The sequence below is a fragment of the Hippocampus bargibanti genome, linkage group LG06, assembly GCF_051943395.1.
Source record: "Hippocampus bargibanti isolate YZ-2025 linkage group LG06, ASM5194339v1, whole genome shotgun sequence".
Taxonomy (NCBI): domain Eukaryota; kingdom Metazoa; phylum Chordata; class Actinopteri; order Syngnathiformes; family Syngnathidae; genus Hippocampus; species Hippocampus bargibanti.
Window position 1 is genome coordinate 6,174,646 of NC_142739.1, and position 60,948 is coordinate 6,235,593.

The following is a 60,948-nucleotide window of genomic DNA, read 5'->3' on the forward strand; positions in this document are numbered from 1 at the left end:
CAAGGCAAAAGAACCTTTTTCATGCTAGATTTTCAATGGCAATTGTATGAGTTTCACCTTTTGTCCTGCTTGAACTTGCACCTGCAGTGGCCACCTGTGCAGAGAACGGCGTTGGCTTGACATGATACGTTTGAGTGGCTATTTATTGATTTATTTATGTATATTTGTATCGAGTATCTGTATTTAAATTTTTCTGACTGTTCTCAACGATGCCAATGTACACAAGAACCTGCATATCAGTGTGTGTTGTGCATCTTACTGAGCAGGATGGTTATGCCAATGAGGCAAAGGACAGCTGCCAGAATCAGACCTCCAACACGCAGTCTGTGGTAGTCTGTGCACAGCAGAATTCCCATGAGAGGAGACAAAAGCAAATACCCAAAGATCTGACATGGTAAAAGGTAGACTTCACCCAGGTGTTAATTATGCATGAAAAAAGGATGAAGTTATCAAATTCAGTATAGACAAACTACTAACTTTTTAAGAGCTTAAAAATGCTCTACAGGTTTCGTATCACTGATGTTTAAAAATTCAGCCGAATAGAATGAATGACAATGAACATTTAGTGGCGTGTTTCTTTAGATACAACACTTGACAAGATTGGAAAAATATATACTGCACTAGACAATTTATGTCTTAGGGACTTCATTTAACTTACATTAATGAACGGGCTTCTTGATTTCAGATTTGGGCAGTTATACTCATGTCCCCCTACTGGATGAATTGTAGAAATAAAAGTCGAGCAGTCTCTTTTGTGTCAGACTTTACAGTCCGTCCATACAGTATGGTCAAGTCTGAAAATTGGGTTTTTTTTTTACCTGACCTACAACTCCTTTCATGGTCACCCCTTGCATGTTCTATCAAAGAGCTGTCAGATAAAGCTGAAAGTCTGACCATTTTACTAGGCTGATGTCAATCAAATCCATTCTAGTGGTGCAAAGAGACACTTTGCAACTAGCGATAGATCGTCATCAATATGTGGCGTATTGATGACATAAGCCCAATGGTAGTGAAATGTTTTGATTTTTAAAGAAACCGATAGAACAAGAGGATTTACCAAAGGTAAATGGGTCATCTTCGGCTGTAAGACAGAAACAAACTTGGTTTGAGCATCAGGTACAGAACATATTGGAGTGTGTCAGAAAGGTTCCAAGAATGGCGGAACAGGTTCCAGGGTCTCATTTCAAGACTGCATAAAGGCACGCCGAGGAGGCTGGCAAAGGGTGTTAGTCTCTAGCGGGATTGCTCTGAAGGAGAAAACATTTTGGTTCCTAATGTGGATTTCAAATACCGTACAGTATATTTGTCATGAAAAACAGTCCTGGAACTTTCTGACACATCTCTAACCATTCAAACATCACATAGGTGCATGAGAGTCAACAGCACAATACAACTTAGTTTGATGCCTTCACTGATGATTCCCCACAAATGTCAAGAACTTGCAATGTGTGTTTTCTGCCTTGTAATTCAACCATAAAATTAGGGACATTTTCAAGGAGTAAACATGTATGAGAAATCAGGTATACTTACACTTCTGCTCTTCAGCAAACACCAGTGAGAGAGCTGCAGGAGATGGGAGAAGCACATTATAGCGATAGGAGATATATCCAGTAGTTGTTCTTTTCCCCCACAGTTCAACGACCATCACAAAGGTAAATAAAACAACTTTATTATACAGTACAGTTTATTTCTTTAATTACAATACCATAGTACATTTATTATACATAAAATAAGGTATATTTTGTGTCGTTTTAAGGTTTATTTGGTAGAAAATTATGTTTTATTGGGACCTGGGAACAAATTATTCTCATTTTATGGTTTCTTATGGGAAATAAATGTTCAGAAGACAACCTTTTCACCTCACACACAGTTTCTGGGAACCAATTATATTTGTGAGCTGAGGAATCACTGTATTTGTAAAATGTGATCATTTCAGTGTGCACGCTGGTAGAGATTTCATTGCTCACTGGTCTAGAAAAAATTTAGAACTTGCCAACAGAAGTTAGGTAAGTCAGTCGGTATACAGTAAATACTGCTACTTTTAAATCCATACTTGCAAGTTAGCTTTTTTCCATCAAAAACTTTGATTTAGGTTTTGTCAAATCAATTTCACAGTATGGTCTTTTTGTCATTTTAGAAACATATTTTTCCTGTCTCTAATTTTATCTATTTTTTTCTGTTAAGGGTATGAGTTTCAGTGTTGTTTCTTTGCTCGTGAAAAGCACATTGAGTTAGCTCCTGTATATATGAAATGCAGGATATAAATAAAACGGGCTTGCGTTGACATAGCTTTCCGAACAATACACTTTATCAAGCACCTGTAGCATAATTTACACCATACTGCATACACATAACTGTTGCTAATCCTTAGAATAAAACATGTTATTTCATTTTGAGGCTGCGATCCTCTTGTAGAGTATTCACTTCAAATTATTCAGACTCAATTGTTCTGGATAGCATCAAGTGTAAATCATTTGACTTACTTGTCATGAGCACCAAAGCACAGATCTTTGACATGTTGATGCTTTTTAATGTATGGCCTGCAAGAGAAATACAAATATTGATATAAAACACAATTTTAGCAACAATGAATCACACAGGGCGGCACAGTGCTATGAGGACACATGATGAGATGATAAAAATAAAAAGTCAGACACCAAAAGTGTGTGTGATGAAAATCAGACAAAAAAGCCCCGAAATCAACACCAATGCTTTTATGATTGTATTATTTTGTCATTTTATGTTAACTGTTCTGTTGATGGCAGGAGGTGGTGGGAGGGGCTGTCCATCATAGCTTTTAGTTTCACTAGCACAGGGACAATTGATTGTGAATGTGTAATTAATAGATGCATAAATGGACACCCTCCTTCTTTGCGGGTGGTTCATTATTTAAAATGCTCCCTCTGTATTTTTATGTTTGACTATTGTCTTGTATTTATTTTTCGCATGGGCCATTCTCCAATCAGCTCCCAGTCTGCTGTTACCTTCCACACAGTTGTGTTTCATAGCCTTGTTTGCCACAATAGTATTTGAAGGCTTGTGTTGTTATTCTGATGAGTGTATGCTGTCTGTTCTGAAAATGCTGGCCTAATAATTCCTTGTTCTTATGTGAAAATGTTCAATTACCTTTTGCCTCTTGTGCTGCCCTCTTCATTTCACTTTGACAATGAAAACATTATTTGGGGCTACAGTACTGCACTTTTGCTGGTCACAAGTACAAGTGCCTGGTTTGTTTTTCTGTGGAATATATTACCTGCGGGAACAATGGTACTAACAGCCCCAACGTTTTTCTATATTTTTGCCAAGCCAAGAAGCTGATTATATCAAATGGACGTGTTATATAATCTCTTAAATACCAAACAGATTATTACTGACTGCCATTCTCTCTTTCAGGCAAGGCATTTGTACAATTTAAGAGGAGCACAATGTCACCACTCACTCTGTCCCAGACTGAAACAATGCAGATATATGATGTGTTGTTGATGTAGGTAAACCACAGAGCAATGGCGTCGTTCGGGCTACTTGGTGGTGGTGCTGGTGGGGGGCGGTTTACCCTTAAATAAAATGTTCTAAATCTTCCCTAAACGATTTTTTTCTCATTTTGTATTCTTGTTCTTATATGAGAGATGAATATACTCGAAGGATGGGCAAAAGAACGTTCCTCAGGAAAGTCAGTCTTCTGGACTGCTTGTAATGACAGTTAGCTAGTTCCTATCTAACGGCAGAAAGTCTTATGTCACTAGCAACAAGCATGTCAATTAATCTGAAGTATTGTACATGTTGGAAGCTCCTGGCTGTGTACACGAATATCATGGGCTGTTCACACGAATATCATGGGGGTTCGTGAATGAACTACACATCCAGTTATGAATATGATTCAGATAGTTCTGAAGAGGAAATGTTTAAATGTTTGCAATCGATTATAGAAGGTCTTCCGGATCATTTTGAGGGATCAAGACTGATGTGTAGGATCACAGAAAATGCAGAAGATGGCACCAGAGCTCAGTTGGAAATTGGTTGATTTTTCACCATGGAATTTTTGTCAGCGGATATATACTAGTTGTCTCGGTGTAACATACAACGATTCACCATTGCGTTATTTGCGTTTTCCTTCTAATTTCGCCATCAACACGGATCAACATGAAGTTTTCAGACCAAACAAAGTACCACAAAATGCATTAAGGTGATGCAAGGTATGTCCTTTCTTTCTCATGGGTGTTCCTTCAGTGACGTAGGGTGAGGACTCGTCACCAACTCAAAAACAAGACTTCCGGAATATTCAACGAGAGTCTTAAAACGTAAAATATAGCTATATGCGGTGGAATCTTTGTAAAATACGCTCAGTAGAAGTCATTTGAAGCGATTTTACAAATTATGGACAAAACTTGTCCGGATACATCGGTTGTCCTTTAAATAGTATTATCGCTCGATGCTCGCTGCTGGTGTGCTGGACTTGCTCATATCCTGCACATTCCCTGGGGGCTAAGTAGCACTCCCAGCCCCCCCCGCATCCATAAGACGGAGTGATGCCGCAGCCTCAAAGTAATGTGTTACATCACAGCCATTAATCATCACAGCCTTTAATTTCTGTTTTTAGTTTTTAAAGACAGGATTTATTATATGATATATACAGTATTGATACTGCACGTTTCCATAGAGATTTTGCAATCTGTTGCTGCCATCCTAATATGTCTTTTGACAAGTTAGCAGACAGAAAAATCCATGACAACACTATTAAACCACACTAACGCTATTGTTGTCTGTATTTCAATCCTATTTTCTAATATGTTTGTTCTAGGGCCACTATAATTAGATCCCAAAGCATTTCTCAATTGTTCCATGTCTGTGTAACAATGACATCACAGCAGGAGGTAACAAACATATTCTGCAGCACTGCAGTGATTTTCCACGACAACACGCGTCTCCTGAGAGCCAGCTCGCGAGCAAACACACCTGTTCTTGTTTCCTTGCAGCGCTTAACATCTTAACATCTGAACATAATTCAACTTCTAAGACGGCATCTGTAAACATTATCATGTTTTAGTTCTGCCTGGAGTCTTCCTATTCAAGAAACATCTATGTAATCCACAGAAACATATCTGAATTTGTATTGTCAGTGACGATCATGACCACGTAATGTTTGTAATGACTGAGTGCTGAAGGGATAACATATAAAGCTCAAAGTGGAAATTTATATGGAGGGGGAAATAGCACTGCGGGGTCCTGCAACAACAATCTGTCGACGCATGCGCCAAGCTCACAGTGCAATCCGTGCGTCAGTACACATACTTATTCAAAATGATCACAAGACCAAAACATGAACTGCGTCGATTCAGTCCGGGGAGCGTTGACAATGCAAAAGCTCACCAAACTGTGTTTATAAGGAAGTCTGTCAAGCAATGTGATGATGCCTGCCGAAACAAGTCAGATCTCAACCACGCTCACTTATTGTCGTACATGCGTATATATTATGGAGCAGCTCCCGGGGAAACAGAAATTGTCCGCTGTGTGGGACCATTTTGATCAAACGAAAAGTTTGCAAGATAAGGTGTTGATAAGTTGAGGTCTCACTGTATATAGCCACCGGCAAGTGCTCTCACGAGCCTTGCTTTTTTTGTTGTTGTTGTATTTTTTGTGTCTTGTTTTGTCACTTTGAGTTGTTGTTGCGTCATGTGGATCGGATGTGGATTGTTTTTCAGCAGTTTTTGGCCACGACATTCATCACGGAGGAGACTGTGTTGGGTGGTTGAGCCTTTTCAGTAGCATGGGTATACTCACACTAAGAGATTAGGAGGAATGTTGGTGCTATTTGACTGTCATTGCTGGACACCACCGTACAACAAAGAGGAGAACAGTGCTTAAGATTGAACTGTCTGTCTTTTGCGTCTACTTTATTTTGACTTCAAGTTGGCGCCACAAGAGTAACTGCTTTTACAGCAGCTCCTATATATAACGTCTCTCACCACGCAAAGGAGGTCCTCTGTACGCCGGCATCATTAATGCCATTTGAGCGTGTTCTCCACAGTAGGGGAAATAGCATGCAAGAAACGCAAGACACTCAAATTCAACTTATTAAAAAAAGGGATTTTTGAATAGTAAGCCCACAGGCATCCTCATTCACATAGTTTTCACATAATTCAAATATATTGAATAATACAACATGAATGCATACAGGTAAATGACATTGGATACACTTCTCATTAAACCATTCAGTTCAGTCTGTCAAGTGGGTTGCCTGCAAAATTTTCAGCAGTCCAGCAGGTGTCAGTGGTCAGTGACACAGTACCAACAGTGAGTCATTGTGTTTACACGCTTCAGGACGCCTCAAGGAGCCATCTCTAGAGAGAAGGACTTTGCAGCTGACATTTGAAGAGCAGGGCCACTGCTTCTCCCTTGGTGCCTCTCCACAGCAACCCACGAAGAGGCAGCAGGAATGTGCTGCTTTGGAAACTAGCCAATACCCACAAGAGGACGGTTTACTTCAGAAGAGAGAGTGCTCACATGGAGTATCCAGGGGGAGGAGGACAAAGAATGAGATTGAAACTGAAACCAGAGAGAGAAGGGCAGGGAGAGAAGAGGGGACAAACTCAAGGTGAATGAGCAATAGGGTGAAACACTATGTGATACTAGGTACAAGGATAATGAAACAGCATAGGGAGGGAGGGCCAGGAGTGATGGTGCCTTGTCCTCTAGTTTTAAGAGCAAATTCTAGAATCAAATGAATGTTAGTTGAAGCCTCCTTCAACTAACATTGCCGGCAGAAAGCGAGCGTTCAAGTCATACCTCTGAATACAGTTGAACCTTAGAAGTTGAGCAAGGAGGGTTTCAGGATAATGGTCAAGATCAGATTTTAAAATTTATGTTCAAATTGGAAATCCACTGCACCAGGATCAAATTGTCACCAAAATAGGACAAGTAGAATTGTTGTGGCCAAGAATAAGTCAGCCTTAACTCATTCACTGCCAGACGTGCAAAAATGTGTCCACTTCAATGCCAGGGTTGTTTTTGTTGACATTTTCACTCAAATTGCACGACCCACAAAATATTGAGTTTTAGGACTACATAAACATTCAATCCAGCGTTATAAACCTTACACTCTTTTTTTCATCAGAAAAAAGGTTAATTTCTAGATTATTTGGTTCTAGATATATCGGCTGTTAAAACAGATGCTTTCACCCCAAATGTCCAATTTTTCCCAAAAAGCAGAGAAAATGAGCTTTTTCTACAGAGAAGGACATTCAAGCAGAAAGGTGATCAAGGACGGTATTTTTAACTTTGGGTGACACCTCAAACATCTGGACAGATGTTTACTTCTATGAAACAAGAAAAGAAAAGACTTTTGATGACAAAACTACATTCATTTCAGATTTATAACATCAGATTCAGACCCAGAAACAGAACAAATAATAATCTATTTACAGATGTGTGCATGTGTTTGAACTATGTACAGGTGTGTGTGTGAGCTATATACAAGTGTGTGTGTGTCTCCAGCTCCTCTCTGGGGACTTGGTATTTCTGTGGTTCCTCAAGCTCCTTTTTTCTGAAGTTTCCGTCACTTGGGACGGCTGCATCCACTACAACGGCTTTCCTCAGAACAATATATGGTTGGTTTGCCATTATCATTTTATAATAATAATACATTTCATTTTGTCAGTATGTCACACAGGATCTTCCCGGGGTCATTCTTCACCACCTTTGGAGACGTTTCCCACTTTGACGAAGGGGTTTCCACACAAATGTTTTGTAGACTATGCCAACTTTCCCTGACAACATTTCTCACCCGGCAGTTATGTGTTGGATCGTGTCAGGTGCCTCTTCACATAACCTACACATTGGATTTTGTCTGATGTGGTGTATCTGGGCCTCAACGGCTCTGGTACTCTGGACCTGCTCCTGTGCAACCAGGATGGGTGCCTCTGTGCTGTCCTATAGGCCTGCTCTCCCTAGCCACTGATGGAAGTTCTTGAGATCAGCCACTTCAGTTATGGTCCAATGATTATATCCCATGTAGGGGCTCGTCCTCCAATGATGGTCCCTCTTCCAGCACCCCATCCTCTGTTCCACATTGTAGGAGACATTCTTTGAGTATGTCATCCGTTGGAGCCTTGTCCGTTATGTTTCATCCTGTACAGTGGCTCTCACACTTACTAGTCCCAGGACTAATTCTTTACGGCTTGCGTAGACTCTCAGGATACTGGATTTGGGATGGAAACCTCCAACAATGGTTAGGAGCTTTCAGGTCTTAATGTCTGCGGATCTCTTCCTTTGCCCACTTATTATTCCCACAGGGTATCTGATCACTGGCAGGGCATAGCTGTTCAATCCCTGGGTCATGTTCTTCTCATTGAGTTGTGCTCTTCAGACTTTCCGAGCTGCAGGAATTTAGCCGCCACCACTTTCCTTGTTGCCAGTCTCGAGGTTGCCATTGGCTTGTAGTATACCAAGGTACTTGTAGCTGTTCTCAATGTCTGCTATTCTTCCTTCAGGGAGTGAGACCCCTTCAGTGTGGACTACCTAGCCCCTCTCGGTCACCATCTGACTATATTTCTCAAGCCCAAATGACATCTCGATGTCACTGTTGTAGTCCCTAGTTGTGTGGATTCGGGAGTCTGTGTAACTTTCACTCTTAGCATACAGCTTTATGTCATCCATGTAGAGGAGGTGAATGATCATAGCTCAATTTCCGAGGCGCTATTCATAGCCTGTCTTGATTACTTGATTTATTGGGTTCAGACCTATGCAGAACAGCAGTGGGGAGAGTCCATCATCTGGGTACATACACACGTCGTTGTGTCCAAAGCCTTGCAAGACGGGCTTCCTACGTCATCGCCAATTCTTAGTTTTGGAGGTGATTGGAAATAAAATGGCGCAACAAAACGACAAAGAGCTGACAGGTGACATTGACACATCCAACTAGCATCTTCAAACCTCAAATCAATTGGATTTATTCTGCATTGGACTCATCATTCACAATGAAAAAGAAGAGAACATCCCCTGTCTGGTATCATTTTGAGCAGATCTCTCCTAAAAAGGTACAAATTATTATAACCAATGGGTATATATTTTGTAAACTATTGTGACAGCACAGTGTATCCCTCGTTTTAATGTATTTCTTCAACTTGCTGATATTTCAAAAGGTGAAGTGTAAGCTTTGTCCTAAAGAACTTGGGTACCAAGTGAACATTTTTGCCTCAAAAAAAATCAATGAAAGGTGTGTCTTGTTGTTTATGTGTCAATGTCTAAAAATAAGCAATTATTCTTTCAAGTAAGACAAGCACATCACAACTCCGTGCCATTTGTGCTTTCTCGAAAAAATGTTGAATTCTCAGACTTTTGTCGTTCCATGAGAATGTGAGGGGAGGGGTATTAGTGTAGCTCAAGCTCGTGCACCAACATGGCTACGCTTGTGAAATCAAAACAACCAACTCAAATACGCTCTATGTTAAAATTTTCCTAAACTTTTTAGAGGAATTCTCATGAAAATGCGAAAATCCAGAGGCCTTTCATCTCTACGAAATGCATATCACAAAAGTGCAGTACATTGACATGCACAATAAGAATTGTTCGCTTGAATGTATGTATGTTCGAATGTCAGATTACTGCCACATATATTCTCAATGTTTGATTTCTATACTTTCTTTGGGCAGCACGTGGTGATTTGTGGAACATGTGCACAACGTACGAGTCACATTGTTGTTTATTTTTTTCATCATTACACCCACCCACTTGAATATTGGATGGGAATATGAGAGAGAGAGAGAGAGAGAGAGAGAGAGAGAGAGAGAGAGAGAGAGAGAGAGAGAGAGAGAGAGAGAGAGAGAAAGAGTGAGAGGCAGACAAGGAGAGACACACAGACAGAGACAGAGAGGGACAGATAGAAACTGTGTGTGTGTGTGTGTGTGTGTGTGTGTGTGTGTGTGTGTGTGTGTGTGTGTGTGTGTGTGTGTGTGTGTGTGTGTGTGTGTGTGTGTGTGTATGTGTGTGTGTGTGTGTGCTCCTGTGGTGGACTACAAAGACAGCTGTTGTTCTGCTCTCCAACATTCACAGCATTTTCCATTGTTTCACACAAGACTGCAAAACACAGATGGACTTAAACTGAACTACGTCATGTACAGTGATTTAACAAATAGCAATTAAAAAATTACATTCGCGAAAAGTGCAATGCTGAGGGTATTATTGAGTGAGGAAGGGAGGGAGCAACTGGAGGGATCGGTTGGAGAAGGAAGGAGGGACGGTGGCATCTGAAAGAGGAAAAAAGGGAGTGGAGCATACTGAGGCAGTGAGTCACTCTCAGTAGTGCTTGCACTGAGACCTGATGCTTACTGCTGTGCTACAACAGCCGTCACGACTTACCTCCATAAAATGTAGTTCCAGAAAGTTCTGAGTAAAAACATTTCTCGAGTAAAGTAATATTACAAATGGAAAATCATCACTTTAAATGTATCCACTGTGATCTTCTTGATACTAACCACAGTCAATTGAATTAACTTTGAGTAGCATTTAAAAACAAATGAAATAAAATAATTTTCAGTTGAGTTCAGAAGTAAAATCAGAATCAGAAAGCCTTTAATGGTCCCACAATTGGGGAAATTTGAAATTTATGCCAAGTAAAATAGGGCGGGAGCAGTGATTTGACGCAAATGCACCTCCCCGTGAGGATATCCACTCTTGACCGCTCCTTCCGAGCCAATACTTTTCTTTCTGTCTGCCTGAAGTCATGCAAGGACAGAAAGAAGAGTCTGTCTCATTTGAGAAAGGAAAGACAAAGCTCTATGTCACTCTTTTCTTCCCACTTCTGTGGTCACTTGAGAGATGTGTAAACTGAAATTTGAACAACTCGCAAATACTTCTTCACTTGTAGATGTGTGAGAATCAGATGCTTGCTGTTTCTTCTTCAATTTGTACACGAGTGAGAAGTTACAAGACGACAACATAATCTGTTTGTTCTCCTGGATTAAAATTTTGTGTTAAAAACTGTGGTAATTGTGATTAATTAATTACAGTTCTTTTGGTGCGCTCGTACATATAAGAAAACGAGTTATCTTTTTACTTCTCTGTCTTTATTGTTACTGTCTAAAAGCCCTGATTGTGCGTTGGCTTCCAGTGTTTGAGTTGTTGAAGGTGGGGAAACAACTGTCAATCACAGCGTGAAGCGGAAATTGATTGGGAGCCATTATGTTGGGCTCGTTTAGCCAAAGCTGATCGGCTCCTATTGGAGTTGGGTGGGTTCAGTAAGCAACCGTGAGGATCAGAGTTCTCAGCACATTGAATGCACATTTTACATTCCAAAAACACCCTGATGACACAATTGATAAAGGTACAGTGTTGTCTCTAATTTATATGGTGTTTGCTTACTACCAAAGCAGCTAATTCAGCCCCCCGCATCTATGGAAAGCGCCCATATGCGAGTGTAGCTGCAGGTGATGTTAGCACCGAAAGCATGAGCAAGTTAGATAATTGCAAAGCCCTTCGGCAAACTAAACTCGAGAACCATCCAGCACTATTAGTTTGTCAGGTTGAACAATGTTATTTCTGAAGTACTAATTTACAGCACTGTTAGTTAGCAGTCTGTTTTATTGACTGTATATTATCAGTGAGGAATACTTAAATTGCTCAGAAATGTGTTCTTACTGTTTTTGATAAATTAACCTAAGCACTTTCTAAGGACCCGATCTATTTTATTTTTATTTTGTAATTATTTGGAGATGCACATAAACAATCATTTAACAGCGTAAATTCAATTTTTTACGTTTTCCATCCATTACATTTTTTTCCCATTTTACAAGTTTTTTCCCCTCGTTTTTATTTTGTCACTGTTACAGCAACGAGACAATGCACCAAATTGATCTGTAGCCGTTTGATCGTGAGAATCTCCCGTGGTAATTTGTGCCTGCTTCTTCCGGACCACAATACAGCGATACCCCGGTTTACGAACCCCTTGACTTACGAACTTTTTGGTTTACGAACGTTAAATTTATGAACATTTTACCTTGGCATAAAAACTATTTTTGAGATACACGCAGAGCACCATAATGAGTGATGTGTCGTTTGCGAACGAGCCCGTTCTGCTAACAAAAAAATGGCAGCCGACTCATTTTTGTCCTCTATTCCCCGCCCCCAGTCTTCGGTTAAAGCCACTTGATTGTTCAAGAACGCAGCAGTGGAGGTGAGGTGGAGGTTACAGACAGAGAGAGTGTGAGGCCGTTCGCCAAAAAGAAAATGGCAGCCAACTTGTCCTCTGTTCCCCACCCCCAGTGGGTCAAGAACGCAGCAGCAAGGGGAGGTGGTTTAAACATTAAAGAGACAGGCAGATGACAGAGAGTGAGAAAAAGGATAGACAACAATGCAATTTGGACTCGTTTCAACTTTGATAGTTCAAAGGCAGAGTGTAGACTGCAAGGTTAAAATTCCCATCAATCAGGCTCCACAAATAATCCGCACAAGCCATCTGTACACTTGATGCAAAAAGCTATCAACCCAGCTAAACAGAACACAATTGATGAGGAAAAAGGTACAATTATCGCAGAGAAAGCAACTCCGAGGGATCATTCCTCAAGATGATGAAAGAAGAAGGCTATGTTTCTCAACAAGTGCTTAATGCTGATGAAACCAGCCACTCCATTCCATCAAGCCATCAACGACCGTGACAAAGGTAAATAAAACAACTTTATTATACATTTTGTGTACATTTTATTTCTTTGATTATAATACCATCACACATTTATTATACATAAAATAAGGTATATTTTGTGTAGTTTTAAGGCTTAGAAAATTAGAAAGTAGAAAATTATGTTTTATGGGGACGTGGGAACGGATTATTCTCATTTTAATGGTTTCCGATGGGAAATTAATTTTTGGGATACAGATTGTGTTCAACAACAAACTGGCAGAACAAAATGTCCACTTTTGTCACAGAATTCGTTGAGTGTGTGCTTTTGTTTAGAGGCAAAAATTGTTCATTGATAGGGTAATAGCTTTTCATCTATACACTGCTTCTTTATGATCTTTTGTTTAGAAGTGTTTTCTGAGATCATAGAAACCTGATGACAAAACTTTCATGTCCAATCCACATGGCACGCAAAATGAGTACAGTGATACCTTGTCTTATGAACTTAATTGGTTCCCAGACAGTGTGTAAGGCGAAAAGTGTGTATCCCCAAAAAAACAATTTCCCACAGGAAACCATTAAAATGAGAATAATCCGTTCCCAGGTCTCCATAAAATATAATTTTCTACTAAATAAACCTTAAAACAACACACAACATACCTTCTTCTATTTATAATAAATGTGTTATTGTATTGTAATGAAAGAAATACACTGCACAGTATAATAAAGTCACTTTATTTACATTTGTGATGGTCGTTGATGGCTTAATGACTTTCCAGACGACACTACCTCACTTTACATACAGAAATTACAAGTATTGTCTGTTGTCAATTGTATGTCTTTTAGCCATGTTATAAGTGTCTTGCATGTCTTGCACGCTGGGTCCGAGAGGACATTAATTTCATTTGTGCTGTATGTCATGCATATTAGCACGTTTGACAATAAAGCTGAGTTTGACTTTGACTTTGATTGACACCTGTTGCTTTCTGACTTGTAAAATCTTACGAAACTGAAGCATCACATTATCATTCATCATGTTGATGATTCTCATAGCCTTTTCTGGATGGAACTGTTCAATAAAAGCCTGCACATCAATTCCTGGATGGCCTGCTTCTGCTTGTCCTCTTAAAGGCAAATCAAATCCTCTGTGTTGAGGACCTCATTATCGGCAACAACAAGCTCCTCGATGTCATCTGCATCCACTTCGAGTCCCGTAGGTGCTGGCAGAGATTTTATTACAACAAAAGGCGCGAGTCCGATGATTCCATGGACGCGGAATAAAACGCGACAAAAGAAGGTGGGCGGGGCGATCCGTCCAGCACATTCACGATCCCGGAAAGCACCAAACTTACGCGATCGCGGCTAACAATCACCTCGGGCAAAGTAAACTCTTGGACCTGCCAGCACAAGACACAGCGAGGTTCGAGGCGTCATAATTATGTCACTGGTGAGGTGACAGCGACTCGTTGAAATGAAATGAAATTGAAGTGTCTTCTTCGGCGACCGGCGGCCCCGCCCCAGCTGTCAACTCGCACGTGACAATTTCGGCGTCATTAGTCACGTGAAAGCAACGACTAAATCATGCCTTTGTGTAAAGCTTTTAGGCGAAGGATGGTAGCAATGGTGGACGGTACCGAGCTCTTTATTTGTAGAATGGTCGTAGAAAGTTACTCTCAGGGAAGTGACACAGAGCGTGAGAGACGTGTCAGGCTGAGATTCACATGAAAGCCGCAGTGTGCACATGTGACGCCATAAACGCAAATCTTGTTCGTGTTTCACAATGATCTCCTTCTTCTCCTCGACGGTGATTATTAGGGCATCATCTTGTATTAATTTCCTAATAGTAAAATTATCTGCAAAAAGCTCCTCAGAGGCGAATACAGAGTGTGAATACAGAGAGCGGAGGTGTGGAAAGGTGCGCCGGCTGGAGCGCTGTTCGGTCGTGTGCTTCCGCCGAAGATCCGACGATCATTCCGCCAGATCCGAAGATCACTCCGCCAGGCGTGGCGGGTGTGTATCGCTAAAAGTAGTGCGTGTTCCAAGGTTTAATTTTCATAAATTTGACGTTCGTAAACCGAAAAGTTCGCAAGGTAAGGTGTTCGTAAGCCGAGGTCTCACTGTACATTCATTCATCTTCTGGACCGCTTTATCCTAATGAGGGTCGCGGGGGGTGCTGGAGTCAATCTCAGCTGTCTTCGGGCACGAGGTGGGGGCATCTTGAATTGGTTGCTCGCTGATCGCAGGGCACACAGAGACAAACAAGCATTCACTCTCACACTTACACCTCGGGAAAATTTTGAGGGTTCAATCGACCTTACATGAATGTTTTTGGAGAAAACCAAAGAAAGTAGAGAAAACCCATGCAAGCATGGGGAGAATATCCAAACTCCACACAGGAAGGCCGGAAATTAAATTGAACCAGGAGCTTCTGCACTATGAAGTAGATGTGCTAACCCAAGGGTGGGAAAACCTTTTGGCTCAGTGGCCACATTGATTTTTAAATCAATTTGACAGGCACACCGAGTCAGCACAAGATATGGCACATATAAAAAATGCATAGGTTGACAGTCCATACCAAACATCAACAGAACAAAACAATTAACAGGATTAACTTTTTTTAGTGAAACTACAATGGTATTTGTCCTGTACGAACGTACGAGTATGTTAACAACATCCATGTGTGACACCACAAGCAACAAAGTGGAACATTATATCGCCACAAAAACTGCAGCGTATAGCACAGGTATATAAAAAATATAAAATAAACCTATGTAAAATATAACCTAGTGAGCACTATTATTGACAGAATTAGATGATATGAGACCTGGTTCCTTTTTTTTCGAGTGATGTGACCGGCTCTTTTCAGAGAGCCGGTTCTTTTGGCTCAGCTCACCAAAATGATCCGGCTCTTTTGGCTCCCAAATGGCTCCTCAGTTTGTTAGTTTTTTTGTGGCTTAAATTTATTAACTACCAAAAATCATGTGAACTTGTGTGAAAAACGAATTACTCATGTAAAAAATACACTATATTATTTTTTTTATTTATATGGCTTGATTTATATGTGCACAGACAGCATCCACTAACTTTCAGTTTCCCTTTGGTTACTCTGGTCCGATGATCAGCTGTCACGAATTTGCTTTTGATATTAATCATGCTATCACACCAACTAGTAAACAATATAATAATTGAATAATAATAACAGACTAATACGATAACAGTTGTCCACCTGTCTCTTTTACCCCCCTCCCACCCCCACTTCTCCTCACTGCTGCTTTGTGCCTGTAATTCTCCCCTCCCTCCTCTACCACGGATATTGACCAATCATGTGCAGCTTTAACCGAACACTGGGGGCGGGGAATAGAGGACAAAAAAGTCGGCTCCCATTTCTGGCTCCTTGTTAGGAAGTTAGGCTCTCTTCCTTCACTTTAGAGATCCTGCTCGTTCGCGAACGACACACAAGTATTTCTTTCCACATCAGGAGTGTTCACACGCAACTTTTAGTCTGGTGTATCTTCGGGCTGCTGCCCCCCCCCCCCCCTCCAGGGCATTCATACATACAAAAATACGCCGGTGTAGCCCATGAAAACAGCTTAACAAATTTGATGTACTTCAGCCATTTTTTCCTCACTCTCTCTTCCTCCTCCCTCCCTCCAAATGAAATGAACGCAGTCATCCATATTGAATCTCAATTGTGTATAAACTTTAAATAGGTAAAATATGATAGACCAATGGGTTGGATCTGGCCCCCGGGCCCGTGTAGAGCACTTTATATACAGCAGTGGTTGTTTGAAAGTTCGCAAAAATACTGTACAGCCAGGTTGAGTTTAAAGGATAACCAACACCATTTTATTGTTTCCGAACTGACATCAGAAAAAAAGTTTTATGGCATCTGAAATACCCAAAACACGCAGGCTGATATTTTTAGTCAAATGCAAAACACCAACAAAAATGAGTTAAAGTGTCCCAAAACTACTTCAAAATGACCTTGGAGATGGCGAGTTTCAGAAAGTCCCGCCCCCTTGTTCGTGACGTCATGCCAGGACGTCTTGCCTTGCTCTAGAATCAAAACAATGGCTTCGGATTCGGAGAAAATGCTTTCTTGTTACTCATCCAGTTATGAATATAATTGAAATGGTTCTGAAGAGGAAAGCATAAATGTTTTCAATCGATTAAAGTAGTCTTTCTGTATCAATTCGAGCCGTCAGGACTCCAATGTAGCGTCCCAGAAAATGCACAAGATGGCGCCCAAGCTCCGTTGGAAATGGGCTGATTTGTCTGCTGAGAATTTGTGTCAACTCGTATCAAATAGTAGTCTGGGTGCAACACACAACATTCACCCTCACGTTATTTATGTTTTCCTTCTAATTTTGCCATCAACACAGATCAACACAAAGTTTTCCGACCAAACAAAGTACCCAAAAAGCATTGTGTGTCGGTTTCTCGGTTAGGGGCTTTATTGACGTGACGTCACATCCGGAATCGTCACCAACTCAAAAACAAGACTTCCGGAATATTGAGCGCGAGTCTTAAAGGACAACCGTAGGAAACAAAAAATTGTCTCGGTTGTCCTTTAAAACGTAAACTATATCTATATGCGGTGGAATCTTTGTAAAATACGCTCAGTAGAAGTCATTTGAAGTGATTTTACAAATATGGACAAAACATGTCCGGGGTGTCGGTTGTCCTAGAGCACATATATCCATCTTTTTTATTGAAGTCCTTCTATGCCACATTGTAGTTCAATGTTATCAACACACACACACACACAAAATAATGCCAATTTCTCTATTAAATATGCTAACTAACTAGAATACTGAGGTTGTCGAGCCACAAAAAAATAATATTTTAAAATACATTAAAAATAGTACAATTCTAAGAAAGGCTCTGAGAGAGTAACACATTGGTTGATTCATTGTGAAATCGGTCGGCGTTATATTACCTTTCTACTTATTGTCCCTGTCGTAGCATTATGTGAGACTTTTTTTTTACAAAAGTTTTGATTTGAAAAACTACCCACTTTAGCGAGTGTTAAGAATCACGAAAAGTTACACTGACAAACACGTTTGTTAACATCAGAGTTTTAGGGATGCTCCCAAGATGGAGATTGATCGGCTCATTTCCTGAAGTACAGTCAAGGAGACAAGTTCGCTCAAAACACAAACGCGTATGTTTTTAACTTACCGTCGACACGGTGAACTCCCCACCAAAAACCAAAGAGGTTTGGCTCACGAAGACGATCGAAGATCATGCGACGAATATGCTGTGGATTCTTGTACGTTCGGTGGGTCAACACCCTTCTCGGCTGAAACACTCCACAGGTTGGCAGGCTTTCGGGAAAGGGAAGTTAAGAGCGTAAAACGGTGGATTCATCCCTGATCCCAGCTCGGTTCTGTGTTGCAACAAGCAGCTGAGAGGCCGTATCAGGCTGATTCTGACTCAGATTTCATAGTCCGGAGGGGGAGTGTCGCTTTGGCGTTTGCTTAACGTGAGCGAACATGTCAAATTCGCTACCTGGGTTGATTCGAAAGATTTTATGTTGTATGCTAACACATCAGGTATCGGCGTTGAGACATGGCTAAAATACCAAATTTTAAAGCACATTTTATTTAATGTAAGTGGATACATCCTTTCTTCTATTGAAATGCTTGAACACACGGAACAGGCTCTTAAAAATTCTAATTCAGGCAATATGGTGAATTGTACATGTGATCTACTCTTATTACACATCTTGTTGCATTTTGCAGCGGACTGATCTTATTTAAGCACCTCAAACAAACAATACAATGTAAGATATCTTTTCCAAATACATTGTTTTCACCCAGAAATGTGCAGATCAATTTAAAATAAACTCCTCCAATCTCCACCCCTCTGCTGTTTGTTCTTCATCTGCCACGTGGAAACCGGTTTGTCTGGTCCCATATCAGATTTCACTGCTGTCATCTTCCACTTTCCTGCAATGGGAGGTCAAAGTGGAGGGAGAGCAACAGTTAGCGCGTTGGTTCATGAAGAAAACAGACAAGTGGCTTGGGGGCGCGAGGAGGGGTGGGGGGGACGTATGTTTGCACATTCACTGAATAGTGGGGGATGAAAATGAAAGACAAGTCATCTTACTTGGAGCGCCTGGTGCACTTGTTGTCTGTGAAAGACATATTATTGTGTGAATACTTAAACAATCCTCTGCAGAGTGAAGCTGTCATGCAAATGCAATTATGTTTCTAAAAGCTCAAAATAAAAAAAATAAAGGTGATAGCAACATGCCCACCCATGTGAAGAATGCAACTTTTGTTCTCCGGTAGCATTTGGTCATTCAATTTATGAACGCGTAATCCTTTCAACGTATTACAATGGTTAAACAGTATTTTGACTGTGACACTTACATAGCAAAACACCTATTCCTCCGAAGAATAAAAGACCTGAACAGATCAGACCTGCGATTCGAAGTCTTTCATAGTCTGTGAAAAAAAATGCATATGCAGGGTTAAATGATTTGTAACAATTCCATTATGACATACGTATTTTACAAAACATACATGTGTTGTTTACTCTATGGTACTTAATCATATGAGTTCAAAAACCAAAGCTATGTTTGTGTTTACTGATGATATGTACAACACCATAGATTTTTTTTCCAGAATAAACATCATAATAGTCGAAATAAATTCTTTATACACGTGAGGCCTGTCAATATATGGAATTGAGGATGTTGTACTTACTATAAACAAAGGCACCTAGATCGCAAACAGAAGAAAAGAAGAGAAAGAAAACAGTCACTTACAAATCGACATGGTATGACACCCTTTTTCTGCACAAAGGCTCTCTCTATAAGAGTGTTAGCGAAAGAAACAATCAAATAAATAATACATTAAATTTTCATCTCATTGTCATTGATGGACAAAAAAACTGCTGCCTGATAACAAATGTTATCAGGCTAATACTGCATGTTTAGTCATTTAAATAAATAAATAAATAAATAAATAAATGTTGATTTAAAAACTTCAAAATAGGGCAATATGAGCGCAATTCGGTTTTACAGTGGGGTTAAGTTCCTCCACAAACTAGTTTCTGCACAGAAACAATTTGAGAAATGAAACTTTGATACCTAGACCAAAACCTAGACAGACAGCGGGTTTTTGCCTCACCTGCTTCAGTTTCATTGACGAGAGAGAAGAGCACTGGAAAAGAAGGGAAAGAGGAAATACGTATTTGTGGAATGTCTTTGTTAACCTGAAGCTAATGAGGGTTTGCACCTTTCAGGATTATTATCGTTGTTCAAAACATTTCTTGCAATAGCTGCAAAGCTACGCTTTAATAATTCCACTAGAGAAAGTTAAAATAGATGGTAGATGAAAAAGATGTTAAAACATATATTTTACATTATGTATACCTGCTATCACAGCCACGAGTGTGAGATGTCCCATATTCAACCCTGTTAAAACAGACAGGAAAGAGGAGAGAGATAATATGACTGTGAAACTCAATGGGACAACAATTTTGTTCTCATATCTTTGCCCGTGGTTGATACATCTCCATGCATGGAAAAAAGACACACAACCACACGCACACACCCACACGCACACACACGCACACACACACACACACACACACACACACACACACACACACACACACACACACACACACACACACACACACACACACACACACACACACACACACACACACACACACACACACACACACACACACACACACACACACACACGCACACACACGCACACGCAATATTATCCCTCTCTTCAAGAGGAATGTCCTTGCCGAGTGCGAGGTCAAAATCCCGTCAGCGGGGAAGCTTTTCATGTGTTTGGTTAACAAACAGATATGTCCAGTTAACTTTCATTCCACTTCTCAAATGAAAAAGAAACATAAAACACAGGGCACACTTTTGCACACACAAAAAATAAATAATGGAAAAAAATCCTAATACTTTTGGGCTGCTGTTTCCCATTCCTATTATAAAGGCTATTAAATGCTTATCATTTAATACCCTTTTGAAGTGAAAAAGAAATGTTTTATTTTAAAGGTAACCTATGATTGACCATGCATATTATGTACGTGGTCCTCAAGTACATTATTCCAAGAAGTGAAAGCAAGGTCAAGTTAAAAAAAAAGCAGGTAGAATTATCAAGTTAGCCATGGCATTATTCTATTTCGCAAACTTCACTCGCTGTTGATCTTCGCCAAGATGTCAAGGAATGGTCATAGAATCAAAATAATGTACACGGATGGTTTGTTTTGCATCTTTTATTCGACATCTTCCGTCTTGACCTCTGTCCAGAGGTCACCACCACTATCATCTAGCACGACATTGGTGAAGGCATTGGCGATATCCGACTTTCAAGTTTCATGAAAGTCATCAACAACTCCTATTCTTAAATTAAAACACTTGTGTATGTTAATACTCATTTCAAGGTATATCATCATTGAATGATTTTTTCAGTCCAAACACTCCAATAACAATAAACCTTCCAACAACAATTGGTTTTTTTTTTTCACAAAAAAATTGTTACAAACAAAGCTTGACCCAGACCCTCATAAAACCCATCTCGTCTGTACCTTGGCTTACCTGAATAGACGAGGTGCAAAAGAGTGTGTGAATGTTGTACACCGCAGCCTAGACAAAACTCTCTCTTTTCAGTTTCACCTGATTTGTTGCACCGACTCCTCCTCTTTGTTTAGAGTATAAACTAGTGTGTATGTATGTGCATTTTTATCTGTGTGACTCGTTTGTACCTGGAGGTCATTGGTATTGTTTTTCCATCAACATCAGTGCATCACATTGTGTAATAGTAAAAAGCATGTGATGTTTGACACTCATATTCAATACTCACAGGTGAATATATCCAGCAAATTAGATATTGATCCATACATCTATTTTCTGAACCACTTTTATCCTCATTAGGGTTGCGGGGCATGCTGGAGTCTATCCCAAACATTTCAGGGCAGTAGGTGGGGTACACCCTTAACTGATTGCCAGCCAATCACAGCGAAAAACTGTCCACACTCACACTCATACCAAAGGACAAAGTTGAGTGTTCAAACAGTTTGTCATGCATGTTTTTGCAATGTGGGAGGAAACCAGAGTACGCGGAGGAAACAATGCGGGCACAGGGAGAACATGCAAACTCCACACAGAAAGGCTGGAGCTGAAATCGAGGTCATTGCATCAGTCACTCGACCACAAGGGCCGCCCGGACTACATTGAGGTGTTTGCAATTTGTTGATCTGCCTATTGTCTTCATGTTGTATATTGTACAGTCAAGAGTATAGGGACCAAGCTTGACTGTGAATTATTACAACCTTACAATTGCCACAAAGAAAAAACACCTGGTTTAACACAAATCAGTGACGTGCAGTCAGGGGAGGCAGGTGAGGCAGTCCCTCACCTGTCATCATGGAAAGCTGTCATGGAAATATCAAATGAAAAAATAAATTAAACGGTTATATGTATTTAGTGATTTGTACTTTAAAGTTCTTGTCCATTTAACTTCACCGTTTAAGGATTTTTTTCAAAATCGCTGAATTTTCACATTTACCGTTCAAATACTAAGTAGAGACGAGCGGTGAGGCAGCGACTGAGCCTCACCATGGATTGCACAATCACTATGCTTACTGTGCTGGCTTGCTCTGCAGTGAGACCGCATTGCTGTCCTTCTGCATATCGTTATTAAAGCGTTCAAACACGTTTAGTATATGAATTAAATTTCTACAGTTTTGCTGGTGTATATAATGTAGAGTCATTGTACATTAGAAACACTGTACTACAGTGTTTATTTTGTTTTATTTTTATCAAAACGCTGTGCATAGGTGAGGCAAACAGTTCTCCCGCCTCATGACAGGGGGCACTTGTGATTCCAGAGATACTTCCGACTCCACATCTGCAGAATAATAGAATTAGAGACAGAAAGCTACAGTAAACAGTTAGCAAGTAAAGTGCAACCCTGCAGTCATTTTTTCGTGTTGCTTGGCCTCACTTTCAGAATGGAGGATTACATATCTAAATTGAAAGAATTTTCTAAACTGGACTTTCAATCGAAGCAGGAGGTAATAATTAAAGGAAGACCAATACCGGAGCTAAAAGGTTTGCTTCAGACAACGGGACACAATACTCGCTCTTTTCAGGCGGACTGGTACATACGAAAAGGCTGGCTGTGTGGATGTCCAGCAAGAAACCGCCTTTTCTGCTTTCCCTGCCTTCTGTTCTCAACTTGTGACAATGTCTGGACTCAAATGGGATATTGTGACCTGAAAAATTTACAACGGAGACTCATCAAAAATGAGCGAAGACTCAACATCAGCATCCACAATGCTAAGGTAAAGGAGAACCGGGAGATTTTAAAAGATCTCATCAATGCCACCTGATTCCTTGCCAAACAACAGCTGGCATTTCGTGTGGAAATGATGAAAGTAAAGGCTCTGCTAATCGTGGCAACTATGTTGAACTATTACATGCTTTCGCTGAGAAAGATGACAGGCTAGCGAGTCATTTTGGGGCATCCACTGTATTTTCTAGCCTGTGAAACAGAATACAGAACGATTTAATTGAAGCAGTTGGTGATGTCTATAGAATGACATTAAAAAGGAGATCGGTGCAGCCCCATTTGTTGCTGTAGAAGTAGACAAGATTGTCATTCTCAGCACTGAAAACATACAGTCGGAACAGGACTGATCAAGGACGACTTTCTTCACTGGCAGTGCTTTCCGTTGAGACAGACAGACTTTTAAAACTGAAGAAAGATAAGGAAGGCTTCTACAAAGAAGTTATTGATGCCTTTCTTCAGAAGGAGCGGCGCATGGACCTCATTTACAAGTAAAGGTAACACGATAAAAACGTTTTTTTAAATATTTTTTTCTATGCTACAGTTTTTATATATAAAGAATGCTGACATGAAATTTTAAACAAAATACGATAACTGTTGCCAATCAAATGGTGAATAAACTACTCTGTAGAGTTCATATGTTTGTAAATCTGACTATGGTGACGTCAGTGCCGCACCAGCCATGAACCTCACCGCACGTCACTGACACAAATAAGTGGAAGATGAGGTAAACGACACAAACTAATAATATTAATCATAAAAGATGTGAATAAGTAGTGGGTTTAAAGAGTTTGATGTTTCTCTTTATTTGTAAGTAGGTTCGTTATCAGATCTCCCAGGCAGGTGACGCGGAGAGCTTGATCGTGGCGTGGAGTCCGTCCGACGCCGGGCATGAGCCGGGCGTGCCTGTGCGGGTCTTTGCAAGTCTCTTTGAGTCTGTGAGTCCGAGATGAGTCTGAGATGATTCTGCCCCGTGGTTCGCCCAATCTCTCTTTCCCGCGACAGCTCCTTTTATACCATTTTCAAGCGTGTGCGATGCGTCAGGGTGAGACGCACATCAAGGAGATCAAGGAATTGAAAGACATGAAAGGGTTGAAAGGCGCACTTCAAAATCATACACACGTGTGACGCCACAGGGCTCCCCTCCTGGATCCGAAGTCGGTGAAAGCGATGAAGGAAAAACAAATTAAAACACAAGTCATTCTGCGACATGGTGAGGCCAGGCAAGATGACGGTCACCGGGCATGGCAGGCGTCGGTGGGGTGGTTGCCGAGGAAGTTTCGTGGTGCCTGGAGTCGTTGTACGGGAGCACGGCAAAGGGTGCTCTACGACTGCCAGTTTGAGTCGATCGATGATGGATTGTGAGGACGAAGAAGCGTGGGGTTGGTCATGTTGCCGGGCACGGACAGGCCGCTCATCGGCGACGGTGGCGATGATCGCGCTGCCATGGCGCTCTGCAGGACGCTGAGGAAGCACGCTGACGTCGGCGGCCGTGTCGGCCATGAAGCGTCTTCCCGAAGTCCGATCGTGGACATAAGCGATGTCCGACGATGTCCGATCGTGGACATAAGCGATGTCCGACGATGTCCGATCGTGGACATAAGCGATGTCCGACGATGTCCGATCGTGGACATATATGATGTCCAATCGTGGACATAAACGATGCAATTAGTTGCAGAGTCGCCAGGCGAATTGGACGGTGTTGGCCATCAGGGTGCGGCAGGTTTCACGGTGGGGTCGGGGCGCCCACGGGTGGTGGCGGCCCATCGGGAGCCCGGCCCGATGGGTCTTGCTGTGAAGGTGCCGGGATCACGGGCGGCTGGGAAATCTGTTTCTTTCCATTTGGAGAGTTGATTGGGCTGAGGAGGAGGGAAAAAATCCTCCTGGCTGGCTCGCCAATAAAGAGTTTGATGTTTCTCTTTATTTGTAAGTAGGTTCGTTGTCAGATCTCCCAGGCAGGTGACGCAGAGAGCTTGATCGTGGCGTGGAGTCCGTCCGACGCCCGGCGTGCCTGTGCGGGTCTTTGCAAGTCTCTTTGAGTCTGTGAGTCCGAGATGAGTCTGAGATGATTCTGCCCAATCTCTCTGTGCCGCGACAGCTCCTTTTATACAATTTTCAAGCGTGTGCTATGCGTGAGGGTGAGACGCAAATCAAGGAGATCAAGGAATTGAAAGACATGAAAGGGTTGAAAGGCGCACTTCAAAATCATACACACGTGTGACACCACAGGTTTCTGCGATTAAAGAGGGGTAAGGTTGAATACTTATTAAATGAATAAAATGGAGATGCGATATATTTCCAAATGACAAACCTTGAATATGTGACTACCATTGTACAAAAATCAAAATTGTAGTGCTGGTTTTCATTGCCCCGGCATTTTCTTCACCCCTAAAACTGCAAACTAAAATTGCTTAAAAGAACTGGAGAAGTTCAGAAAAATGTGCAGTATTTCATTTCGCATTTATAGAAAGGCTCGTAGTACGTCAGTGTAAGCTCTCAGTCGTACAGGAGTGGTCCATCGATGAGAAGGTTTCTTCAGCCGTCATCTGTACTTTTTTTTGAAGGTGTCGGACGTTTCCCCTCCTATCCAAGAGGCTTCGTCAGCGTACAGACGATGGCTGAAGAAACCTTCTCATCGAAAGGCTCGTAGTGCATTATCAACATCTACTGTATATGAATGCTCAATACTGCTGTTCTTACCAAATTTTCGGACTGTTCTAAGCAAGTTTACCAATGGGGAAAAACAGAATACAAAAATAATTCTGAATATTCCATTGTTGGTATCCTTATTTAATGGTTTTTAAACTTGCTGTAGAACCTGTTGATGATCTGTGACTGCGACCAAATATTCTGATATTGGGAAAAACATTTTACACTATGTCTGCTTCACAGTGCAGGGTGTAAGGTTTGATTCCAGCTCCGGCCTTCCTGTATGGAGTTTATATTTTCTCCCAGTGCCTGTGTTGGGTTTCTCCAGGTACTGTGGTTTTCTCCCACATTCCAAAATGTTTGTTTAATAGGACACACTTGATTGCATGTGAATGGTTTTTCCTCTTTGTGTGCCCTGTGATTGGCTAGCAACTTATTCAGGGTGCCCCACACGTATTGCCTGAAGACAGCTGTAATAGGATTAGAAAATGAATGGATAGATGGATGGGTTTTCCTGCAAAGGGTGGCCCAGTGATAGAATGGGTAGCACGTCAGCCTCACAGTTCAAGGATGCAGAGTTTGATTCCTGCTCCTGCTTTCCGATGTGGAGTTTGCATGTTCTCCCCATGTCTATGTATGGTTTCTCCAGCTACACTGGTTAAGCACTGAAGCTGTTGAGGGATTATTGCACCTAGTTTTGTCTCAATTTGGATGTGGAAGGCCTCAACCGTAGTAATGTGCCGGCGGTGGCTGGGTGGTGTGGGAGTTGGGGTTGATCTGGTGACCAAAAGACTGGTACAAACTAGAAATTGTGTTGAGAGCATGCCACATAGATTCTGAGCTGTGTGCTAGTACAGCACAGTCATCACCTTACTGAAGTTCATAGGAAGATGTTTATGAGCACTGGAGCCAAGACACAGGCCTGTTTCACCCCAGCATTCACCTAGAAGAGCTCTGACTGGAGTCCCCCAAAGAGTAATCTGGCTTGCATCCCATCATGCAGCTGCTGGCGGATGCAGAGAAACTTTGGTGGTACCCCAAGTTTGCAGATGTGTTTCCAGAGCAACTCATGGTTGACACTGTCAAAGGCTTTGCTGAGATTAATGAAGGCTATGTAGAGGTCCAGGTGATTTTTTTCTGCTCTTTTCCATGAGCTGCTTTAAAACAAAAATCATGTATGCGGTCTTGTCTTCTGGAAGCCACACTGCGTTTCTGGAAGCACAGAGTCTGACACATGCTTGACCAGCCTGCTGAGCATTATTTTGGCCAACATTTTCGCTGCGGTGGAGGGGAGAGAGATTCCTCGGCTATTCCCGTAGGCTGTTCTGTCCCCTCTCTTCATGTAGACTACAATGATGTTGGCATCCTTCCAGTTCTGTGGAAGGTTCCCATGTTCCAGATGTTATGGATAAGGAGGTGCATACGGCGTATGAGTAGACAACCTCAGTGTTTGTAAACCTCTGCAGGGATGCCATCAGGTCGAGTACTTTTGTTGTTCTTAAGGCTCGCGATGGCTTGCCGGGTCTCAGAAACGATGGGGTGTCAAGGCTCGTGATTGGCGGTAGGTCTGGAAGATTGTCCAAAATGTGTGTGTTGACGGGGTTCGTTGTGTTGATAAGATTCTCAAAATGGTTTGCCCAGCGAGCGAGGATCTCATGGCGGTCCTTAAGGAGCGCAGAACCATCAGAAGATTACACTGGAGCAAGTATTCGCTTTCTAGGGTCGAAAAGTGCTTGGGTGGCATGTAGACTCCCTGGGTGTTCCTACAGTCTTCCAGATATTGGATCTCATGTGCCTTCTGCAACCACCAGGTGTCCTCCATGACATGGAGTGCTCCTGGGTTGATGCCCTTGCTGCAGTAAAGATTGCTTTCCGGGGGAGAGTTGTGGGGCAGGACAGCAGAGCTTTGTGGTCCTCATGTTTTGCTTTTAGAAGGGACCGTGTCTCCTCTGAGTTCGAATCGAACCAATCCTGGTGCCGGCCAGCGATTATTGCATATTGTTTTGTCTCAATTTGGATATTGCTGGTGCTGTTCAACAAATAACTAATAATGTTCAGTAAGCTAAGCTGCCTTGATGTTTCCTGGTTCACTACTTTACTCATGGGGCAGAAACATATTGGTGCTTTTTTTCTCCTCATTTTTTTCTTTTCTTCTTTCTCTTGTTTCTTTTTCCTGCTCTCCTTGATGAGTTCATTTGGTTGTACATACTGTAAATGTAATTTCAACGTGCTGGCTGTGGGGGCCATATCTGTCATGATCTGGTTGGCGACCAACGGGTGGCGCTGTCGGCCCCGCCTGCACCTGCACAGGTGCTGGTCGTCCCGATCAGTGGCGGACTGCCACGTTCGGATTGGAGACCAACGGGTAGCGACGTCAGCCCTGCCTGCAGCCTCGCAGGTGCTGGTCGTTTTAATCAGTGACACTTAAAAGGACTCCCGGCACGACCATCCGGTGTCGGTTCATTGTTTGTTGCATGCTTTGTATGCATTGTGTATGCATTGTATGCTGTGCATGTGTTTGTTTAACCTTGGCGGACTTTTACTCTTGGTCTTCTTTTGATACTTTGTATTTTTTTCTGTTCAGATGATTTTGATGTTTTACATTTTGTTCCTGCTGACCTTTTTAATACAATTTGTCAATTGTCAATCCTGCTCCCTCCTGCCTGCTTTTTGGGATCCGCACCCGCCATCACCATCACGCAAAACGTGACAATATCAGGGCAATCTTGGAATTGCAAATTGTCATTGTTATTGTCACAGCTGTTTCATTGACAGGAATCACACACATGGGCACAGAAGTTACGCTCTTATGGTCGTATTTCGTGTGTTTGTATCTAAACAGAGCAATGAGAGGCCTTAAAACAAATTGACTTGCGTTGTCTGAAACCCAGGCGATCAACGGTTGAATATTTTTTTTGTAATACAGCGAAGAACCAAGTCTTATTCGTGTAGATACAAGAGACAGAAAGAGATTTAAGGAAGCAGCTGAACCAACACATTGCTGCATACTACCTCTGTTGTATAAACCAATAGCTGAGAGAGAATTCTCTCCTGCTGATGCATATTTGTATATCTGACACAGGTGTCACAACACAAACCATAGATTAAAACAATATCCCCCCCAAAAATCGTATAAATGTGGTTGCATTTTGCTTATCATATATTTCTTACTACTGTATTGCTAATTGAAAATCAAACTAGTGTGATTACATATTGCACTAAAAATAAATGAAGCGAGCACATCCATTGTACATATGTGAGAGGACAGACACAAATAACGTTGCCGACACGGTGGCTCACTTGTTTGCAAGACTACTTCACAGTTCAGAGGTCATGGGTTGATATGGAGGCTTCCTGTGTGAAGGTAGAACAGTGTGTTTATGCGACTTTTCTCTGGGTATGCCAAGCCCCCCCAACCCGCCCCCACCCCACATTGCAAGTCATGCATGGAAGACTAAATTATCCTTAGGTGCGATGTGCGTCCAAAAATAATAGTTTGTCTTTGTCCATGCATACCTTGTGATTGGCTGGCATGCAGTCTCGTGGGTCTTGGCTGAAGCCTGCTGGGATAGGCTCTCGCAGGTGGTCACGATGCATACTGTAAATAGTTGCTCCATTAGCCTGGCAAGTTTTTCTTGTTTTTTTTCCCTGTTTTGGGTGTTTCTGGTCATGTTTTGCCAAATCACACATATTGTGAATTGAGCCACTGAAAGCTAGAGTGTCTTCATTTTAGTATGTAAAAATGCATACACATAAGGGGGCAGTCCATTATTATGCTCAGCTTTTTTCATTCTTTTCTCCATTTTTCTTTCTCTTATTCACCCCCTCTCTCTCTCTCTCTCTCTCTATCTATCTATCTATCTATCTATCTATCTATCTATCTCTCTTATTCTCTTTTGTGTCAGTGAATATGATTTCACTCAACTTTTGAGGGCTTAACAAAAAGTTTGTTGAAAGATGCCTCGAGTCTTTGCTCCTCCATGTTTATATTTTTATTGATTGAATTCACACCCACCCCTCAAGCAAACAGCCACTAAAAATAAAAAAAGCAACAACGCATGAAGATTGATCGCCACTAGGGGAACACTAACCCAAGCACAGTGCTTAGCTATCACATTTTCATTTAGCTCTTCACTTCTGAGCTGTATAAACCAGTGTTTTTCAACCAGTGTGCCGCGGCACACCACTGTGCCGCGAGATATTGTCAGTTGTGCCGCGGGAAATTATCCGATGTGTGTGCCTGTGCAGTCTAGCGCCTGGCAGAATAATCATGTAGTACTCTTCCATATCAGCAAGTGGCAACAGCGGGTAGTTGTGGTCACTAATTCGCTTTGAGACAAGCGAATTAGTGACGCATGGATAGCGCGGCAAGTGCAGATTGTGGCTAGCAGGACAACAGTAAAAGTGATGGAGAGGTTTTTGAAGAGGAAAAATGCTGACTCAGAAGTGGACCCTGGACAAAACCCGGACCCAAATGAAGGCCCTAGTATGGTAAAAAAAGGTAAAGTAAGGTAAGGTAAAAAAAAGCAAAGACAGTGACGTCGAGCAAGGTTTCTGGCGTGAGCCAATACAACGAAAGCTATGTTTCATTTGGATTTACTTTTACCGGAGATGCAGCGGTACCGACTCCATTGTGCTTGGTCTGTGGTGAAAAGCTCTCCAACAGCGCTATGGTCCCAAGTAAGCATAAACGCCATCTCCAAACGAAACACCCCTCAGTCCAAAATAAAACTGTGGAATACTTTGTTCGCCCGCGTGAACAAACGGGCAAACAGGCAAACCTCTTGAGGAGAAGTGACATTCTATTTCTCTTCAGCTTCCACGGAGCACCTTGGCTGGGTTAGGGACCCATTCAGCTCAGCATCAGCTGTTGGAATAAACATGTCTTTACAGGAGCAGGAGGAACTAACTGAACTGAGACAAGATCGTGGCCTCAACCTAACCTTTGCTGATCTACCTTTGGACAGTTTTTGGTTGGCAGCTGCCAAGGAGTTCTCCGTGCTGGCTAACAAAGCTATTTTGACATTGCTCCCATTTTCCACAACATATCTGTGTGAGGTGAGCTTTTCAAGCCTGACTGCAGTAAAAACAAAAGACAGAGAAAGACTGAGAGCTGTGGAGGAAGAGCTTCGTGTGTGTCTTTCATCCATCCCGGCAGGATATCAGCTCTCTGTTCGTCCAAACAGGCCCAGGTTTACCACTGAGTAAATATAAATATGAAAGATTATAAAATACTTTTTTCTTTGTGTTTAGTTGGATTGGATTGGATTGGATATGCCTTTATTAGTCTCACAGTTAAATAGTTAACTTAATATAATAATAATAATAATAATAATAATAGTTAGTTAAATCCTATGTTATAATCCTATGTTATAATATAATATCATTCTTCAACGTTTAAAAAAAGCTTATATTACCAATATAACATATTGTTATATATATTTTATATATATAAATATATATTATTTTTATAATATATATTTATTTTTATATATATTTAATTGTTATTTTTAACAATATTAATACAATACAATATTTAATTGTTATTAACAATATGTTGTATGTTATGACCTGTCATATTGTGTTGCACATCATGTGTTTTGTGTATGCTGTGGCTGGTATATTGTTAATTATTAATAATAATTATTATATTATTAATAATATAATAAAAAATACATACACATACATACATTACGCAACAGTAGATACTTTTTTCCCCACATTTTCAGCTGGGGGTGTGCCCCGAGATAATTTCAACGGAAGAAATGTGCCTTGGCTTGAAAAAGGTTGAAAAACACTGGTATAAACAACGTTCAGTCTGTTTTGTTCATGACAGTCATTAGCACACATGCAGCATGCACTTAAGTGATCGGCTTTTATTGGCCTACATTGGCCAAATCCATAAGATAATGTTTTTTTCCAAGACAATTCATAAACAAAATGGGAAAAAAAAACGAACATAAATTCACTTAATTATGCAGGGAAGCGCTGAGATTGACTACAACAATGTAGCCCACAAATTGGAGCCCTACATGAATGACACTTAGAAGGTTTTTAATTTCAAAACGGAAATACATAATGGATTAGAAATATTTTACATTGCAATTCAAGGTTTAAATAAACACTCAAAATATGATATTTTAATTCATTTTTTTCCATGAGGGAACAGGAAACACTGCACCCATTTTATTTTTTTTACTTTCAAGCACTGCCCCAAAAGCAAACCCAATCCTTCAACGCTTCATATTCAAAACGTGTAGTTTAAATCACTATGTCAATGAAGGTTCTTTCTTTCTTTCTTTCTTTCTTTCTTTCTTTCTTTCTTTCTTTCTTTCTTTCTTTCTTTCTTTCTTTCTTTCTTTCTTTCTTTCTTTCTTTCTTTCTTTCTTTCTTTCGTATTTTTCATTGGCAGATTCTAGGGTTTAATTGGGATTCGATTCATCGTCATTTGTTGTTTTGAAGATTATTGGGAAAAACCATGAAATAATTATTTTTTCTGATTTGCAAAATCCTTAGATATAATAGAGAATGTATCGTCTTCATCTTCTTTGACCCCTGCAAGGATTAAAAAAGAACATCCCAACTTCAATAACTTGTAATGATCAGGGAGTCTAAGCTGGATGTTCAGCATAGCTCCTGATAAAACAAACATGTCAGATTTGAGCCTCTACTTACGAAAACATTTCTGGAAGGCCTCCGATCTCTGCAGTAATATGAAAGACAAAGCAAATACGAGGATGATGCCAAAGAAGCCCCCAATCGCACAGCCAATGAGGATGGCGATGTTCATGCCATTATCTAAGAGTGAAGACATCAGACATTAGTTGAAGGAATAAAATGTCAAGTCTGACCGATTTGATCTATCATCAAAATGGCCATTTTCTAAAAAAAAAAAAAAAAATGCTTACTTTAACGGTTGTGTGATATGATAGATTTTTGTAGCATGCCACCATGAGTGGTTAGCATATCTGCCTCACCTTTCTGAGATCATGTGAATTCAGGCCTTCAGGATGGATGGATGGATGGATGGATGGATGGATGGATGGATGGTGGATGGATGGATGGATGGATGGATGCATTGTGTGATTGTCCTCACCATAGATACGTAGGGTGGCAGTTGAAGAGTCAATACCATTTGGTAACTGACAAACAACTCTTGTGTTATTGTCGGATTTAGAAGTTCCTTTGAAGGTCCACACAGCCAGTGACAGTCCTTTTTGTATGTGACAACTTCCATAAAGAGCCTAAGGATACAGAATAGGGCATAACATTATGATACACCAGATAATTGCAATGCTTAATTTGGACACTTTTTGGTTGATTTACGGCAGCCAAAGACAAAAGACAAAAAGATCCCTCGCTTAAGATGTACCTGGATTGCCCTTTAATGAAGTTCCCATTGGCTGCCATTGGATCTTTATTTGGTTAATATTATGCCTTTGATTGGCATCTTAAATGACAGCAAAACATAAAAAAATGTGGCGAAGGAAAAAAGAAAATCATCAAATGGGTGAATTTGGGGGCCCCAAACCATGTGTACTCGGCATCACATGTGTGCAACTCTTCATACTTGACTCAAGTTTTTTTTGGATGTATACCAATTGCATGCTATGGATGTCAGTGGCAGTAAAATGCAAAGGGTGTTGCTGACAACACCCTTGAGTATCAAACTGAGATCTTGATGCAAGGCCACAAACAATATGAAAATATGTGAAGAAGGAAACATCTTTCTGTGATTAACGTGTGATTATAATTCTAATCCCCCCACATCACCTCCAACCATCCTGCATTCAATGAAGAATATTGAGGGCCATCAAAATGGTACTTATAATTGGCAATTGAGAGACTAACTTTTTTTTTGCATTGAGATTACACGAAATAGAATGTTAAAACAACAAATCATTAGTACTTCTTAACAGCGAAACATTGTTTCTAGTTGCTATCTGACCTTGGGGATATCTTCCACGTGTCCACCAGGGCATGTGAGGCTATAACTGCCATGACCACCAAGCAAGGTGAAGGTGACAACAGGAGATGTTTCAGGCACAGCACAGGTAAACACTGCGAGGTCCCCCACAAACACAGAGACATCTGCTGGCCGTCTCAAGATCTCTGTTGCTGCATTTGGAGATACAGCTGTTGTGTTTTGTGCTGCAAAATGCAGAAGACATACATGTACCAAATCTCAGCTGTTGTGCATTATAGGTAAAAATTTAAAGCAATGCTTTGTCATCGAATGACAAAGTGTATTGACAAAAATAAAAACAAAATATTGACAATCATAAAAAAATGTATGTGATCCCTTCTATCACGTTTTGCGAGGTGGTGATGGCGGGTGCGGATCCCAAAAAGCAGGCAGGAGTGAGTAGGAGGTTGTTTGACATATTGTATTAAAATAAAGTCAGCAGGAACAAAATGCAAAACATCAAAATGATCTGAATGGAAAAAATACAAAGTAGCAAAAGAAGACCAAAAGTAAAAGCCCGCCAAGGTTAAACAAACACGTACACGATGCATGCTGCAACCAAGCAGCAAACAAACAATGAATCGGCACCGGATGATCGTGCCAGGTGTCCTTTTAAGTGTCATTGATTTTAACGACCAGCACCTGCGAGGCTGCCGGCAGGGCTGACGTCGCTACCCGCTGTTCGCCAATCTGATCGGGACGACCAGCACCTGTGCAGGTGCAGGCGGGGCCGACAGCGCCCCCCGTTGGTCGCCAACCAGATCATGACACCTTCTACATACCTAATTCCAATGTAGTTGACATGTTTTAAACAGAAATAAACACAGAATATAATGATTTGGCAACCATATTCAATCTATATTTAATTGAAAAAAAAAAATAGACATCTGGGTGGCCCGGTCGGTGAGTGGTTAGCACGCCGGCTTCACAGTGCAGACGCCATGAGTTCAAGACCCGGTCCGGCCATCAAGTGTGGAGTGTTGGAGCATGTTCTTCCCAGGCCTGCGTGGGTTTTCTCTGGATCCTCCGGTTTATCACAACATGTATGGCCATAATTTGTCCGTAGTGTGAGAGTGACTGGTTGTTTCTCTCTGTGTGCCCTGCGATTGGCCTAGTGCCTGAAGACGGCTGGGATAGGCTCCAGCACCCCCTGGGACTAATGAGGAATAAGTGGTACGGATGGATGGAAAATGGATTTTTTTTGTCAACTATAATGATTAATATTTTACAACAGCTTTTTTTGGAAGTCATTGCGAGTTCCAAAAAAAGCTTGAACAGGTGGCAAAAAAGACTGAAGTTGAGGTGTACTCATCAAAGAACTGTTTGGAACATCCCACCGGTGGACAGGCCAACTGGGAACAGCTGGCTCCCATGATTCGGTATAAAAGAAGCTTCCCTGAATTTTTCAGTCATTTACTGGGAGGATGCATTCAGCTCGTTATGAGCAACTGCGTGAGTAAATAGTTCAGCAGTTTAAGGGCAAATCTTTGTCAGCGTACAATTGCAAGGAATCTGGGGATTCCCTCATTTACAGTCCACAATTTCATCAAAGGATTCAGAGAAAAACAACAAATTGCCATGATCCAAAGAAATTCTGGAACAGAACAGAAATAAAGTCACTGATATCATCTGGTCTTGAAAAATGTTAGAAATGAATCACTAAAGCTTGAGCATTATCCACAAATTGAGAATGTTTGAAACAGTGGCGGCCCAAGAGAAATAAGCCTGAAAGGACACACTTAATGACTCAGCCAGGTCACAAAAGAATCCATGACAACATCGAAGGAACTGTCAGCCTCCCTCGCCTCAGGTGAGTGATTGTGACTCAACAATGAGGAAGAGACTGGACAAAAACGTCATTCAAGGCACTGCTGATGAAAGAGAACACTTAAGCTTGCCCCAGTTTTGCAAAACAATTATGAATTATAAAACTTTGGACAGAACGTTTAATGGGGTGACAAAATGAAAGTTGAGCTTTTTAAAATGTATGTATTTCATGAAGTCTGGTGTAAATGTGACAGAATTTGAGAAAAAGAACAACACACCAACACTCAAATGGTGTGATGGTCTGTGACTGCTAGGTAATTCAGGGCCTGGATAAGTTGCTTGTTATTGATGGAATTAAAGCAATTCCCGAATGAAGAGTGTCCCAAATTATCTCCACAGTGAAAGAAAACGCTTGATTTTGATTGTTGTTGCTGAGGGTGGCCCAACCACTCGCTAAGTTTAGGTGGTACTTTTCCACATCCTTGAAAATATATTTTGAAATCCCATTCGTGTTACATTTTGTGTCTTTGACAAATATTTAAATCTCTTTGATGATGATAAACATTTCAATGTGACAAAAATGCAGAGCCACAAGAAATCAGGAACGAGGCAAATGCTTATTCATACCACTGTAAAAACTGCAGGTTTAGATTAAAAAAAAAAAAAGTCAAGAAAAAAAACAACAGCACATACCTGATAAGGGTGTGAAGATGTGGATCAAGATCAGGAGCAACACGTTAATGTTCTTCCTCATCCTTTGTGTATTTTCCTTTTAATCTGTTAAAGCGAATACATGGTAACTTCAGGTTATCATGTCAACAACTGACAGTATTGTTTTGTCATTTCATGCAATACAAGAATAATCATCTTCAACACTGTAATCATGAAATTATGCAAAAGTAAAACTTAAGGTGTGAGCGCAATGATCTATTTCACTGTATTGTTCATCCACGCATGCAGCTATCCATTTTCAATATTGCTGGTATTTATTCTGTTTAGGATTGCGGGTTGCTGGAACCTATCCAAGTGGACTTTGGGTGAAAAGCGGACTACACTTTCGACTACCCTTTACTTTATTTCATATATCTTATTAACTTTTATATTCAGGTAACTGAGAACATTTGCATTATCGACAAATAGTAAAAAAAAGACTACTTATATGAATGTTTTTTTGTTTATTTTTTGCTTATTGGACCCACTCTTGAGTGTTTCATCAATAGCATGTTAGTGCAGGTGGAACCCCAAAAATGAATTGTTTACTACATATTTCCTCCACTGCTGTTCATAGAACTATTCTTACTGATGCATTTCTTCTTTGATTAAAATTGCTTTCTGGTCTTCAAGAGGCACTATCCACATAAATGAAAATGTTTTTATTTCTAATTCAAGTGAATTCAATTCATATTTTCAAATCACATATTTCCATCTAAATTTCATGCAAACATGTTCAAGATTAGGAAGAAAATGTCCAAAAAAATCAACTAACCTTCAATTAATGGGTTCCAGTCAAACACCTCTTGACCGATGATAATTACACAGCTTTAGAAATGACTCCAAAATTCTTTCTAAAGCCGTGACTGTTATGAATCGTTTGAAATAATAAATTGCTAGATATCAAAGAAATTAATCATCTTAATTGTTACTTCATTCAGGTGAAGCTCAGAAAATGACTGTGAGAAAGTCAAGTCTCTGATTGAAAAGAAACAATTCTGCAGGGAGAAAAAACAGGTTGAGCTGGCTTAATGTGGCTGCTTATTGGAAGTTATTTTGATTCTTTTCTGTTAGAGAAACGTTGCGCACACAGACAATAACAACCCTTATCCCATATCCTTGAAGGAACTCCTGTTTTTTTTCAAGTCGGGCACCATTTTGTTAAAGTTTCCAAAGTGAATGAAACATTTTTATTTTATTTTCCCTAAAGACACTCTGCTTTCATCGCAAGACCTCAAATTCATAAATTACAACAATATGTAACTATGCTGCCCTCTTCAGTTGGATAAACACATGCACATTCTAGGGAATTTTGTTTGTTGGACTATTTCGACCATTCAATTTTTTTAAATTTATAGGTACGTCTGTGGCACTGGTGATTTGTACGGACTGTACATTTGGGAATTTACTGAAACCTGGAGGGAATTCTGAAACATACTTTTGTAAGGTGGCCAGGATGACCCAAGGACTCATCGTGGGTTTGACAGCAATCAGTGCACTTGCAGACCTCTTGGCATGTTTCGTGATGAGCATGGATGAGATATGTGTTTTTAAAGATATACATTATACATCTACAATCAGGCTTTCATGAAATAAAATGCACACATAACATCCCTTGGCCAACACTGTCAGGATGCAGGCAGAAAAAAACAAAACAAAAAGACAACAACATTCCGCGATTCAGAATTCATACGATGATTTTAATTTATTGATTCTTTATTTTTGGCATTGCCATTTTCTATGATTGTCTCCTCATACACATTCTGGTCTTTCTCAGCTGGAGCTCAAAGTTATTTCCTGAATGCCATGCTGCCACTTACCTGAGGTGCCTCTTTCATTGCATTTCATTGCATGTGCTCCAGTATAATGTGACAGTGGAGATATTGGATTAGCCTTTATTAGTCTAGCAGTGGAGAAATTTACAGTTCACAGCAGCAAAGTTATGGAAGGAAGAGGAAACGGAAGGAAGAAGTAGAAAAACTAAATACAATAGCTGCTGGAAAGGCAGGCACTCTTGCGGCACCATCTTGAACACAAAAAAAAACACACACAACAAAAATTAATACAGTGGGACCTTGGTTTACGAACCCCTTGCCTTACTAACTTTTCGGTTTACGAACGTTAAATTTATGAAAATTAAACCTTGGCATACGCATTACTTTTCGGGATACACACGGAGCGTTGCCCCACCATGCCTGGCGGAGTAATTTTCGGCGGAAGAACACCAAACCACACGACCGAACATCGCCACAAACGGCCTACCTTTCCACACCCCCTTTCTCTGAGTGCACACGTCGTTCGTCTTCAAGGATTTATCACGGCTACTTTTGCTGTTATGGCACCCAAAAAGACCTCACCACAGGCTTGTGTTCAGCCGAAGAAGACACAAAACAAAATTATAGTCGAGGAGAAGAAGGACATCCTTGAGAAACATGAACGAGGTGTGCGTTTGTCTGACTTTACGGCCCAGTGCTAAGTCTACCATTGCTACCATCCTTCGGAACAAAGAAGCTATTAAATGTGCGTGTGTTGCTAAAGGTGTTTCCATGTTGTCAAAGCAACAGTCTCGGGTAATAGAAGAGGTTGAAAAACTTCTGTTAATTTGGATGACCGAAAAGCAGCTCGCCGGCGACAGCGTGAATAAAGCAATTATATCAGAGAAAGCACGGCAAATTCACTCTGATATCGTCTTGCGGGAACCTCGAAGTTCGCCGTTTATTGAGGATTTTAAAGCTAGCAACGGATGGTGGAGATGGCTGCAGCATCATGTGAGAGCATCAAGACAATGTTGGCTAAGTGGAATGATGTGCAGGCTTTTATTGAACAGTTCCATTCAGAAAAGACTATGGCTATGAGAATCATCAACATGACGAATGATAATGTGGTGCCTCAGTTTCGTAAGAAAGCAACAGGTGTCAAGAGGCTTTTAGTCAGCAAAAATGATAAAGAGTCTCAGAAGAAGCAAGGTGTCTCGGCGTCATGCACACCCGACTTAGCTTGTTTCACTCCTACCTCAGTGGCCGCTCACAATTTATCCAAATTAACTCATTCACTTCACGGTCCTCTCCTGTGTCTTCTGGTGTGCCCCAAGGGTCTGTTCTGGGCCCCATCTCTTTATTACATTTACGTTACGTGAATTTTGGCATTCACTTTCACTGCTTCGCGGATGACACCCAACTCTCCCTCTCCAGTAAACCCGATGCCTCACTTCCACCTGCATCCCTTACACTTTGCCTCTCAGAAATTAAATCCAGATTTTCCCATAATTTCATCTGTGCTGTATGTCATGCATATTAGCATATTTGACAATAAAGCTGACTTTGACTTTGATATCTTTCTCAAACTAAACAGCGAAACAACTGAACATCTTCTTGTCGGTACTAAATCCACCCTTCACAAAGCAAACAGTTTCTCTCTCACCATTGACAGTTCTACCATGTGCCCCGCCCTTCAGGTCAAGAGCCTGGGTGTCATCCTCGATAGCTCACTTTCTTTTCACTCCCAAATAAATAACATAACTCGGTCTGCATATTTCCACTTCCGTAATATCAATCGTCTCCGTCCCTCTCTTCCCCCTCACACCACTGCTATCTTTATCCAAAGTCTCGTCACCTCCCGTATCGATTATTGTAACTCACTTCTTGTCGGGGTCAATCAAAAGTGTCTCCATAAACTCCAACTCAGTGACGTGCAGTCAGGCGAGGCAGGTGAGGCTGTGCCTCACCTGTCGTCATGGAAATATCAAATGACAAAACAAATTAAAGTTATATTATTTAGTGATTTGTACTTTAATGTTCTTTTCCATTTAACTTCACCATTTTAGGTTTATGTATTCCTAATCGCCTAATCACATTTACCGTTCAAAAGGAGAGACAAGCGGTGAGGCAACAGCCAGCTGAGCCTCACCATGGATTGCGCAATCACTATGCTAACTGTGCTGGCTTGCTCTGCAGTGAGACCGCATTACTGTCCATCTGCATATCACTATTAAAGTGTTCAAAAGCATTTAGTATATGAAGTAATTTTCGACACTTTGGCTGGTGTATATAATGTACAGTCACTGTACATAATAAACACTGTACTACAGTGTTTATTATTATTTTATTTTTATCAAAACTGTGCATAGGTGAGGCACACAGTTCTCGTGCCTCATGACAGAGGGCGCTGGTGATTAGAGATTCTTCTTGCGACTCCTCGGCTGCATGATAATAGAATTAGTGGCGGAAAGCTACAGTAAACAGTTAGCAAGTTAAGTGCAACCATCCAGTCATTTTTTTCATGTTGCTTGGCCTTATTTTCAGAATGGTGGATTACATATCTAAATGGAAAGAATTTTCTAACCTGGACTTTCAATCGAAGCAGGAGATAATAATTAAAGGAAGACCAACACCGGACTGTTAAGCTCACAGCCGGTGACGGATGGATGTCACCGGCTGTGACTTGGACTTCATTTATAAGTAAAGGGAACACGATAATAATGTTTTTTTTAATTCTTTTTTTCTATGCTACAGTTTGTATACAGTATATAAAGAATGCTGACATGACATGTTAAACAAAACACGTTAACTGTTGCCAATCAAATGGTGAATAAGCTCCTCTGTGGAGTTCATATATTTGTAAATCTGACTGTGATGACGTCAGTGCCTCACCAGCCATGAACCTCACCGCACGTCACTGCTCCAACTAGTCCAAAATTCCTCAGCTCTAAAACCCCCTTCTTTCACCACATCACTCCTGTCCTCCAGCAGCTCCACTGGCTCCCTGTTAAACTTCGTATTGAATTCAAGATACTTCTGTTCACATTTAAAGCCATCTACAACCTTGCCCCCCCATCTGTCTGACCTACTTCAAATCTCCGTTCCCTCTCGGGCCCTCAGATCCTAGTCCTCCCTGTATGCCCTCTGCCCGTCTCACCACGATTGGGTGCAGAGATTTCAGCCGCTCTGCTCCCAAACTCTGGAACTCAATTCCACCCAACATCCGTAATATTGACTCCCTTCCTACTTTCAAATCCCACCTCAAAAACCACCTGTTTAAACTTGCTTTCATAGTCTAGTTTATTCTGCTATTTTATTATTAATCGTTTTGTTCATGTTTTTATTGTTTTACGTATTGTTGTTTTTATTGTAAAGTGTCCTTGGGTGTTCAAAAAGGTAATGTTCAAAAATGTAAATTAAATGTATTATTATTATTATTATTATTATTATTATTATTATTATTATTATTATACATGTAGTTTATCTTGTAAACTTACGCATTTGTAGTGTGAACTGTTACTTAAAGGGCAAACAACGTCATTTTTTTGTTTTTTAACTGACATCAGAAAAACGTTTTATAGCATCTAAAATACCCAAAACACGCAGTCTGATATTTTTATTCAAATGCAAAACACCAATAAAAATGACTTAAAGTGTCCAAAATCTGCAAAAAATTGAGCTGCGAATTGGGCATTTTCAGAAAGTCCCGCCCCCAGTTCATGACGTCACGCCAAGACGTCTTGCATTGCTGGAGAATCCAAACAATGGCTTCAGATTCGGAGAATATGCTTTCTTGTGACACATCCAGTTATGAATATGATTCAAATAATTCTGAAGAGGAAAGCATACATGTTTGCAATCGATTAAATAATTTATTCCATGTCATTTTGAGGCAAACGGGCGGGGGGAATGTCTCACCCAAAAGGAGGCAATAAAATGGCCACCGAGCTGTGAGGAATCAATCAGCCCGTTTCCACAGGCTGATATATTCTTTCAATGGAGCTTGGACTCCCTCTGCTGGCGGCTTTTGGATGTAACACACGGTTTTCAAAAAAACAGTACAGCAAAATACATTGACGTGATGGAAAGACGCTACAATGGCTTTTTTACGGTCAGGAGGCAGTCTTTTTCTGACGTCGCGTGAGACCAAGACTTCCTGAATGTTCAGCGCGAGTCTTAAAACGTAAAACACAGCTATATGCGGTGGAATCTCATTAAAATACGCCCAGTAGAAGTCATTTGAAGCCATTTTACAAATTATGGACACAACTTGTCCGGAGACGTCGGTTGTCCTTTAAACATTCTTCTGAGATCAACTTTCACCCTTCTACTTCGGAGCTGACAGGCCTGTTTGAGTTGATGTCATACTCCCGCCATATATAGGCTGGGTGGGGAGGGCTTCTCACTCTCTCTCTGGCCCCCTCAACAGACCTCACAATGTCTCTGCTGTCTACAAGATTAAAATAATATTTTTTTGTTCAACACTTTGGTTCCTGCTGATTTTACTACCATATTCCAACACAGTGAAGAGCCATGAACCAGAGAGATTCATCATTTTTAACCCATCAGTTCCACATACGCATCGGCGCTCTGCGTTGACACTCCTTTCTTCTCATCGCGGGCTCCTCAAGCCACGAATCAATCCAGCAGCACTGTCCTACAGCAGCGACCTTTTCGCTAAACAAACTAGGGCTGTGAAAATGCTGCCCATTACAGGCGCAAAGAAGCACAATTGCCCCAAAGCTGTCCAGCAATGACTGTCAAATGGCACCAACATTCCTCCCAATCAAAAACGGTGCTGGCATATTCGTGTCATGATCTGGTTGGCGACAAACGGGTGGCGCTGTCGGCCCCGCCTGCACCTGCACAGGTGCTGGTCGTCCCGATCAGTGGCGGACTGCCACGTTCGGATTGGTGACCAATGGGTAGCACTGTCAGCCCTGCCTGCTGCCTCGCAGGTGCTGGTTGTTCCAATCAGTGACAGTTAAAAGGACTCCCGGCACGACCATTTGGTGTCGGGTCATTGAATGCAATTTTGTATGCATTGGGTATGCTTTGTATGCAATTGTATGCATTGTATGCCGTGTATGTGTTTGTTTCACCTTGGCGGACTTTTAAGCTTGGTTTTCTTTTGATACTTTGTATTTTTTCAGTTCAGATGATTTTGATGTTTTATATTTTGTTCCTGCTAACTTTATTTTAATACAACTTGTCAAACACAACCTCCTGCTCCTTCCTGCCTGCTTTTTGGCAGTGACGTGCGGTGAGGTTCATGGCTGGTGAGGCACTGACGTCATCAATGACGTCACCACTCGTCTCTACTTAGTATTCGAACGGTAAATTCAGCGATTTTGAAAAAAATCTTAAAACGGTGAAGTTAAATGGACAAGAACTTTGAAGTACAAATCACTAAATACATCTAATTGTTTAATTTATTTTTTAATTTGATATTTCCATGACAGCTTTCCATGATGACAGGTGAGGCACCGCCTCACCTGCCTCCACTGACTGCACGTCACTGCTTTTTGGGATCCGCAACTGCCATCACCACCTTGCAACCCGTGACAATTCGTGCTGCCGAAAAGGCGCAACTGCTTACCACAGTCTCCTCCTTGATGATTGTTGGGGCCAAAATGCTGAAAAACAACCTATATCTGTTGCACATGACGCACAACAACACGAGGTGACAAAAGAAAACACAAAAACAACAACAAAAAGCAAGGCTTGCGAGAGCAGTCGCTGATGGCTGCCTACTCGGGCGCCAATTTGGACTTATTTTTTGGGGGGTGGGGGTGGGGGGATATGGGAATACTAATAGGGCATAGTTATTTATTAAAAAAACATCCATACATTTTATAATCACATTATCCTCACGAGGTCCGTGGGCTTGCTGGAACCTTTCCCAGTTGACTTCCGGCAGCAGGCGGCATAGACCCCGACCTGATTGCCAGTTAAAAGTAGGGGACATACTCTATAGACGAACAATTATTTGCGTTCATCATCACACCTCGGGACAATTCTGAGTTTTCCAGGAACCTTCCATTGATGTTTTTGGAATGTGGGAGGAAACCAGAATACCCGTAGAAAACACACACATGCATGGGGAGAGCATGCAAACTCCACACAGGAAGCCAGAAGGCGGACTCAAATCCTGCACCTCGGCTTTGTGTGGCAGACGTGCTAACCCAGGGGTTGGGAATCTATGTCTTGCGAGCCCTATATGGCCCTTCTGACGATTGCATCTGCCTCGCAGATAAAATAAAATATCCTCGCTTGCTTAATCCATTCATCAATTGATATTTCACTAGTATTTTCCTGTATGAGCTGCAATTGGCTTCTTTTAAAGCAGGGGTGCTCACACTTTTACAGCATACAATACAATACAATACAATACAATACAATACAATACAATACAATACAATACAATACAATACCAGACCATACAATACAATACAATACAATACAATACAATACAATACAATACAATACAATACAATACAATACAATACAATACGTATTGATTTATATCGCGCTTTAACAAGCTACTTTTGAAATGACCATGTCAAAATGATCTACCCATAATATTTATTGAGAAATATATTGAGGATTTTTACAACTTATCAGAATCAGAATCAGAATCATCTTTATTGCCAAGTATGTGGAACACACAAGGAATTTGTTTCCGGTAGAACACGCTGCACTAGTATCGTCGTCAAAAATGATGTATAACCACATATGCTGCACAACAGAACATAATTCCGTTCATTTTTGCCATTACCTGAGGTCACTCTGATAAGGCAATATGGCAGACGAAACAAATGCACTTTGAAGATGTCATCGTGAAAAAAAAAGTCATCTTGCCATTACGTATGAAAGTGATATTTTTCTTCTTCTCACTTGGCCCAGCTCCTCCACTAATTTTTATACCCTATCTTATTAAAAGTTAGGATGTAACTAACGACTAGCATGTTTAGTCTGCAACGCTGAAGGACGTTGTTTGAGCAAGCATAGTGTACCGTATAATGAGATGTAATCTGACTGGTTGTCTGGTATATCAATAAAGTGAATGTATGGATGATGGGCTGATGTCTAGTTTGATTTTTTTTCAAACAACTCAACTTTATTTGTATAGTGTCAGTTCATGACAATGACACATCACCTTGTTATGCGATCCACCAATCGTACCTTGGAGATCAACTGGTAGATTGTGATCGACGTATTGAGCACCCCTGTTTTAGAGCAAAAAATGTGTAATGACCAACAGGTGTGCCGTTGCAGGAGGTGCTCTACAGATCCACCCGTTGGTTACTAATGGGTTTATTTTGATTGTTCGTCCCTGATTCATTGCTTCTACGGGCGTTGATGGCAGAGGATGGTTAAATCATCAGGAAGCCAGGTGTTGAACAGAAAGTTGGTTTAATCTTGAAGAGAGCGGAGACATTGCGTTGTCGGCTAAGGAGGAAGCATGGAGACAGAGAGAACTGGGAGAGCATTTATATGGCGCACAGGGTGTGACGCGATAGGATGTGACGTAAGTCCAAAACGTAAACAAAGATTAGAAAGCGATGTTTAAACATGTTCGTATGGCGAATTACCCCAACAGTTACAAACAGAATCATGACGTTGGATTATTGGATGATACTAGCCTAGGTTGGAAACAGGTAAACACCCCTTTTGAATCAGTCCACTTGGTCATGAGCACAAAGCTTACCCCCTGATGAAGAAAATGGCGCAAAGAAAAAAGGATGATGAGTATTGCACACTTCAGGACAAATGGATCGAAGGTTTCACATTTGCGGAGGGAACAGATTCTAATTTGCAATAACAAAATACCATAGAATAAACGGCTAATGCAAGCATCCCTTTGACACGCCCCATGTGACCATGTAACGCTGTGCCGCCTAAACACAAAATCCCATTTATTCAATGTTCCTTAGAGACATACGGGTGCTCAAAGAGTGGCCGATGGTGCTCCTGATTGAACCCAACATTAAAACATGTTTATATTTTTGTGATAAGTAATGTTTAGTTTCATAAAATTATATTGCACAATACAGTGGTAAGTCGTATGCATCTCTGTGCTGCAAAATAAAAGTGTGAATAGCATTTCATGAAATGAGAAACTGTCTTCCATCTGCAACGTTAATGTAAATCTACATCTCAAATAATGTTGAGATGTTTACATCAGGAATACTTGCATTTAGCTACCTATTTAACAATGTCACTAAACTGGTCAAAGCTTGTCTCTCTTGTCTCTTACAACATAATACAAAATGAAAAGCTGTATCCGCTCTTATAGGAGGTTCAAGCAAAAAGGACTGGTGAATGCTGAAAATGAAGTCTTGGTGTCAAAAACCATCTGGTAAACAAGGATCCTCTTGTTGGGAGTCACTGACTTCTGGTTTTCATCCTCACTCTTGCGCTCTGCTCAGTATCTGTTGGCCGTGCCTTATCACAATTTGGGAACTTGAGAATTTACATCAACAAGTTCCTGTTCTCTCACTGCGTGTTTAATTGCCTGTTTCCGGACTATGACATGAATAAATAATACAGCGACATGAGACTTCAAATACAACAGCTAATCATCGGTTCATGTTATTTTTTAATTATTTTAGTTTGCTGAGTGTCTCTTCTGTTTTTGGGACTTACTCTAACCATCCACCTGTTTCTAAGGTTTGCAGTAAACGTTTTAATTTCTTCACGCCAAATGCATTTCAGAAAACATTTGCACAAACTTTTTTTTGTCTCCTTGTTAATTAAAAACAAGCACTTATTCCGAAAAAACATACATTGAGGACACACTCAAAATAAAACCAACTATGCACAAGAACATTTACCAGTACTCCAAACGAAACATCTTAAAATTACTACAAGTGAAATAATTATCATTAAATAAATGAGTAAAATAGTAATAGGTCTAATCAGAACACCCGAATCTTCCAAAGATCATATTCCACGGAGGCTTGCTTTATTTTAATTCTCTCCAATGTCCTTCCAATTATCACAAAACAGTGGTTCTCATTCTGCAAACTTATACCTATGAATGAATTATTTTGACACTATAATAAAGTCTTTTTTTCAACACCTTGGCAGGCAATACAAAATCTAATTTACAGCATCTCTGTCCGAACATTTTCGTTCGTATGTACCGTACCGCTGTTCGCAACACTAATGCTCGTAAATTGAGGAGCGTCTGTAATTGTTTGGGCTTGCTGTTCAATGCGGCCATTTTGTCGACAAAGGGATGCTAAATGGCTGAACTTTGGCAATATATCTGACATCAGATCCCAGATTCACCACCCTAAAAGCATCTATAGTGATTTAAGGGTTTTTTTTGTCATGATTTTTGCCATAGATCATCACGCCCCCTTTTGGTGTTTGATCTTTTCCACTTCAGCCTGCATGTCTATTCATAGCAAGGAGGCTAACATTATTTGTAGTACGTATTGTAGACACGTTCTGTTGTCACTTGTGCCATACTATGGTCGGCTGGTTAGATTGATTTGTCAACGACGTATATCTTTGTCAAAACATTCCCCCATATGTCAAAACCAAGTTCCTTTCTCACATAGATAATCAGCTCCCAAAATGGCCAATCTTTTTGCCATTGTGCAATTCAGTGCAAGTCAAAATGCTTGGAATGTTTCATCACTATAGTTAACAGAATGCAATAATGTATAAAAATGTCAGCTGGGGCAGGGGCTATTTATTTGATTAAAAAAAGAAATAGCTCCATTCTATGAACGTTTATCCAATGTTCCTAGATATTCATTATGGATATTCCAAAACTAGGGCGCGGAACATCATACTGGACCCTCCGCACCTGGCCCACCACCTTTTTCCAGCTACTCCCCTCAGGCAGGCGCTACCGATCCATGCACATCAAATCCAGCAGACATTTAAACAGCTTCTTCCCCCAAGCCATTAACTCTTTGAACAGTAGCCCAAATAGAACTGTATAGTGCCTCTTTGCAATTTTTTGATGATGATACTAGTGCAGCGTGTTCGACCAGAAACAATTTCCCTGTGTGTTCTACATACTTGGCAATAAAGATGATTCTGACTCTGATTCATAGATGGTGTTAGTGGTGTAAAGGTCTTGACTGATTTTGAACACTGAGCGGTCATATGATGACCTATACACAATGAAATCATGCACACATGTTCGGAAGAGCACAACCATTGAGATGAGAAACACGCAATATGTTTGGAGCAGCAATTTATATTTACTTGGAAAATGTGCTATAGATGGGCTCATTGTGCTAATTCGAGGCCACTCGTAGATTTGCAAAAATGCACCAATAGATTTGCGGTTCGATTAAATCAACGATAAATTACATTATGTCGTGAACACCTGCAAGGTGCCGTGGAGATTTGTACATTTTATTGAGACATTGTCATATCTGTTTAAAGAGAGGAGCCAAACCACCGGAGGAAAATGGTCGTCATTAGTCCAACTGAAGTTTTGTGTCCTGGTAGACCATTTTTGGGGCATAAAAAAATCTTACAGAAATTTCACACTTTGTAATATTGCTTACAAAATTTGCGAACGAATTGGCGCTTCCACCAGTTTTAAAAATCAAATGTCTCCCCATAGTTGAAGTTAATAGCCCAGAACGCACAATGGACGCAGGTCCATTGACCACGTCACACATGCCACTCCTCTCCCCCTCACAGGACAAGTGCTTAGATCGACAAAAGTTCCAGTAAAGTCGCCCAGTTTCCCTTTTCGTTGTATCTCGTCTTTCAGATGGTGGTGCACTTTATATTGACAGCTGGGGCGGGTGGTTTTGGTTGATAGAAAGTGCAAAAAAAGTAAGAAAAAACTAAAACTGCAAAAACCCGATGTACAAAACCTTTTTAAGCCCTTCGTTGGGGTCAGTAACCTGTGAGGGAACTCAAAGGCATTAACAGGGAAGGAACGTTGGAAACTGGGATTTATCTTGTTGGCAACACATTTTTGGTCATTTTTGTCCCCTCCACCAGTGGACGAAGGCAAATTCACGTTAATTCTGAAGGAAACTACCAGCACACCTGCCTTCAGAGAAGACAAGGTGAGCCTATTTAAGACGGGGTTTTAATTTAGAGAGCTGAACCGTTTGTGGACAAACAATTACGAAGTGCTAATGTTTGTTGAAGTTTAGCTATTTGCTATTTAGCCAAAACGTAAATGTTCGTAATTATTGTCATTTAAATGCTAAAATGTCGAATGAAGAAAATCATTTACAAATAGCATAGCAATAGGGCTGCGTTAGGTGCACCTAAAATACAATAACCATAACATAATTCCATTTATCTCTCGATCTGTCTGTCTGTCAATCTATTGATCTGTCTGTCTGTGTGCGCGCCCGCAGTCCGTCCCTCCCGTGCAGCCACACATTTATGAGTTACAAAATTTGGTTTTAGTTCAAACTTACAGATTCTTTGCCACATTCCATATCCATAGATTGAAAGATCTACCTATCTTTTTTAGTGAAGTTGGCGTAACAAGAAATCAAAGGAGGAAAGAAGGAAGAAGAGATCTTCAACAGTTTTTTCCCCCTTCTATTCTGCACAGATGTATGCTGAAAAAATTGTTAAAGAGGGGAAGATGGGTAAATGACACACACAGACCCACGCACACACGAGCACGCTCAAAATGTCGATGGTCAAGTTGCATGTTGTTTTGCATTTGCACAGGGAGCAGACATTAGTCCATTTGACAATTGTTAACTATTAACAGATTTGTTCCAAGCTGACTGCTTAACTTCTATTTGTCAATTCAACATCCCAGACAAGATAAATGATCTATTCCTATCTGTTTGGTCAATCCTCAAAGAATTGCAGGAAAGGAGCTTCCTACCCTGCCTTTCTGAGGAGATGCTCAAAGTGAGTGCCACGGATCACTTGCTTCTGAAGTATTTTCAGTTGTAGCTTTGGGCAGTTCCCTGTCTAGATGAGTGCACAATCTGGGCCTTGCTGTGTGTGAGAAGTTGTGCGTCAAACTTAAAAGAATAATCAGCCGGTGGGCCGGCTTTATTGTACGGCACTGTGTTTCTGTGCGGTGTCCTCTGACATCGACTGAGGTTTTCGGCTCATTATTATTTTTTTAAACCATTATGTTTGCAGTACGGAAGTAAGTTGTCCTTGGTGCGGACATATGATAGCATCATTTCCTATTTATAGGGCAACCAACGTCACTTTTTTGTTTTTTTAACTGACATCAGAAAAACGTTTTATAGCATCTAAAATACCCAAAAAAAGGATATTTTTGTTCAAATGCAAAACACCAATAAAAATGACTTAAAGTGTCCAAAATCTGCAAAAAATTAGCTGAGACTTGGGCATTTTCAGAAAGTCCCGCCCCCAGTTCATGACGTCACGCCAAGACGTCTTGCATTGCTGGAGAATCCAAACAATGGCTTCAGATTCGGAGAATATGCTTTCTTGTTACACATCCAGTTATGAATATGATTCAAATAGTTCTGAAGAGGAAAGCATACATGTTTGGAAACGATTAAAGAATTATACGTGCCATTTTGAGGCAACATTGGGGGAAAATATCTCACCTAAAAAAAAGAGGCACAAAATGGCGACCTCAGTGGCCACCTCCGCTTCCACAGGCTGATAAATTCCTTATATGGAGCTTGGATGCCCTCTTCTGGCGGCTTTTGGGTGCAACACGGTTCTCAGACCAAACATGTACAGCAAAATATATTGACGTGTTGGAAGGACCGCGACAATGTGTCTTTTTTCGGTCAGGGGGCGGTCCTTTCATTACGTCACGTACGGACTCGTCACCAACTCAAAAACAAAACTTCCTGAATATTCAGAGCGAGTCTTAAAACGTAAAATATAGCTATATGCGGTGGAATCTTATTAAAATATGCCCAGTAAAAGTAATATGAAGCCATTTTACAAATTATGGACACATCATGTCCGGAGACGTCGGTTGTCCTTTAAATTGTTGTGAATGTATGTTACATTTAGTTGAGCATTGTTTTTGGGAAAAAAAATCAACCAAAAGAAAACGGATGGAAAAAAACACAATCTGGCTTCCCAGTTTGCTTTAGAAGCTGTTTCCCAAAGTCCAAATGTCAGTAATGGGTCAAAAGGATATTCCCTGCTGTAATGTTTCTCATGTAACTGAATAAACATCCAACTACACTACTATGGCATTTTCAATGTTAGGATTAAACATAACCATTCGAGAAGACTTTCCACCTCTGTTACATTTCTCTATCCGATAGATAGAGAAATGGGGGACTTTCGCCAAAGGAGATACAAAAAGGAGAGGAGTAGCAGTACCTTACACAGCAGGAGTTTCTGAAAAACTACAAAGAGTCCTTTGGCAACACAAAATTCCTACTTATTTCAAACCGATAAACACTTTAAGGCAAAAATTAGTACATCCAAAAGATAGGCTTCCAAATGAAAAACAAAGTAATGTAGTTTATTCAATACATTATAAGAATGATAATTGTAAAGAGCAGTACATTGGGGAAACTAAACAAATTCTCAAAAAAAGATTGAAAAAGACTCTTGAAAAAGACGTCTTGCATTGCTGGAGAATCAAAACAATGACTTCGGATTCGGAGAATATGCTTTCTTGTTACTCATCCAGTTCTGAATATGATTCAAATAGTTCTGAAGAGGAAAGCATACATGTTTGCAATCGATTAAAGAATTTATTCCATGCCATTTTGAGGCAACATTGGGGCGACCTCCCGTGGCCACCTCCGTTTCCACAGGCTGATAAATTCCTTATATGGAGCTTGGACGCCCTCTTCTTCTGTATTTTGCGGTACTTTGTTTGGTCTGAAAACTTCATGTTGATCCGTGTTGATGGCGAAATTACAAGGAAAACACAAATAACGCGATGGTGAATCGTTGTGTGTTGAACCAAGACTACACTTTGATACGAGCTGACACAAATTCCCAGCAGACAAATCAGCCCATTTTGCTACGGAGCTTGGGCGCCATCTTCTGCATTTTCTGGGACACTACATTTCAGTCCAGATGCCTCAAATTGACACGGACGGACTTTTTTAATCGATTGCAAACATTTATGCTTTCCTCTTCAGAACTATTTGAATCATATTCATAACTGGCCGATTAACAAGAAAGCATCTTCTCCGAATCTGAAGCCATTCTTTTGATTCTCGAGCAAGGCAAGACGTCTTGGCGTGACACCACGAACAAGGGGGCGGGACCTTCTGAAACTGGCCACTTCCGGTTTCAATTTGAAGTAGTTTTGAGACACTTTAACCCATTTTTATTGGTGTTTTGCATTTGACTAAAACTATCAGCCTGCGTGTTTTGGGTATTTTAGATGCTATAAAACGTTTTTCTGATGTCAGTTAGGAAGCAAAAAAGTGGTGTCGGTTGTCCTTTAAGTGATTCCATAAATAGGGTTGCACGTGTGTGTGTGTGTGTGTATGTGTGTGGGCGTGTGTGTGTGTGCATGCGTGCGTGTGCCTGTGCGTGTGCTCCTTTCTGTGGGAGACAGCCCAAATGACCCTGGATGTGTAAACTTCCTGACCCTTCCTTTAGACCAGTGGTTCTTAAACTGGGTTTGATCGAACCCTAGGGGTTTGGTGAGTCGGTCTCAGGGGTTCGGTGGATCTTCCGCTGCAGAGGTCCACTCCTCAGTCTAGTCTGCAGTGAGTGGGCACAGTCATTGAAAGAAGGGTTCAGTCAATGAGCATATGAAACTGGTGGGGTTTGCTGCCTCCAACAAGATTAAGAACCACTGCTTTAGACCTTTGATCATTTGTCATTTATTCTCAACATAAGCCAAACCATAGCTTGGAGTCTCTTCCAAATCTTCCGAATTTATTACTGTTGACACTAAAACATGCTTATTAGTGTCGACATGATTATTCTCAATTGTTGATTGTTCATGTCGTTAGTTTAATTTCCATCTCTGTTGCTGAGACTTACACTTATTCTTGCACATATCCAGTGAACAGGGGGATCTCGCTCACCTGCGTGCTAACCCCTTGTCGCCTGATGGGTGTGTGTGTAATGCTCATGACTTTGGGAGCCATTGGAGCAGCAATCTGGGTCATAGGTCAGATAAGTACTCAAACACACTCAACAGAAAAGACACATGTATGTAATAAACACCACCGTATGAGATTTTGCCCTTGTTCAATGGACTTGCGTTTTTCATGTCTCCTTTTTAGTCACATATTGCACTGTGGAGGAAGATACAGGACATTATGATGGTAATTTTTGTTCAAAACACACTGGTTTGTTTCCTTTGACCATTTTCACATTGCATGACATCCTGTAGAAGAGCCCGATCAAATACCCCAAGTAATTCTCAGTTTTGATTGGAATTTTGGGGTGTTCGTTTGAGTATTACAAAAATAATATTGGTATTGTAGACTTCTATCACACCGGATACCACCCCCACAATAATGCTAATGTTGTCCATTTAATTCTGGCAAAACAAACTTTAAACTGAGCATCATGACATTTGGGAAGGCCCAGTTTTTGATCCAACTCTTCAGAATCAGAATCATCTTTATTGCCAAGTATGTAGAACACACAAGGAATTTGTTTCCGGTGGAACACACTGCACTTGTATTGAAGTGTTGTGGTTCGGTACATGTGTTCATCATCACACACATAAAAACTGCCAAATCCCACTAACATGTTGATTTCATCCTAAACAGTCCAAGTAAATTCTGTCGACCAACATCTTCGAGTTTTTGATTCCACTCAGAAGAGGTGGCGTCAAGTGTGCTCCTCCTCAGCCAATGAGCTTCTGGCCCGGGTCAGCTGTGAGGAAGTCGGCTTTGTCAGGTGAGACGGTTTCGGAAGGCTCATTGCATGACCAACGCAAAACAAACGTGTGTTTCATTCAGCGTGGTGAATTACTCGATCACGTCTGTGCAAGATGTCGGCAGTGATGGAGGCTTCTTCTGCGTCAGAACCGAAGAGCTGACCTACGGCAAGAAAATCAAAGACGCTTTGTTCCTATGGTAACTACGCTGACATTTTGATTTAATCCTGCAAGATGTGTAGAAACATTGAGAACGCTCGCCTCGTTCCGCTGACTCATATTAGCTGTCCATTTGAAATGATTTTCTCTCGACTAGATTACACTGTACTTTAAATTCTGATGAGGTAGATTGCTATTCTCTGTCACTTCTCTTTCAGCGACTGTCAGAGCAAGCAATTCCTCACATTGTTATGCCAAGGTAAGATGTTCACCTGTATGGTTCTTATTCCACCATTGCTTCATCGTTGGTCTCCTATTCCCCATCCCATCATAGCCTTGACCCATTGCGTTCGTATTTACTCCAGGATTCAATTTCTTCTCCCTTACCAGATTGCGGCAGGCGTAGTTTTGCAGCAGACCGCATCGTTGGTGGCTTGGAAGCGAGGCAAGGCATGTGGCCGTGGCAGGTCAGCTTGCAGTACGATGGAGTTCATCAATGTGGCGGTTCTATCATCTCTGACCGCTGGATTGTCTCTGCAGCTCACTGCTTCCCCAAGTAAGAGGTGGAGCTTGATCTCATGCAGGATGTTTACATCATTGCTGATTTGCACTGCAGGCAAACATAGTCACATTCTGTTCCAAACAAATTGACTGCTTCACCTAACTGGACACAAAAGAATTTCCCCATAGATGGCGCCGATGCTGTAAAATCAATGAATAGAGCTTAAGATGAACATTTGATCCTAAAAATAAATACGCATTCAAAGCACGCCTACTTGAAAATTCTACTCAAGGAACAATTTTATTCATTCACATCCTCCCCCGCACTCTGTTAGAATTCATGAGTGAATAGTTCTCGATAATTGCCAAGGAATATCTGATGTGTATTATTCTGATAACAATCACAGTTCACAATAACGTATAACTTGGATTGGATTGGATTGGATATGCCTTTATTCGTCTCACAGTGGAGAAATTTACATTTCACAGCAGCAAAGTGATGAAAGGAATGAAAGTAGAAAAACAAAATACATGAGCTGCTGGAAAGGCAGCCACTCTCGCGGCGCCGTCTTGAAGTCAAAAGAACAAAAAAAAAACTAAATAACAAATAATATGACAGCATAGAGACAATATGACAAAACAAAGACACAGAGAGACATTCATTCTTCAGGACTTGCTGTACCCTCTTTGTGATGACATGAAGCAGTTCTCGATGAAAGAGGAGAGGATCAAAGCGTCTTTCCACCAGTGGATCAGGGACATCATGGTGGAATGTGCACGTCGACTACAAGCTAAATGTTGAAAGCAAACACGCAGCTGTAGCATCCATTGACGAAAAGAGATTGTCTCACAGCTCCTGTTCCACATAAATCTGCTTCAATTCCAATCCGCAACAGTACCACATACGCGTTGGCGCTCTGCGCTGACGCTCCTTTCTTCTTATCACGGGTTCCTCAAGCCATGCATCCATCCAGCCGCAGACTGTCCAACAGCACTGACCTTTCCACTGAACCAAGCGGGGCTGTGAAGACGCTGCCCATTACAGGCGCAAAAAGCACAATGACCCCTGTGGTGTCCAGCGATGGCAGTCAAATGGCTCCGACAGTCCTCCCATTCAAAAACAGTACTGGCATATCCATGCTGCCGAAAAGGCGCAACCGCTCAGCACAGTCTCCTCCTCGATGAATGTCGTGGTCAAAAATGCTGAAAAACAATCCGTATCCGTTCCACACGACGCACAACAACACAAAGTGACAAAAGAAACACAAAACAAGACAAAAACAACAAAAAAAAACATCAACATTAACTGGGAATTTCAATCCATTGGATCACTCACACGGCCACTACAATCTGCAATCACGATAATACAAATATTATTTTTTTAAATTACTGCCAATCTCAGCTCAAGAGGGGTAAAGTGTCCTTGAGTGTCCAGAAAGGTGCTTGTAAATGATTATTTTTAGTCTGAAAAAAATATGTTCGATCACAAAGACTGTCTAAATGTACTATTAAATACTAGAAATGTTTTGTGAATAATATAATATTAATGTGCAATATTTATTTATTTATTTTTTATTTTTTTTGTCTTAGGCGTAATGGCTTTATTAGTCACTGGCGTGTATTGATGGGCTCCATTTACAACAAACCAGCCAATGCCAATGTGGCAGAAGTGAAAACCATCGTTTACCATGGCAATTACCTGCCCTTTGTGGTCAATAGCATTGACGATCACAGCAGTGACATTGCTGTGCTGGCCCTCGCTAAGCCCATCACCTTCAATGGTAAGTTAGAGTGGGAAAGAGATGAACCATGCGAGCGTTTTCTTCTCCGTACGTGCGCACATCCGTTTTGGATGACCAGAGCGATGAAGGCAAACAATTAACTGTTTCATGCATCCCCGTTACCTAATAACATGACAAGCAGTCCACTGTACTCACAGCTGTTCCTGAAAGGGTTAATATTGATCATTCACAATTGAATTATTAAATTGTCCTAGTCCCTTAAATAGAAAATTTCCTCAAAACTTATCACAAGTTTAAACCAAAATAGAATTTCTCTGTGGCACCAAATGAGTGTTTTGCTTGGAAGTTTTTTTTCTTGTCCATTGTTAAGCAGTGAAGTTTACATGCTTTCAAAGCCGCATTTTAGCTTGATCATTTGTCCCGTCTCATGTTTGCCTTTTATAACACCATTTTCATATGAAAGACAAAATGAAGGGGTAGCAATACAAACTGGTGAATGCTCACAAATTACATCTCCTTTGCATTGTGTGGTATGCATGATAACACACACACAAAACACATTTTTTTTCCTGCTGTTTGTAGAATACATCCAACCCATTTGCCTGCCAGCGTACGGCCAAAGAATAAGAGATGGACAGATAGGCACAGTTATCGGCTGGGGGAGCTTAGGAGACTCTGGTGAGTGTGTGTGTGTGTTTTTTTGTAAGGGTATTATAGATTCTGAATTGAAAAAGTACCATTCTCGTTGTGTCACTTCTAAGAAGACTCTATGTTTACTGTCCAACAAGGCGATGAAACGGATGTTCTGCATGAGGCAAACGTCCCTGTCATCAGCGACGCTATGTGTAATGCGCCTGATTACTACTACAACCAGATCACTGGCAGCATGTTCTGTGCTGGCTTTGAGAAGGGAGGTGTGGATGCCTGTCAGGTCAGTGTGTCCGCTCATGACTGTAAATGTGACTGCAATATCCCAGTGCCATTTGGGGCCTTACACAAACACATCATAGACTCTTCCACTCACCAAAAAAACAACAACAAACCTCTCACACTCGACAATAAAGTGAATGTGTATCCAAAATCTCTCTAGAAACCATGAAAACTGTCAAATATTAGAGAGAGAAAGAAAATGGTACTTCACTGTATTGTGTGCTATTTTTTTTTTCTAAATGAGTACATTTTGGGGCTTTTTGGTGAATAAGAGAACTTTGTTTAGGGGGTGTTTTTTGGGGAGGTTTAATCGTATATTCCTTTGCATCATCTTTCATGTCGGATATCTCATCTCATTTTCCGTACCGCTTATTCCTCATTAGGGTCGCGGGGGTTGCTGGAGCCTATCTCAGCTGTCTTCGGGCACGAGGCGGGGGACACCCTGGATTGGTTGCCAGCCAATCGCAGGGCACACAAAGACATACAACAGTCACACTCACACCTAGGGACAATTTGGAGTGGTCAATCTGCCTGCCATGCATGTTTTTGGAATGTGGGAGGAAACCGGAGGACCCGGAGAAAACCCACGCGGGTCCGGGGAGAACATGCAAACTCCACACAGGGACCGGCGACCTCTGCACTGTGAAGCCTGTGTGCTAACCACTCGACTACCGGGCCGCCCTTTCATGTCGGATATCCTCCATGCTATTGGTTTATCTCTGACGTTTCATATCTATTTGGTGGTGTCAGGGAGACAGTGGTGGCCCCTTTATGGCAGAGGACCGATTGTCCAAAACCAACCGATATCGTTTGCTGGGGGTGGTGAGCTGGGGAATAGAATGTGCTACGGCAAAGAAACCTGGCGTTTACACCACGGTGTCCCGATTTCTGCCATGGATAACAACTGCCATGAGGGTAAGAGGTTTCCTACGTTCGTTGTGTTTTTTTACATAACAATTTGGCACATGATGTTCATATCTTGTTTTGTTTTTTTTATTGGCTTGCAGAACTATAACAACTCACCAGGGATTCACAAAATGGCACGGACTTGATTTTTGCATCCATGTTTCCACGCTTGCCTCTCCCGCTAAGGAGTATTTGTGTATGTTTTTGACATCGTCAGCTTTTAGGTCCTGATTTTTATTGTTTTTTGTTTGTCCTGTATCTCTTGCTTCTCGTTTTCTCCAACAGCCTAAAGGTCAAAGGCAACCTGACATGGTGGTATCATCTGCTACCATTTTCCAAGTGCACCTCAATTAATATGGTGATGACAATGTTCACTTTTAAAGCCAGATGGCTATCAAATTGCACCTTTTGTGATGAAAAATTCTGGGAATGGGATGTGGCTGTGAATGGATTGGCTATAATTGCATATTTTCTTGGACCCTTCGGCGAGCTGTTTTGGAGATACTGATTGCAGAGGTTATGGCTTTTCATTTTTCATATGTTCTGTGGAGTCCACTGTTGATTGTTATGCTTTTCATTGCTTGTTTTCCTCACGCACTATGAAACCAGCATTCTTGATTGCAAGTGTTAATCCCACATGGCACTTTTATGAGACACCGCTGTAGCACTTGTGAAGAGGAAAAAAAATGCAATATTTGAGATACATAAAGGCTCACGTTCACTTAAAAAAAGTGACTCTCCATAGTATATACAAATGTGGTTCCTTGACATTGACACACATCACAGGGCACCACTTTAGTGGAGAAGTATCACTTGTTCTCAATGTGTACCATAAAGAACCAAGCATGATTTTGAAGTTATATAATGCATAGCACCAAATGAGAGTCAAGTCGTTCTTGGATATGAAACAAAACGGTCCTTTGGTTTGCGTTCTAAAGAACTTGAAGGTGCTACATAGGTTCAAGCATACTATATAGAGAACAGTCTGGACCAATAATGATGAACACCATACAAATGGTGTGCAATGGTGCTATGAATATAAAACCCCTGAAATACAGTACCTTTCATTTTTAGAGCATTGTTGGACTTATTTTGCTGTAAGCAAATGTAATTTTAATCACTTTTTAACATTATGGAAATTACAGTGTGATGTTACCTTCTTTCTAAACTCTCGTGAAATGCCCATAGACCGAGGATAGACTGGCCAAGTTTGGAATCAATATATTGTGATCTTGTAAATAACAGCTGATGTTCTGCGTCTGTAGCATGTTTCTCCTTTTTTCCCACAGTTGGTATAATTGCTTTTATGTCTTGATAAGTATGAACTGATAATCACTAGTCTGGCTTATATATTAGAGGTACAAAAATCCTCAACAGGTGAGAAATCTGGAGCTTATTTCTCCAAATGTTTCCCCCCCCCTGTGCCCTTTTGTGTCTACAGATACAACTAACAGAAAGAAAACCTACAAGAATGAATTGATAGTTATTTGGAAAGACAAATCATGCTGAAATATTTTCTCAATCAAAACATGAATGAGGCCGATTGTCACTCTTCCTGAAGCTGCACTATATAAAAGTTTTTTTTATTTTAATATAACAATAAATACCTTAATCAAAAGGTGATTGAAGTTGAATCACTGGATCCATGAAAATGTCTGTGCAATACTGCTCATGGTCATGTAACATCGAATATAATCTTGTGTGAAATGTGACACAAGAGGTCCTGCACACGAATTGAGTTTCATGTCTGCTTGCTTTTAAAGTGAATATACATTGGTGTATGACAACCTGACGTTGGTGTGTGTATATGTACATGTATGTGTATATGAATATGTACATATATACAGGTAACATCCGATTTACGGCCGATGCGAGTTACGACCACCCGTACTTACGACCATGACCGCCAGACCCTTTTTGTTTTGTTTTTTAATTCTACAGCTGGGACCGCTACGGTTGCAGCCCAAAGAGATCTGCAGCGTGATTGCGATTCATTTGGTAGAATAAATACTCGAGATGGCCCTTCTTGTTTCGATTGAACAAGTATGATGTTTATTTGCCGGAGCACAGAGACCAACCACTTCTCTCAGCATTGTATAAGAACAATTTTTTTTATCGCTGTCAAAGGACCATATGTAGCGTTCAACATTCAGCATGCCTCATTTATCTTGACAGAGAATATTACAGGATTGCACAAAATGAGGATACAAAATAACTGTTTCTTCACAAACGCGGACGACGATTTTGGCCAGACAGCGCGTGATGGTGTTGCACGATCTCTCACAATGGCATCGGCGGGGGAGAGTGGCCACCGACGCCGAGGCTGGGGGCGTCAGCGCTCGGGTCGAGGATTCCCCCGACGCCGGCCAGGGCGAAAGCCGAGGCGCGTCGGCCGTTGACGCATACTTCACGGATTTTCACCTATCCGCATTAACCTTGAAAAATGGGAGATCACTGTACCCACACACACACACACACACACACACACACACACACACACACACACACACACACACACACACACACACACACACACACACACACACACACACACACACACACACACACATTCCTGTTTCAATGGTTTTGTGAGGTCCGGATAACTCCAGATAAGAAGTAAGGACCACCGTTGCTGATAAGTTTAGAGAAGAACTAGTGTTCCATTTGAACACTAAATGTCACCCCATTTCCCACTTCAACTTTTTAAAAAACAAAGCAATAAAAAGTGGACTTGAAGCTGAAATAACAGCAGGAGTGAGGTTTCTGAATGGGTTCATTCAAAGTCCTCACCCCTGTAGTGAATTTGGTTAAAATATCGTTTTACTTTTTGTGGTATGAACTTTTACCACAATCACACACACACACACACACACAAACACACACACACAGTGAGTAAAAAGTGTGTGTATCCAAGTGAAATGATAATACACACCAAAAATCATTTTGGGTGAATTTGTGAGGACCTCTCTGAAACTTTAACAGATGCATATATAGACCCTCTAGAAGCCTTTAGAATTAAAGACTTGTGAGGACCGGCTAAAAGGACCTCACTTGTCAAAAATGTCCTCACTACGTATGGTATACAATGTTAGTGGTCCTCACAAGACTAGTCGTACACACACACACACACACACACACACACAC

At 41.0% G+C, this 60,948-nt stretch overlaps 3 protein-coding genes across 3 annotated transcripts in view; 1 reads left to right on the top strand and 2 right to left on the bottom strand.

The window, feature by feature from the left end:
• Positions 1 to 18,010, bottom strand: part of fxyd3 (FXYD domain containing ion transport regulator 3) — a 21,413-nt gene extending 3,403 nt beyond the window's left edge. The window contains exons 1-6 of the mRNA XM_088998968.1: positions 17,789 to 18,010; positions 2,484 to 2,540; positions 1,531 to 1,563; positions 1,058 to 1,081; positions 260 to 334; positions 58 to 94 (exon numbers count right to left, since the gene is read on the bottom strand). Coding sequence (XP_088855094.1) covers positions 58 to 94; positions 260 to 334; positions 1,058 to 1,081; positions 1,531 to 1,563; positions 2,484 to 2,540; positions 17,789 to 17,855 — 293 coding nt within the window. The 5' untranslated portion in view covers positions 17,856 to 18,010. The remainder of the gene's footprint in view (positions 1 to 57; positions 95 to 259; positions 335 to 1,057; positions 1,082 to 1,530; positions 1,564 to 2,483; positions 2,541 to 17,788) is intronic.
• A 13,116-nt stretch (positions 18,011 to 31,126) lies between these two features.
• Positions 31,127 to 37,021, bottom strand: LOC148896254 (uncharacterized). Its single transcript, XM_088998774.1, has 6 exons — positions 36,813 to 37,021; positions 36,020 to 36,103; positions 33,542 to 33,744; positions 32,690 to 32,837; positions 32,269 to 32,391; positions 31,127 to 32,148 (listed from the first exon to the last, which is right to left on the bottom strand). The coding sequence occupies exons 2-6, from the start codon at positions 36,078 to 36,080 to the stop codon at positions 32,081 to 32,083; spliced, it is 603 nt and encodes a 200-aa protein (XP_088854900.1). The 5' UTR covers positions 36,081 to 36,103; positions 36,813 to 37,021; the 3' UTR covers positions 31,127 to 32,080.
• An 11,464-nt stretch (positions 37,022 to 48,485) lies between these two features.
• hpn (hepsin) lies at positions 48,486 to 60,469 on the top strand. The gene is made up of 13 exons (XM_088997841.1): positions 48,486 to 48,848; positions 49,268 to 49,388; positions 52,739 to 52,846; positions 52,962 to 53,003; positions 53,457 to 53,586; positions 53,649 to 53,765; positions 53,944 to 53,984; positions 54,116 to 54,281; positions 55,817 to 56,007; positions 56,551 to 56,646; positions 56,757 to 56,899; positions 57,649 to 57,813; positions 57,906 to 60,469. The coding sequence occupies exons 2-13, from the start codon at positions 49,352 to 49,354 to the stop codon at positions 57,948 to 57,950; spliced, it is 1,281 nt and encodes a 426-aa protein (XP_088853967.1). The 5' UTR covers positions 48,486 to 48,848; positions 49,268 to 49,351; the 3' UTR covers positions 57,951 to 60,469.
• The last annotated feature ends 479 nt before the right edge of the window (positions 60,470 to 60,948 follow it).

Bases quoted from the DNA above. Each gene is read 5' to 3' on its own strand.
- LOC148896254 (XM_088998774.1), bottom strand. From the start codon at position 36,080: ATGAGGAAGAACATTAACGTGTTGCTCCTGATCTTGATCCACATCTTC. The intron at 32,392-32,689 runs GTGAGGACAATC...CTTCACTCTTAG, and splicing joins TGCCACCCTACGTATCTATG to ATAATGGCATGAACATCGCC. The intron at 32,149-32,268 runs GTAAGTAGAGGC...TAATCCTTGCAG, and splicing joins GGCCTTCCAGAAATGTTTTC to GGGTCAAAGAAGATGAAGAC.
- hpn (XM_088997841.1), top strand. From the start codon at position 49,352: ATGTATGCTGAAAAAATTGTTAAAGAGGGGAAGATGG. The intron at 53,766-53,943 runs GTAACTACGCTG...CTTCTCTTTCAG, and splicing joins AAAGACGCTTTGTTCCTATG to CGACTGTCAGAGCAAGCAAT. The intron at 56,008-56,550 runs GTAAGTTAGAGT...TGCTGTTTGTAG, and splicing joins TAAGCCCATCACCTTCAATG to AATACATCCAACCCATTTGC.